Here is a 68,592-nt window from a genome sequence, read left to right as displayed (position 1 = left end):
TGGCTGAAAAGGAAAGAATCAATGTGTGCAATGGCCCAGTCGAAGTCCAGACCTCAACCTGATTAAAACACTGTGGGAAGACTTAAGAGAGCTGTGCACAAACAAATACTCGTAACCTACAATAAACTGAAGCCACACTTTAAAAAAGGGCGGGCCAAAATATCCCCAAAACAACTTGTGAGACTGATAAAGTCATGTAGAAAACCAATACTTCAAGTTATTGCTGCTAAATATGCTTGTACAAGCTACTGAATCATCGAGTGTGCTTCGTTTTTCACACGCTGCTTCTTCATTTTTGCTTAATTTGTTTTAAATAAATAATGACACTGTTTAATACGTCATGTGCTGCTGTTCATCCTGGGTGTATTTACCTAATCTTAGGACTTCTTATGAAGTTGTGTTAGTTTGAGTGTGTAGAGTGACGTATGAGCTGAGTCTCATACTGCGGAGGTGTTTTGCTATAACAGTGAAAGTTTGTCTGTGTCGGAGTTATTTGGGTTTGTTAATAATTTAATTTGTTTTTAATTAATTTGGTTTTTCAGCTCAGTTTAGTTTCAATTAGCGTCTGGACTGGGTTTGTTTGTTTCAATTTAGTTTTTATTGTTTTAGCATCTGTAATGAAGGTGCATCACTTTGTAAACAGCAGATATTTGCACATGATTAACTCTGACACTGAGATGATGAAAGAAGTCGCCCAACAAGCAGGTATATGAGATTTTAGCTGATACTGGTGAATTACTGCCCTTGGAATTAAAATATATCTTATCATGGCGAGTTTGGTTAGGTCAACCGAAAATTATTATTTTAATTTGTACCTGAGGTGATGTGAGGCAAAGCCGTTTAAATTAATGAGTGAAACATTTTAGGTTTAAAAAGTTCCAGGTGGCAATTGAGGAGGGGGTTGTAATGAGTTTATAACCTCTAATTGTAGACCAAGAAAACACATTTATTTATCAATTATTCTTTTTTGTTTGTTTTGTTTTTCCTTTTTTATCATATTCCTGATTTTATGGTAATAGAGTTTATTGAGAAGTTGTGTTTTCAATTTAAGGAGCTTGGAAATACAGTGCCTGGACTTCTTAGGTTTCACCTCTCATCCAGGAGGTTTCTAAACAGACATAGTCTATGAAGGGTTAATGGAGATTAAAGATCAGATGCAGATGCTAAAATCAAATGCCACCTGTGGGCAACATGGTTTTATTCTGTATTCTTACATTTTGGGGAAGCAAAGGGGATGGAGGGCATCAGTTGGTCTCAGGATCTCGCCTTTGCTTTTTGTCTCTGATGTGCTGCATCTGCCTTGATTGAGCCATGACGTCCAGCTCATACTGGGGCGGTTTGCAGCCGAGTGTGAAGCTGTTGGGATGAAAATTAGTACCTCCAAGTCTGAGGGCGGAAAAAGAGTGGAGTACCCACTCTGGGTAAGGAACAAGTGGAGCGGTTTAGTATCATGAGATCTTGTTCATGAGTGAGGGGAGAGCTGCAACGATGTGGATGCTGAACCGGTGAACGTGAAAGTAAAACTGTCAGTTTAGTGGTTGATCTATATTCATACCCTCACTTATGCCCACAAGCTTTTGATAGTGACTGACAGAAGGAGACTGCAGACACAATCAGCAGAAAAAAGCTTCCTTCTGAGGGTGTCTGGACTCTCCCCTAAAGATGGGATGCAGAGCTCAGTCATTCAGCAGAAACAGCCATTAATCCTTCGCATCAAAAGAAGGCAGCTGAGTTGTTTTGGACTGGGATGTCTCCTGGACACCTCTTGGGTGAGGTGTTTCGGGGATGCCCTATTGAGAAGAAACCTTGTTTGCATCTCTCGGCTGCCTTGGTGTCCCCCTGAATGAACTAGAAGGAGGTGGTTGGGGAGAGGGAGGTCTTCTCTGCTTCTCCACAACCCTGATCCAGACTCGGATAGGTGAGAGTGGATGAATAGATTAATGGATGAATGGATGAATGGATGGCCATTCTAACAGTGTTTTTGTTTTATTATGACAATATTGAGGTTTATCTCACAGTCTAAAAAAATCAGAATAGAAAATGGAAGATACGACTTTGATATAATTTTGAGATCAGCGGCTCATCATGCACGTTCTGTTGATCACTTTAACCAAATTGACAAATGCTTACATTTTAAATATTTCTCATGTATTTCTATTTTATTTTAGCTTCTTTTGTAAGTACATTGCCTTCAAAGGTTTGGCATTACGTACACAGATCTGTGTTTTTGAACAAACAACACATTTGCATTTATTTAAAATAACAATAAATTGATCATAAATTATGCAAGTGACTATTAATGATTCACTGAATTATTCATCCTTATTGATTTTTCATCAAGTATCCATTTTCAGGAGCCATCACTCAAGTGTTCCTCAGCCATATTGTGTTCCCTGATGTTAAAAGAATAATAACAACTTTTCCATTTGTGTTAGCACTGTTAAATTTTCCTCTATCCAAGGTCTGTATTTTTAAAAAATTTTAATATTTAGCGTTTATTGGCTTTGCGTCTCTGTCTTGAAGGCCAGCATTATGAGGTCGCCTCTTCACTGCTGATATTGAGTGTGGTGTTTTGTGGGTACCTTTAGTCACGATTTGCGAGGGCAGATTGTGTGGAGAGGAGAGTGGACCAAAAGCAGACAAACAGCGAGATAGGTGGATGTTTAACAGACAGCGAGCCTTTATTCTTGGCTGCAGGAAAATACTACAAAACAACTAGCGAAGGGGAACTGAGAAAAACATAAGCACATGAGATACACAGAAAACACAATATAGAAACCTGGAGAAACCCCGGGACTTGGAAATGCGAGAAGTGAAGCAGTGGATGATGAGCAGACGATCCGACAAGAACAAAGGAAAATACACACAATAAAGACAGAGGGTAACGAAGGAATATGTGACAGAACGGAGACACAGCTGAACCTAATCTGACACATAAGACAAAGAGGAAGCAAAGCGGCACAGGCAGTTGACTGGTTGGCGGTGTGCGCAGCAGCTGCAGCCGGTTGAGCGATTGGTGGCATGGCGTGGCAGCTGCAGTCAGTTGGTGGCGTGATGTGGTGTGGCATCCGCAGGTAGTTGAGTGGTTGGCTTCGCGGGAGCCGCAAGTGGTTAAGCGGTTGGCGGCATGGCGTGGCAGCCACAGTCTGTTGGCAGTGTAGTGTGACGTGGCAGCCGCAGGCGGTTGAGCGGTTGGCAGCGTGGCGTGGCAGCCGCATGCGGTTGAGTGGTTGGCGGTGGCGGCGCAGCGTGGCGTGCAGTCAGTGGGTGGGCGTGATGTGGTGTGGCATCCGCAGGCGGTTGAGGTTGAGTTGGTGGCGTGGCGTGGCGTGGCGTGGCGTGGCGTGCGCCAGCTGCAGGCAGTTGAGTGGGAGCGGTTGAGCGGTTGGTGGCGTGGCGTGGCGTGGCGTCTGTTGGCTGCAGGCAGTTGAGTGGGAGCGCAGCCGCAGTTGGTGGTGTTGTTGCGTGGCGTGGCGTGGCGCGGCGTGGCAGCTGCAGGCAGTTGAGTGGGAGCGGTTGAGCAGTTGGTGGCGTGGCGTGCGTGGCAGCTGCAGGCAGTTGAGTGGGAGCGGTTGAGCAGTTGGTGGTGTTGCGTTGCGTGGCGTGGCGTGGCGTGCGTGGCAGCTGCAGGCAGTTGAGTGGGAGCGGTTGAGCAGTTGGTGGCGTGGCGTGCGTGGCAGCTGCAGGCAGTTGAGTGGGAGCGGTTGAGCAGTTGGTGGCGTTGCGTGGCGTGGCGTGGCAGCTGCAGGCGGTTGAGTGGTGGCTAACCTGATTCTCCTGAATGTACAACAGACAAGGAAGGTGGCTGGACGGGCTCACCTGAGCGAGGAACAAGGGAAACACACACAAAGACAGAGGGTAACAAAGGAATACGAGACAAAAGGGAGACACAGCTGAACTTAATCTGGCACATGAGACAGGGAGGAAGCAAAGCAGAATACTCTAACACAGGTGTGGGGATGTCAAAGTAAAGCAGGAAATACACAAATATAGGAACCAGGATAACTAGACATAATACAGAACACAGGGGAGGCACATTAACAAAACCTAAAGCCTAGGAACTAAGAATATAAAACAAGCAGAAAACAATAAAGAGAACCAAAACCATTAATAACAATAATCAAGGAATATAAATTAAACAAACACAAAACACAGGGTCACAGACCCTGTACTGTGACAACTTTTAATGAAGATGCTAGTTGTGGAAATGCAAGGTGACTCAGAGTCGAGGTTCTGATGTAATCTGATGTTCTGCTGGTTAGCTGAGACACCGGGGTCTCCCACTTCTCTTTTTCTAAGGTTAGACACCCTCCACACATGTAATATAACAAATGCAGTGCTCAAAAACAGCAGGACAATTTTCAGGTATGCTAACATAAATTAGCCCTCAATACATTTTCATTGGGTAACACAGTGTCTAACTGAAACACAGGAATGACTGCTGATAATGGAGACTTTTATGCCTATGTATAGATAATCCATTAAAATCATGAATGATTTACTATGAATGACTCCATTAATTTTCATTTACACCATTTCTTGTCAATGCAATGTAATTTCTATAGAAAATAAATGTATTTTTTATATAAAACAAGAACATTATAGAACCTCAGGTGGGTTTTTTGTTTTGTTTAAAAACACCTTTAGATTTTTTAATTTTGGAAATGTATTTATTATTAAAGGCAGATTATTTTTGTATACAGTGATGAGAAAAAGTCCATGTGCCACTTCTCATTTCTTTATATTTTGCTTGAAAAACAGGAAATTGGCAGAGCGATTTATTGAAGATTGAGTTTGTGCTCCATTTTCAATCCATTTTTTCTATCCAGGTATGCTTTTACTGAAATGACAGTGTGTTTGGTTTCATTGTCATGCTGAAAAATGAAGATGTTGCCAATTGGACAATTTCTAGATGGTGTTGCATGGTGGATCTGTATCTGATGCCACTGAGGTCACAATTCATCACTTTTGACAAGATCTCCAAGACCACTGGATGAAATGCAGCGCCAAACCATGACGGAGCCTCCACTGCGTTTTACAAATAACTGTAGACACTCACTGTCCTGCCTGCATATTGATGACAATCTGAACCAAAAATGTCATATTTGAATTCATCACTCCATCAGATCTGTTGCCACTGATTTTCAGTCTAGTTCTTGTGTAATTTGGCATACTTCAGCCTTTTCTCCCCGCTTCCCTTCCTTAAGAACAGCTTCTTGACAGCCACCCTCCCACTGAGACCATTTCTGGTGATGCTTCAGTGAACACTAAATGGATCACCTGAAGGGCCAGATCCATCTCTCGGGTCCAGTATCAGGTCTTTGTGGATTTTTCTTCCTGTCTCTTGAGGACATGACTTTCAGATACAGTCGCTGTTACGCAAAGAAATGAAACGACAGCGCACTCCTGTGGTCACGTGTCAAACTGCAGCTCGACGACTTTGACCCGGAAGCAGCTTCGTGTGTTTTTCCTGCCTCACACGTGGGGTTTTCAGGCAGCACTGAGCAACATGGCAGCGTGCAGTGTAGAGGAGTTGTTGGCTAAAGCTGAGGCGCAAGAGGCGGAAACGCTGAAAAGCATATCAGTCCAGAAAGAGCTGGACCTGGAGTTTGACATCGGGAACCTGCTGGCGTGTGACAAAAACCGCATCGAGCCTCGCGACCTCCGGGAGAAGAGCAAAGAGGACTTTCTGCGTGCTCTCGCTCGCGACAACACGCAGCTTCTCATCAACGAAATATGGAAACAGCCCACGGAGAGGGTCGAGGAGGCGATAGTGGCCAAACTGCCGGAGCCGACGACCCGGCTGCCCAGAGAGAAGCTACCACCGAAACCCAGACCTCCAACAAAATGGGAGCAGTTCGCCAAGCTGAAGGGCATAAAGAAGAAGAAGAAGACCAACCTGGTGTGGGATGAAACCGCAAAGGAGTGGAAGAGGCGCTGGGGCTACAAGAGGGCCGGCGATGACACCAAAGAGTGGCTGATCGAGGTCCCCGAGAGCGCAGACCCGAATGAGGACCAGTTCGCCAAACGCGTCAAAGCCAAGAAGGAGAGGGTGGCCAAAAACGAGTTCAACAGGCTGAAAAACATCGCCAGATCGCAGAAAGTCAAGATCCCTGCTGTAACCCTGACCCCCAAAGCCAGCCAGTCCAAAGATGAGCTGGCCAGAGCCGAAAGTGTGGCCAAAACCTCCACAGCATCCTTGGGGAGGTTTCAGGACCGCCTGCCCAAGGAGAACCCAGCAAAGAAGGGCAAGAAGAGGAAATTCGAGCCCCTCATTGGCAACTTTTCTAATGAAAAGCAGAAGCAGCTGGAGCTCCTGAAAGTCATGGACACTAAGAAGCCCAAGTTGGACATCACCAAAGCTGTGAATAAACAGATGAGGGAGGAGGACAGAGAGGAGGCTGCTGCCAAACACAAGAAGGCAGCAGGGAAGAAGGGACGTAAAGGCAGCAGCATGGGTGGAAAGGCCAGAGGAAAAGGTGGGAAAGGAAAAGCAGCAGGAGGGGGAGGAGGGAAGAGAAGAGGCAAACCTGGGAAGCGCTGAGGACTCTTGTGTCTTCCTGTGTGTGGGTGTGTGTGTGCCTGCCTTGGCATCAAAGTGTTGGACATTCATGATGCAATATGAACTGATCACCTGGTTTACCTGTGGCCCACGGGTGGGATGCTCCCTCCATCTATGTAAACTATGTTTACTGTAAATTTTGACCCCAGCAACCATGATGATTCTTTTCGATATATGTGTAATATTCATGAAAAAAATTCACAAATATACTTTAATATTACAGCCAAGTAGAACACGAGTGACTTGTTTTTCTGTCTTTAATTATTGCAGAAGTTATTTTTTAGTTCTGTGTGATTAAGGCTACTTTTGTTACCCTTTACATATTACTTTTTAAACTCTATATATACATTCAAAAATATTTGACTTCTAATTTTTAATTTCATTAAGTTTATATGAGTTACATAGTTTTAACGACAAAGTTTAATGTAATTTATGTAACTTTGGGGAAAGACTTTAATAGTACTAATAAACCCAGAGTGTTTGTGCAAAACAAATTGGGATTATAAGCACTATTTGATATTTTAAATTAACTTACAAATTTAAAAAAAACATTCTTTAAATTGGGCTCAGGGACCCACATTTATCTGTAGTCAGGAGGTCAAGAAATAATTTCCTATAAATCATAAAGGTTTGCTGCTGAATGATTAAAAAGTGTTACTCAAATGAAGATTTTCAGGTGATTGTGGCTAATCATGTCAAACTAATGAGCTCACTCTTTTCTGTCAGGGTGCATCAACGTTCCTTTGGAAGCTTCTTTCTCCGATTGAAAGAAGGAAAAAAAATGTGCCATCCATAGGTCAAAAATTCAGGTTATCAACTTGGTAACTTAAAATAACTTGAAGTTATTAACTTTAAATTTTGAGATATGGATGACAGAAAAAGTTGTTTTGTCATTGTTAGAAACAAGCTTCCATATGTTCCCACTGCTGCTTATAGCTTTGTTTATTAGCCAATTAGACTGTATGGACAAAAGTCTATCTGGCATCTGTCTTTACAAACATTTTTGAAAGAGTCGGTCGTTCCCTGAATTAAACCGTGGTTCTGTAGTAGGAATGCAATGAGTTCATTTAAAGTGGAAGTGTTTAGGAACCACAGGAACTCTATGTTAAGGTGGCTGAGGTGCTCTGCTGACTCAATAACAGCCTCCAACCTTCCTCTGGCATTAACATCCGCAGAAAAACTGCAGTGGCAGCTGCTGCAGCTTTGCGCTTGTAGTGTAAGTATTACAAGGGTGTTAAAATCTACACCATACTTTTATACACTTATCCACAAATTAGTTCTGATTTATTAGAATTAGTTTGTGGACCATTTCACCAACACAGCAGCAAAGTAGTACAACAATATGCATGTTCATCATTATTTCAATTTATTGTAAAAATAATGGAGTTAATAGGTGAATTTTCTGCTCCTGGATATGACGATATATGCATGTCAGAATATGAGACTGCATAAAAAGCCATGCAGTAGCTAAGAAAAACTCAGCCAAGGTTGGTGATGTGCAACAATACCTCTTATGGTATATTTAATAATGTGTTTGTGTGTATTTAGTAATATAAGGTGTATTTTCTGAGAGAATATGGGGGAAAAAACTGGTGCCGTACATTTTGGCTAGTTAAAAATGTAGCCTACAATGCCCAATGCTCCCAGGGATATTTAATGGAAACATGCAAACAGATTTTTTATACATACTTGTTAACTAATTTACATGATGGTCTCAGGGAATAGCTTCGAAGCTTCCCATTCATATTAAATGAGGCTGGTTAACTGCAGCAACAAGCTCCAGCCAGTAAATGCATGTCGGCATCAGATCAGATGTATTATTCATGTCACAGCAGAGAAGTTTTTATGCTCAGAATATTTTTTTAAGCTGTCGCAGATTGTCTTTACAGACTCTGAGCTGTTCAGTGTTCATCAGTTTTCTTCTTCCGAGAACTAAGCATCAGATCGGATTTCTTAGAAGCTTAGCTGTGGTTTTTTTGGTTATGTAAGGGCTTCGCTTTGGCCTTGATGTCTAGACTGGAGCCATCGCTCTGAATTAGGAGCAGTGTATAGTGTAACAGATATCTCACAAAGCCAGAATTTGCAACTTAAGTACATTTAAACACAACACAAAGCAAACTGTGAGTGGGATTTTTCTCACATCCAGTTGAGCACGTCTTTCTTTTGTGGCGGTATTGAGGTGTGTATTTCCACGGTCTTTACCCTTTTGAAAGAGATTGGTCTTGGAGCCAGAGCGGTTGCAGTCTAGTCAGACATTTTCCTGGACTGCTAAGGTCTCAGATAATGAGATTTATTAGTCTCCTGCATTTAGAGGTGTTTCCACTTTCAGACGGCACACAAACGCACCTCTTGCTCTGTTCACCTAGATAATCCTTGATCCCCTGACAACCTTATTTCCTGTTGACACTGATTGTAATTATTTGTGAAAATTGACTGCGCATAATTTCTGTTTGGATTGTCTAGAAGAACAAAAAGTCAAATCCTTCTGCGTGTACTGTATCCTCACTTTGTCGCCAAGGCTGCGGGGTGCTCTGTCCAGCTCCAGCCGAGTCATCTCTCATGTTAATGATGGATGCCTTTTTATCGCTAATGCAAGCTCGCAGCCAAGCGCCTTCGCACCAGAGATGGAGAGGGGAGGTGTTGGTGGGGTTTCAATCACCATCTGTTGAGCGGTCGGGCACTCTGTCCCCAGCCCTATCATCTTTGTCCCTGCTCACCCAGGCCACAGGAAAGTGGGGCACAGCCAATAATCAATCAAGCACTCCTGATGAGGTGAAATTATGAATTCTCATTCACATCTGAGCAAGCAGTGGCAGTGGCCTCTAAACTTCTTTTGCATGTGGCCAGATGGTCAAAGAACAATAGACACTGGCAGCAAGATGGAGTGGTCAAGCATGATGTATGAGAAAGACGCTGCCTCTTATTCCAAAATAAAGAGCATTGGTGTCAGGTGATAAGAAAATTCTAACAATCATACATTTTCTGACATAAACTAAGATTTTACTTGTCCCTGGTCACGTGTGTGTGTGTCTCTGTGTATGTGTGTGTGTCCAGCTCCAGTCTGCTGCAGTGGATTAGTCAGCTGCATTTATTTAAGGTATTGCAGAGAGAGCTGAGGAGTCCCGGACAGTGTGAGAGTGTCCGATCTTCAAGATGCAGCGCATCTACATGCACAGCAATGAACACTTTGAGGTTTTCACCACTGTCCTTGCTCCACAAGGTGAGTGGAATCATATCTGCAGGGAAGTGTGGCTTAGCAGGACATTATTTATGTGGTTAGCAAGAGCAAGCCCAGTGCCAGCTGACCGATAGATGCCTTGTTTTCCCTCCTTCTGGACTGTTTACATAAAGATTTAACTGCACAGATGTTTATGTGCGCGCATTGACGTCGAGGTCTTCTTATGCACGTTTGCATATTAATGAAAAATGTTAAAAATAACCCTTTTTTGCTGATTCATTTCTGCTCTCGATGATAAACAGGGAGGTATCGATACAGAGCAGAAGCTGAAAAGGCAAGTTCGTTTTTTTCTTAATTTCCATCAACAGAAATTTGCATATTTAACTGTAGCACTGATATGAAAATGAGAACACAATTCACAGTTTTATGTATGCTTATATATGTCCAAGACTAATGTATATGAATGTGACATTGCATCAAGTTAATCAATTTCCTGGAAAATTATGCATTTAGTTTTCTAATTTCTCTCACATAATATTCAGGTGTAACATAATGAAGGGTAAACCCTGATTAAGAGTTACTATTACACTATATAACAACTAATCCAAGTCTTCACATGTAATCTTTTCCATTCACCTAATCTGACCTGCAGGTTGTAAAAAAAAAGGAGCTGATCATAAACAAGTTCTGCCCTAACATAAATTTAGCATTGAATTTTAATCTTGCAATATTGAATATTCAAATTAGAGCTAAAAACTATTGTAATTCTCCTTTTGTCCATTAGATGGTAGTGGTGCACAGGTACAGGCCCCACTGGCCTGACGAGCTGGAGCTGTCTCCAGGTGACGTCACCCTGGTGCTCTCCAAACATGAGGAAGGGAGGTGGTTTGGGCAGCTGCAGAATGGGCAGCGAGGTTATTTCCCCGCCTCATGTGTGATGGAGCTGGGCCAGGTTGGTTGGCTGCTTGAATGTGCTCGGTAATGCAGAGAGATTGGACAGAGCAGTTGCTGCTGCAGCTTACAGAGGACAGATTATATTTTCCTCTCTGCTCTGCTTGTCACATGTATGTTTTAAATAAGCCAGAACCAAACGTGTGCCTACATAAGCATATTACATTCATGACAGAATTTAGATACGCCCATGTGAGCTGTTTCCTTAAGTCAGTCTCGAATTGTTTCACATTTACTAAGGGATATTTATAAAGGGTAATTCATAAATTTCAGACTTAAATGCATAATGTTTGCACTGGTTTTGGTGGGAGCTTTTGTAATGATTGAAAAATAACCCAGATTATGTCACTTGTTATGTGTGATTAGGGCTATCTCAGTTTGAGCTTAAGACAAGTTGCATTATATAATAGAACCTGGTGAAATTGAGGAAGCAGAGAGAGTCTACTTAAATATCTACTGAAAGGGTCAAAGTGTATATTTACAGTCATGTGAAAAATAAAGCACACCCTTACTACTTCTATAAGATTTAAGAGGGCAAGTAGCATTCAGGTGCTGCTAATAAAATTGTCTGGCCATAATGCACAGCACCACATTTGGTCCAAACCAAATGCAGCATATCAGGACTAATACCTCATATCAACTGTCAAGCACGCTGGTGGAGGGGTGATCCTACAAATACAGGATCCTAAGCACAGCAGCAAATCTCAAAGAATCAATGTGTTGCAGTGGTCCAGTCAAAATCCAGACCTTAACCTGTTTGAAATCTTGTGGCAGGACCTTAAGAATCCCCAATTTTCAATAATCTAAAGCAATTTTGCAAAGAAGAGGGGGACAAAATTCCTCCCCTTTTGCAGAGCTCAAAACTAGTTTTTTGTAGTTCATCCACAGTTCATATTGTGCAGTGATTGACCAGAAGCAAAGAGATTTCTCACAGTTTTACCTTCTCTAATTTAGCAATTAAACACTGACAAACACAGCAGGTGTTAAGAAGAATAACATGCATCTTACTAACAGTTAATAACTATAAACTACTATTCTTTCACCATTCTCTGAAAAAAAAAGTTTAAAAATATTTTCCTGTATTATCAAAACTTTGATAATGTTAGTTTATTTTGATTTATGTTATTTGCTATAACAAAAAGACATGATCTAAGAATTCTTTGTGTTTGAACAACACAAATTGAAAAAAATCAAAAACAAGACGAGGAATTTTTTTTAAATAACTCTATTTTATAATTACTATCTATTTACTATTAAATAATTAATAAAAGGTCGTATTAAAAATATCATGTTTCCACTCTCAGGCAAATCTGCCTCCCAAAGGCATTCGGAGGAGTTTATCTGTGAGGACTACACCCGGTGACAGTGAGCGTGGCAGATATGGGAAGTAGGTGTAAACACACACATCAATAATTTCATGCTTCCCTCTTATCAGGCATATGCACACACACACACACACAATCATGCACATACACCCAGCATTCGGCAGATGTTCCCCACATCCCCCATCTCCAAATCCCACCCCACTGCTCTCCGCCCAGCACCCCTGAACAGGTGGCCCCTCTCTTCCCTCATTAGTTGACAAAGCACACTGATTACTGAGCCTGCTAAGCACACACACGCACACACACACGCACACAAGCTAGTCAATCCCCTTCTCACAGTCCTGCATCTCATTAGGGCCAAAGAAGAGCAAGAGGGAAAGAAAAGACTTTGTAGTTGTTGTTTTTTTTATCTAAAAGAAAGAAACAGTCAAATACGCCCCTGCAAGAACTATTTGATATACAGCATATTTGGTTTATTATAAAAAAAATATATTACATTTCATAGCACATGCTCACACACACACACACACACACACACACACACACACACACACACACACACACACACATACTGTACATAAGCCCACAGGCCTCTTCACTTGTCTTGTTCTTGTCTGCTCACAGTGGAATTTGGGTCATAAGGAATAAACAGGGTCTTTGTGTTTGTTATTTCCTCTTTGTCCCCCAGTGGACACATTCTGCAGGCATTCAAGAGGGGGAGCAGAGGAGGTGGAGGAGGAGGAGGAGTGGGGCTGGAGAAGGGCCAGGGTGAGCGTGAAGGCCCTTTCCTGGTGCGGAGCTCCCAGATCCCTTTGCCTCAGCCCGTGGCCTCTCAGCCCCAGGCACAAAGATCTCCAAACTTGCTCCACAGGATCTTGTCCAAGTGCCGGAAAAAGATTGAATGCCAGGGAGCCACCAATGGGGCCTTCGAGGGCGACTAAGAAACCCTTTTCTTTGTCCTGGGTGGCTGAGCTGAGATCACTTTGGTGAGGTTGCACTCGGGGTGGAGGATGAGGGGAGCAGAGGAGCTTCTGAAATGTGCAGACGAGTCTTGAATTTCCTGATGTGGGCTTGTACTTGTGCTTTATCAGGAATTTCTAGATGCAAGCAGGAGGTTGAAGGCTGAATGTAAACACCCTAATTAGTGATGTCACAGTAGTGTATGTGTGTTACCCACTTTATCTGATGGGCAAAGCATGCCGTGACATCACTGATGGGGGCGTTGTCTGAAGTGCAACATGCTGGAAAGTTTGAATGTGTTGCTCTTTTCTGCCCAGTGCTTCAGCTAATCTAAAGTCAGGCTTATATTCTGAAAACTGTGCAACATTAGTCGCTGCAATCAAAGCTCAAACAACGTAGCAGTTAGATGCAGTCAGTGGAGCAGGAAGTAATGCTTCATGATTATTAAATTTAGCCTTTTCTATAACGCTGCCTTTATTGAATGTTATTTCTGCTGTTGGTTTTGTTATGTTCCTTACTTTTTTTCCTGTGAGTTGTTAATGTGTGTCTATGTCTAATTAACATGCAATATCTGTAATATGTTACTGTGATAATGATAAAACCAGCAAACCCTCCGTGACTGTATGATGATTTCATTTCAGTCCAAACATGCCTCAGTGTACGACTCAATGCTTAAGCTCCTGTTCATTTTCCTTTGAACACACTGGGCCTCCCTCCTTTCTAATAGGAAGTGTGATTGAGGCCTGCTGAAAGCTTTGCCAAAAGACCAGGGATTGTGCCAGTTGCCCCAGCAACTCCAAGGCAGCTCTCTGAAGTTGCATGTAGTCTTCTTTTTTCAGTGGTGCCTCCCAGCCTTGTCCTTGTGGTGGGATCTCTATAGGGTGGGCTGTAGATTACCTTCTGCAGAGGACATAAAATCCTAACTTTGGCCTTGACCTCCACAGGGAAATACACCCCTCCTCCACTCGCTGTTTGATATTCACTGTTGTATAATCCTTTGTTATAAAGGCTGCAGGAGGCAGTCACTCTGGGGCCAGTGTTTGGAAGACATGTCCTGCACAGTGAAGAGTGTAAATGTTACAAAGACAGACAGCTCCACTCGTCCTGTAGCAAACTCTCATTCACAAGGAGAATATTTTAGCCTTTACTGTTAGTTTACCTCGAGCCTGTGAATCAGTTTTATATAGGGTCAAGGAATTATTGTGAATAACTTTGTGATTACTTCTGTAGTTTGACAAAAGAACTGAGTGTATGCACATATATACACAGTTATTGTAAGTGTAGTTGAATATAGGGTATAAAGTATGGAGGATCAAAACTGTCAAAATCCCAAATAAACAATAAAAACCTTTAATATTTTTTAAATGAAATCAATCAATAAATAAATATGTCAACAAATGCACCAAAAAGAATTAAAAACATTTTTGTAATTTTTAATTTTTACATTAATTATAAAATATGGCAAAATTAATTTTTTTTACCATTAATTCATATAATTGAGCTTAAGTGTCTTATTGCATGCATGGTTCAATATATGAGCGGGGCGCCAAAAAGAATAGGCAGGAATGCCAGAGGGGCAAAACACCAAATAGTGGTAGACAGAACAGTCGCCTGAACCTGCAAGACCAGGCTCACCAACCTGTGCACTGCCTGGACTGACTATAAGAAACTCTATGCCCCACACATGGATCCTGGATGCCTAGAACTGTACGAGATCAACAGGATCCTGAGAGCCATCCTCAGGAAATCAATGGGGATGTAGCGACCAACACTAGAGGCCAACTTCAAGCCAATAGCATAAGTCACCATCAAGTGTGGGATCTGCCAAGGAGATGGTCTGTCCCCACTGCTGTTCTGCATAGGCCTGAACCCCCTCAGTGAGATTACTGAAAACAGAATGGAGCAATCATCAGCCACCTCCTCTACATGTGTGATATCAAGCTGTAGGCCAAGAATGAATGAGATATTGATGCACTGATCCATACCACCTGGATATACAGCAACAACATTGGACTGTTGTTCAGACTGGAGAAGTGTAGCAGGATGATAACAAAGAGAGGGACGCTAGTCAGAGCTGAGGGGACTGTAATACCAGAGGACAGCTACAGCTACAAGCTACAAGTATGGCCTGGAAGTCCCATGGTTAAAATGGCACACACCCCCTAGGGTGGTTGAGAATGAACGAGCTAAGGTCCTGTGCGACCTCCATATCAAGACAGACAAACTGGTGATGGATAACCAACTGGACATAGTGGTGGTAGAAAAGCAGAGGAAGATGGCTGTAGTGATAGATGTAGCTATATACTAAGTGATAGCAACATCAGGAAGAAGGAACATGAGAAGCTCGAGAAAAGGGATGAGAGAAGAGCTTGCAAAGTTGTGGAGGATGAAAGCAAAGGTGGTCCCCATGGTAATCAGAGCACTCGGTGCAGTGACCCCTAATCTGGGCGAGTGGTTCCAGCAGATCCCAGGAACAACATCTGAGATCTCTGTCCAGAGGAGTCCAGAACAGTCCAAGGAACAGCAAAGCTACTGCACAGGATCCTCAAGCTCCCAGGCCTCTGGTAGAGGACCCGAGCTTGAAGAATAAAGACCACCCGCAGGGGCGAGTGGGGAATTTACAGAACACAGAAAGAATTTTGTGGATATATCCACAAAATCCTTTCTGTGTTCTGTATTACTGACTGTCACTAAAAGTGTCAGAAGGTGAAAGATGGAAAGATGAAAAATTAAAAATAAAGGAAATAAAGCTGTGTAAGTAAATAAATTGAGATAATACTACAAAGGTAAATTAATAAAGAAGCCAAATGAAACATTATTATCAGTTTTTTATTCTTTACATAATTAATACATACATGTATTTTTCCATTGAATTTTTTATTTAGCAGCATCAGTCCTCCATACTGTAGAGATAAACTTTCCATTCAAAGTAAGTCATAGCCTGGCAAATCCCCAGTCAAATGTGAGCCTGACTTACCTCACATGGCACTGACACACACAACAGTGGAAACAGTGACCTATATAGAGCGGAAAGGCCAGTGTCCAATTTTAATACACACACAAACACACAGATACAGTCTCCCGCCTAAAAGGCTCCTATCCCTGTTGTGTTGTGCTGGGTGTCTTTTGGGTGGTGGGGGAGGAGAGGTGGAAGGAGGGGGTAACCGGGGTGCCTGCCAGATGACTGCTCTGTCAGCCCCATAATGGGCTGCCATCTGCTGTCTAGCATACACAAAGGCAAACAGTGTGTGTGAGAGAGTTTGTGCGCTCGCTTATGGGTGTGTGCTTACAGAAAGAAGGCCGAGGAGATTTGGTCAGATGCCTGTAGGCTCTGTTTCATGTCTTTGGTGCACAGGGTAGACCCAAAAATGGACACACACATACCTTACCTAGTCAAACTGACTGAATGATAAGAGATACAGAAGGGGGGGCAAACGTGCACTGGACATTATAATTAAATCAGTGGAAACTACAGCATGTGAAGAGTATCTGTATATCTAAGTTAAATGTAATTCATCTGAAAACAGCAATTATATGTTTATTTTAGGTCTATATATTGTTTTTCAGTAAGTCATTGTTTCAACTAAATACATGCAGGAGGTACAAAGTGGAAGGGCTGCTGCCAATAACCAATTAAGAAGCAAAGGGTCCCCGACATCTTTCGGCTCATAGTGCAGGTCACGCAAGAACAAAAGGCCCTCTTGTACCAGAATGAAAGCAAAGGAGGACAGATTGATTAAGTGGACATGGCGTGCATGTGGCGCCCGTGTGTTTATGTGTATATTGTTTGCATGCATGCGCACTGCCGCTCCTTCAGCATAAGGCAAGTCGTCACATTCTCTGCCTCCCTCCATTTGGGGGGCAATTGAGTGAATGGGCCTGTAAAACCAACAGCCCAAAGGACAAAGGAGCTCAGGGGCATTAAGTCATGGGTGAGTGGGCCCCTTTAGGGCCAGCAGCTGACCCTGTGGAGAGGCCTCTTGTTCTGGTGGAGGGGGCTCGTGTCCCTGGACCCCAGGCCAAGTTGACAGCATCCCAACGTATACATACACACATGACAGAGAGGTCATCTTCAAACCACTCCATGAGTCGTCACACCCAGCCTTCACCTGCTTAGATCTCCACGCTGCATGTGAGGAAAAATTAGAGTGCATGATTAAAGGTGGAATATTTCAATTTCCACTTTCACCATTTAAAAAGAAAAAGAAAAAGCTTTCAGTGGCGTTAGGTTTTGGCAAGACGTCAGAGTGTCGCCATGCCCGCTGTGAGCGTGTCAGAAAAGCTAAGCGATCATCAGAAATCTTTATTATGCAGAAAACAGCATGTAACGTATACTAATTTGCACAAAGGCATTTTGGCAGTTGAAGGCAAGTGAAAATGCAAACACAAGAAAGTCAGAATACCTTTAAAATTATCCAACAAATGCATTTATTTAGCCAAATTAAGTACATGGTTACAAAGACAGCTGGCAGGATTTCTATGGTACCTCGGTTATGGTTTCAACTGAAAATGCTATATAGTATAACTCAGGTGTTACATGTGTGATTCTCCTGTAAATGAAAGCAAAGTCCAGCATCTTGTGTACTGCTCATGCATAACTACAATAGTATATGACAGCTGCTACTATCCTGTACTTATATGTACTTAATTCCCTTGCAACCTATGATGTTACCATGTGTCGTTAACACACAAACAGATTATCTTGGTTTTAACAAATGGAATGTACAAACCAACACACAGAAAATACGACACAAATATATACAGATTAGACAGATCTCAGCCACCAGATCCAAATATACAGTAAACATCTTACAAAGTTGTTTAGTCTGTTTTTTAGCGTTGTGTACCATATTCTTCTGATCTTTCCACCTGATTTCCCTGACAAGATTCCCTTCTTATTCTCACTCAAATACTTAATGCAGGATAATCCAGATTATAGCCATTACTGGATCCACTAAAGTAGATGATAGAAGAAAAAAAATACATGTAGCTATAGTGTTACTTCACCAGATTATAGAGAGTTTGTTGAAGGATGGTTCGAGAGTGCATTTGTTCTTGTCTAGAAGGTGAAATGAGTGAGCAGAGAAACATGTGACATCTCGCTCAAGGGTAGTTCAGCAGGATACAAGGAGACAATGGCTGCAGCAGAGATCACATCTGGATCTTGTACAGATTTTAATAAAAACAGAATGCAATGATTTGCAAACATTTTAGGCCCTATATTTAGTTTAAAATGTCACAAAGATGACATGACAAAAAAATTAAAATAGAAAGATTTGCGCTTATTTTGAACTTGATGTCAACAAGGCGTTTCAAACCAGTTTAAATACTAATACTACATTAGAAATAACCCAATTAGGCTCATTGTAGTGACTATAGTGACCAAGGCAAATTAGGGAAGTATCCATCATTTAGTGAGACTGTGTGGGCTAATAGTTCAGTAATACATGTGATGTCTCCAGAAGACATCAGTGAAGCTGACACTCAAACTAAAATGAAACATCTGACAACCATTTTCAGTGAACGGCTTGTTGCAGTTGCTCAGTGTATGTAATAAAAAATGCCATTCAAAGTAAGAATAGAAAAAAAATTAATCTAACAATATCCAGAAATACAGCTGCCAGGGCCAAGCTCATTTAAAACGGACTGAGGTGGAGGGAAAAACTGTCCTGTGGTCAGACCAATCAAAATCTGTAATTCATCTCTGACATCGTGGACAATGTGTTGTCTGGGCTAAAAAAGGGAGACGGATCAATCAACTTGTTATGAGTGTCCAGCTCAAAAAGCCAGATGATATGAGGTTGCATTAGTGCACACTGCACGGCTAATTTGGGCTTTAATGCTCGGTGATATTGCTCAAAAGAAAGAGGTGAAGAAAGCAGGTGCTAAACTGTCCTGCCCAGCGTTCGGACATGTCATAAAGAAATTAAAAATTTGACAAAGAAGACTAGGAGCTGGTGACCACTGAAATCTAAAAATGGGAAAACATTTTGCTTTCAGACTAGTGCAACTGCCTTCCTCATAGTGTTAAAAAAAGCAGTAATCAGTGGTAAACAAGCGCTTGTTTTCACCTTATTTGAAACATATTACTGGCATCAGTATCAAAACATAACATCCAATGACATCTTTGCACTATTTTCAATTAAATATAGGGTTTTAGCAACATATCGCATTCTGCACAGCAGCCCAGCATTTTAGGAGTTGTAATAACACATGTATTGACCAATATGTATTTTGTGTTTTAGCTCAAAGCCATCTGTCTAAAAATACAAGGTTTTTACGTAGTGCATTTTAAATACACCTTTTGCAGCAAAACAGGAGAAAAGAACATGTGTAAATAAAGCAGCATGATCTTAACATCAGCAATCACTTCAAACATGAGGAAACACCCATCTAACACATACACACACGAAAAAAGGTAAGAACAGGAGCTACATTATGAGAATGAACATTTACATTTAAACAAAGAGGAAAAAAAGTGCAATTAGTCTATGATTAGAGGTCAGAAATGGAGTCCCGCTACCTACATACATCCTATCTATATTTTACAAAATCACACATACAACTATGCAAAGGTTATTTGCTAGCTCTCGCCTAATCAGGAGAAGAAATTAACATTAAACTTTGAGAAATGAAAACTGAATGGTTGCCCAATCCTAATTTTGAAAGAAAAAAAAAGACAATATAATTTCTCAATAATTTCTCTTAAATGTTTTCTTTTAGAAATAAATAAATTAGTAGACATTAAATAAATATAACCTACAGCCCTCACATAAAACCTAAATCCTTCTCCAACAAAATGCTTGTTGCTGAGCACTAATGATACGAACGTCTGACCAAAACAATGGCGGCCATTCATTCCCTAAAAGAGAACTGCTTTAGAGCAAGTGAGAGTTTTTAGGCTGTTTTGGCAGCAAAGTTAAACATCTTCGAAACTCATGGTGTCCGATTTATATTAATATCTAAGCCTTAGAGCTGTCAGATAATAAATAAAACAAACAAAAATAAACATTAAGGTACCCTTCCATTTTTGAGGTTCTTTCACATGTACATTGCAATGAAATACATTCAACCGATGTCTCCACCGACTCTATGGCCTTGGAAAGGAAACGCTGTGTTATAAAAGGAATAAAATAATAATAAAAAAATACCATCACAAGTGCTATCCAGTTTGCCCTCGAAAATACTGCTCCTTTCTCAGCAGCAATGTCAACTCAATAGTGCAATACTGACAGCTTCCTATTTCCATCCTAAAAACTTCACATGGAGTCGGACTGGCATTCCTCCTTAACATAACACTGCTGTCACAAAAAACATGTAGGTGCATTTTTTTCTCATTTAAAAATCAATAGTAACATTACACACTCACCAGCCACTTTGTTAGGTACACCTTCCTAATATGGGATTAGACCCTCTTTTGGCTTCACAACTGTCTTAATTCTTCATGGCGCAGATTCAGTGAGGTGCTGGAAACTTTCCTGAGAGATTTTGATCCTTGATGGCATCACACAGTTGCTGCAGATTTTCCACTACATCCCAAAGGTGACTGGATCTGATGGGGTCTGTTGTCTGTGGATCCCATTTGAGTACAGGAAGGCAGGATGGATGCATGATTTTATGTTGTTTACTCCAAATTCTGACCCTACCATCTGAATTTTAAGACTCGTCAGACCAGGCAAGATTTTTCCAATCTGTTTTTGTACAGTTCGGGGGAGCCCGTGTGAATTAAAGCCTCAGTTTCCTGTTATTAGCTGACAGAAGGGGTATCTGGTATGGTCTTCTGCTGCTGTAGCCCCTCAGCTACATCAGAGGTGCTCTTCTGCATACCTTGGTTATTTGAGTTACTTTTGCCTTCAGTCTGGCATTTTTACCCATTTTGAACATTATCTGTAAAACCTAGAGATGGTAGTGATGGAAAATCCCAGCAGATCAGCAATTTCTGAAACACTCAGGCCAGCCCATCTGGCACCAACAACCATGCCGTGTTCAGTCACTTAAATCATCTTTCTTCCTCACTCTGATGCTCGGTCTAAACTTCATATCATATGACCATCTTGACCATGTGATATGCCATTGCATTAATGAGTGGTCGAGAAGGTGTACCCAATAAAGTGGCCAGGGAATGAAGCCTGTACTGCGTCAGTTTACAACCCATGGTGTGATTTCATTGTTCACGGGTGTCAGTAAAAAGCTACAAATGCTGCACATACGTGTTTTTTTTTATCTGCTAACAGCAGTGGGGCAGTTTAGTAAAAACAGGCAGGAGGAGATAAACAATGAGTAGCGCTACATCTTATAATGTCTTTAAACAATATATTAATAATATACAACTCAGAAGCAGCCGCTGCTGGTGATACACACTATTTCTGCAGCCTACTCTATGTGCAGGTTGATTAAAAGAAAAAGCCTTTTTGTATGTGTACAAAACTGCTCATGACTGTGTTTAAAATCAAATGCAGGCCAAACAGAGAACACTTTGGGCAGTTACCTCAAAATGTGTTGAGAACAAAACCTCTGTATGGACGTCACTGGCAGTGCATTTCTGCTTCAGAAGAAAAATAAAACAATTTGTCTTCACTGGATTGTCTCTTACAAGATTCAGTGGAGGTTTTAGTTGTCGGACAGATGTAGTGCTGCCTGCGTAGTCAGGGGGACGGCTTTAAAGCACAAGCGCCCTTGAGACAGAGGTGGACGGTGGGTAGGGATTCAGGTACTGACGAGCCTGTTCTGTCATGATCAGTTGGTCCTGCGTCTTTCCATAAACCACTGCTTCCCACTCACTCACCTGCAGAGAAGGTGATCAGTGGTTACTGTGATTGTCTTTTTCTACCCTTTTCACAGCATTAACTACACATTGACATTAATGACAGTTGTTTTGTTTCGTCATACCTGTGCAGTGTTGAGTTTCGTTGCTTTGTTAGAAGTCGGAAGCTTCTTCATCCGAGGGCTAGTAAAGTGTTGAGTATGAACGGTGACTCCTAATGAGGGCTCTTCTTTCCCTGAAGTCACAGAATGGCCACACTCGTCTCTCTCGGAGATCGGAGAAACCAATGAAGAGCTTGTCAGTAGACCTTCATCTGACACCTGCAATATGGCATTCGGTGAATAGTGTGGGTAATAGTAATTACATGGTATTTGTAAAAATATTTCTGCTTGGAAAGGGCTCCAGGACCTGAACCTGATTTGAAGTGTGGTCAGAGAGGCTTACCTGTGCATCGCCGAGCTGGTCTTGGAAAAGTTGAGTATTAATGCTTTCTTTGCCCCAAGGGTCCAGGACAAGAGACTTGCGCACTTTTCTAGCTGGGCCATCCATCTAATTTTGAAGCATCAAAATGAAATAAAATTATTTCTTAGTTTTTTGATGAGGTGTTGAGGTCATAAAGGTTGTATTTCGTGACCTACATTATATTTCCACACTCTGTAATCTGGCGGTAAGTCTGCTCTGTTGAAGATGTCTGTTCCGGTCTCTTGCTTTAGAACTTCTCGAATGTCTTCTTCGAGAAAGGCCAAAGGCTGTGGCTGCAAAACAAAAATGGATGAGTATAACCACAAAAAAGGCAGCAATATGTTCACCTGCTTGCACCAGAATTTGGCTAATTTACCTCTCTCTTTAGGGGCCCGTGCATTTTCTCCTGGGCAGCCAAAGCATTTTTGAAAGGAGTGGGTGTCCTCGGAGTTGGAGTCATGACTGTTTTGCAGAATTTAGGAGTCCTGGAACTACAGATTTGTAATTGTGATTACACTAGTTTTCTGCAAGCAAAAAGATCTTCTGATATACTGTTTACAGCCGATTCATTTACCCATCATTCTCTTTCTGGTGCTTAGGTGTGGTATCTTTTTGAAGGGGTGTGTTGAGCAGACACCTCTGACCGCACACAGGAGTTGAGGTGAGGGCGGGGTTTTCCAGATTGAGATGCTCTGGCACTGATATGTTGCAGAACTGAGGAGAATGAAGACATGGCATATTAGTCAAATCACTGCATCAGCTGTAATGGGCAGATGTTCTATGAAGTAAATGATTAAGACAATTACTCGTGACGGGGTAAATGGCAGTGTCTTTATAGGTGTTTTCTTGGGAGAATTTGAAATATTTTCCAAGAAGGAAGAGCAAGTCTTGTCACACAAAGGAGATGGTTCCCCACTCTCTCTTCTCCTCTTCCTCCCAGTGGAAGCCTGGGTGGGTTTGGATGAGTTAATGGGAGTCAGGGTTGTAAGACCTCCCACACCAAATGGAGCACAGTTCCTGTCTTGGCCTAAGTCGGTAGTGGCAGCGTTGACCGGGTAATTCACTGAATTGTAAATGGTGCTCTCTTGCAAGATAGTGCTAAAGCCTGCCTGGTTGTGCCTGGACGGCGTCGCCGTGTCTGACAAATCAAAACTGGCCACTTCGTTCCATGCGACAGGATCCTGCAGAGCAAAACACATCTACAGTAGATCTTTAATACATTCACAATATTTGGCCAACAAATTTACACAGAGTTATGTTTGTTCTCTGCTTATCTCCATCTGTTACTCACTGAATCAATGAGCTCCATGGTCTCTGCAAACTCTGGTATGGTCTGCAGGGTGGACAGCACAGTGCTGGCCTCTACAGCCAGGAACTTGCTGGGCGAGACAGGAACTGGTGCTGGAGCTCCCTGCGGGATCTCAGGGCCCTTCCAGGGTCTTCTCTCTGCTTGTTCTTCCAGGCTACTGCTACTTGTGGTTAGCGTGTCATCTGACACACTGTCTGGCCATGCTGGGTACTGCTCCAAACTCTGAGATAGAGGGCGGGGGGGACGGGGGGGGTTAAAGACACTGCTGTTAGATCTTTGGCTCGTGCAGCAGGATGGTGTCTGATTTGATGGGTTTGGCAGATGTGGTGTAAAATTATTGCTAATTTGCATGAGTTTGGAAATTATGTGTAGGAAATGGTGGGAAAAAATTGTACAGTATAAAGTCGCTCACTGGAAAGAATGAATGTGAATGAAATATGAAAACAATGTCAGTGCAGACGGAATAGAGACTGAGAATGCTTTAGTCAGAACCAAACTGCGGGGTAAGTGTGGGTATGGTAGGATGGCAGGGAGTGAGGGTTGCAGGGGATGAGGGGGCGGGATCAAGTTTAAAACTAAAATAATGGGCGAGGTGAGGGGTGGGAGCTAGGGGGACTACCAAGCACAGCTTCAGGCCAGTCTGAGTAAGTGGCGAGAAGGGGAAAGTAGTTACTATTGCAACACTACAGCAAACAGGCTACAGGCACGCATACATGCCCCCCATTCTTATTTTAGCATATATACACTGCAAAAAGTTCATGACTGAAGGCCAGTTAGAATCAAATGCCAGGATGTTGGACTTAAATAAACTTTTTGATATCAATATATTGTTTTTTCAGATTATGTAACTTGCTGTTTATTTCACTTTGACATGAAGACATATTTAATATAACTATGAGCCTTTTTACAGTGTATGTACTGTAAGCTATTAACACACGCAGGCTATGCTGACTAAGAATGCTAACACACATTCAGAGTGTGTTCTTACACATGAACCTCTGCACTGCACTTGTTGGTGGACTTCACTCTCTGCTGACATAAGCAGCAGTTCAAGCTCCTTAATTCTTTGCTCTCTGTCAGGATCATCCAGGCAGGATGGCTGGAATAAACAAACATCACGGAGGAAGAGGAGGCGAAAGGAAAAGAGGAAAGAGTTACGAGAGTTAAGAAAATCAGGAAAACAAGACATAAACATAAAAACACTCCAACAACAACACTGACATCGCACACCCTTTCAGCTGTATTTTGTGTTAGGAGAAAAAACAGGACATTCAAGTTTTTGATTTGAGCTCCAGAGTTAGCAATCACAAGTACAACTACAGAAAGACCAGAAAATAAAGAATGTCAGACGTTTTCCCCACTAGCATGCAAAAAAACACTCATACAAGACTCACTGATATGAAGCTTGAATTTTCAGGAAGACTGTCCATCATGTGTCCACCATGAGGCTCAAATGGAAAACCACCCATCTGCAAACAGAGCATTACACTTAGCTCAATTCAATTTTATCTATATAGCGCTAAATCACAACAGCAGTCACCTCATTGTGCTTTATATTGTAAGGTAAGGATCATAATAATACAGAGAAAACACAAACAATCACACATCTCTTTATGAGCAAGCACTTGGCGACAGTGGGAAGGAAAAACTTTTTAACAGGAAGAAACATCTGGCAGATCCAGGCTCAGGGAGGGGCGGCCATCTGCCGTGACAGGTTGAGGGTGAGGGGAGGAAAACAGGACAAAAGACACACTGTTGAAGTGCAGTGGTGAATAAACACATAGAGGGGGAAAAAGGTGAGTAAAGAAGAAACAGTCCATCATGGGAAGCCTGAAGCAGCCTAAGTCTTTTTCAGCATAACTAAGGGAGGATTCAGGGTCACCTGATCCAGACCTAATGATATGCTTTATCAAAAAGGAAAGTTTTAAGCCTGATTTTAAAGGAAAGAGGATATCTGTCTGCCGAATCCAAACTGGGAGCTGGTTCCACAAGAAAGGGGCCTGAAAGCTGAAGGCTCTGCCTCTCATTCTACTTTTAAATATCACAGGAACCACAAGCCCACAGTCTGAGAATGAAGAGATCGATTAGGGTGATACGGTACTATGAGTTTTTTACAATTAAACGGGCCCTGATTATAGATCTTGTATTTGAGGAGAAGGATGTTTTAAGTAAGAGGACAAATGAAACAAAGACAGAGGATGGACCTGGTTTGATGCTGTCATAGCCACAGGGCTTCGGTCACAGTGCTGGGCCTCTGTTGGAGTTGCAGGACACTGCCTGTTGTGGCGTCTCTTCCCATTAGCAGAGGAAGTCTTGCAGCCATCTTGCAGGTACCCCTCATGCTCCACTTTTCTCTTCATGGTGGAATTCCAGTGGTTCTTGATGGAGTTGTCCGTTCTGTTAGGGGATAGCACTGCTAGTTTGACTCACTTACATTAGTTAGACAGGAAGCAGAAACAGACAGTCTGTGATGCACTACATTACCGTCCAGGAAGAAGCTTAGAGATCTCAGCCCAGCGGTTGCCAAGGCGTTTGTGGGCTTCATAGATGATTCGATCCTCTTCCTGAGTCCATGAAGACTTCTTAACTTCTGGGTTGAGGTGGTTGTGCCAGCGTTCACGGCACTGCTTTCCGATTCTTCCCTGGAGGTGCTTTGCAATCACTGACCAGCGCTTGGGACCATATTTATGTACGAGGTCAATAACCTGCATAAACACCACCACATGGAGGATATTCAGTAGAAGCACAAGTAAATAAATTCATGAATTTATGAATGGATGGGGTAGGGCCCTAATTAATTCTGCCAGACTATAAACTTGTTCAAATAGTTCAGATTTCTAAGAGAAGCAGTGCTGTTTAGAAACCTTCACTATAGCAACAGCAGAGCTTGTTTGGCTCTTTCCATGGAGGCTGAGAAATGTTGTGATGTCACTTTTGGCAGGCTAAGCTATAATTGTAAGATCTGTGTTTTTGTTATGATTCCAACATTTCAGAGGAATGAGACACCATTCATGACATTCTTGAACAACAGTGATCCATTTAAGGAATGCATCGCTGGTCTAACAGCAGGAAAAGGTCTTCAAGCTTTGCTTTGTAGGAAAAAAAAACTAATAAAAAAAGCGGCTGGCTGCTAAACCTCTTACTTGGAGAGACTGTTTTATTACGAATGACGTAGTGGAGCAATTACTTTAGAAAAAAGAGAAGAAAAAAAACTTCTTGGCGGGAAGTAAGCATGCACATGTGCACAGCCTTGTTATTCTGAAGCTAAAGGGTACATTACATATTGTGGCACTTGTCTTTGTATTGTGTGTTTTCAACTTGTCTAAACTGGTCTCTCCCCTCTCTGCCATATCATTTACCCATTTTGTCACCAATGTTTCTGCACAAAATAGGAACTCAGAGCTCGTCTTACCTTTTGATCCTCCTCCTTTGTCCATGGTCCTTTCACTAGCTCTGGGTTGAGCACCTTCTGCCAGCGGTGCTGACACTGGCCATCTGTCCTCCCCTGTGATAGAGATACACAAAGAACAACACCTCATTACAGTAGTAACTGAAAAAGATAAACCAATATGGTGTAAAGTAGTAACATTTTTGTTCAATGAAATTACACAATCCAAATGCGCTTACTGGAAAAAGGGTAGCTATTAATTTCCAGGAGTCTGTTCCGTGCTGCTCAACAAGCTTTTTCAGCTTTTCATCCTGAAGAAAAAGAGAGATGGAAAAGAAACAAATGATACAGAGCCCATGTAAGGCATCTGTACAGCATTTTCACATAAACACTGTTATACAGTTACCCTTAAAGACGTTTGCAAGGAGATAAAAGCAGAACATAACATGCATTGCCTCAAGTTAAATCTTTCCAACAAATTCCCAGCTCAGATGTCAGATCTCTGATAAACTTACCTCATCTCGTGACCACTTTACTTTGCACAGTGTCTTTTTATCTTTGCTCTTCTCTTTACTCTCTGGATCTGTGGACTGCAGCTCTTCATCCTCATCATTGCTAAAATATACAAGGCAGTAAAAGAAGAGCACATTTAGACCACAAATGGAGCCCAAGACTGAGGTATGAGGTCAGTGCCTGTAAGCTAATATATTAGACATCAATTACCTGGGAATGGTGTAAGAAGCTTAACTATTACTACAGGATGAAACACAGGCTCAGTGTAATTAAACGGTCTTGTGACCAAGTAGATTTGCCTACTCTTAGCTGAAAGAAATATAATCCCTGTTAAAAGAATTAGACTTTAGCAGTTAGCAAGCTTTTTAGGGGCAGGATTGAGGAAAAACAGCAGCATGTACCAAAAGCTGACCACAACTCTTTTGATGTCACAGCAAAATAAATAAACTAATAAATTAATAAAAGACAAATAAAAGCAAAACTAAAAGCATCAGTGGCAAATAAACAAGCCTTTGACACATCATATCAAAACTGAAAGCAACCTGTTCTTCACCAAACGATATCAGATTGGAAATGTATTGCACAGCACTGACTCTGGACATTTTAGCTAACCAAACAAATGAATCAATGAGTTAGCTGATGCGGGGATCTCAGTGTGAGTGTATGTTAGCATTAGGGCACAGGTCTTGAAGATGTAAAGACAGAAAGAACATGTCAATTATAATCATGCATAATAAAGAACACAAAATAGAACTACTGATAACACAAAATGTCAGCACACTGCATTTCAACTTTTTTGCCTGCAAAAACCTGCTGCTGAGCACTAAAGTCTTTGCTGTACTGGAGCAGACTTTAATAAATGGAGGAGAAATTAAATTCCTGAACAGCCAGGGTTGTTGCCCTGTAGGAGACCTCTACAACCACACATGCACAAACAAGGGGGTGGGGAGTGCTCTCTTGAGGTCTTGTATGAAAATGTGGATGAAAGGTCTTCCTTAGAGTGGAAACTTTAGTATACCAATTGAATTTTGGTGTGGCCTGATTCCCTCACAAGAGGCAAGAGAGGTTTGCTGAAAAGGAAGGAGGGGCCTAAGGTGACTGGAGGAAAGGAGGGGTCTGCATCAACAGGCTCTTTCACTACCAGAGCTGTATAAGTGTGTGTGTGTGTGTGTGTGTTGATGAGGTGGAAGAGGTGTACTGGGGTGTGGTTAGGGGACTGGCGAAGCCCTAACGGTCCAGTTCAAAAAAGTTTTAAAAAAGGGGGTATACTGGCATTTACTCATTTATTCACTTTGAAAATGAAGAATATAAAACTATAATGTCTAGGTGGCAAGTAAAAGAAGTACCATATTTATATTCAGTGTTTAATCCATTAGGAATACATCACCAGTCATAAGCAGTGAATATGGAATAAGAACTCTGAGTTGTTCTAATTGGATAGAGGACTTTCCCTGAAATAAAATGTAATAAACGTCACCAAATAGTATATTGATCTACATCCAGTGTTCAAACAATCATGCTGCTGTTGAAGTTTATCCATATCTTAGAACATAATGAAAAATCCCCTTTACAGAGGCTAACAGACCAAGGTTATATTTTCCAAAGTCTAAAGGGACCAGTCCAAATGATGCACGGTGCTGTACTATACTGTCCAAATATTCATACTTATTGGGATGGACTGAGAAAATGTGTAGTACTTTTAGCTTAAGCGATGACTAAAATGTCTGATTAACAAAACTGATTGACATGAATAATTTTTAAACTAATTAACCCACATTTTTCACATGTTATACTTATACAGTCTAGAAGCTTTTTCTTCCATTGCCAGAAACCCAAGAGACTTAATGCAAGAATCTGTATTGTATAATTACAGGACACATGCTATCTGATGTTGAGTTTTTAGTCTGTGGTTGTTTTTATTTTTAATATTCAGAGCGGAAAAGGGAATCTGAGCAGTAAAGATGCCTTAATCTGGCTGATTTGTCATTGTCTAGTTATGGGTTTCAAGGATGATGCTGTTACATAACAGCTGTGTGAAACTGGCAGCCCGCCTCACATTCATAGAACATTATTTTGAATGCGAAACTTTCAGAAGCATTGCCACCCATTCAAATTAATGCACGTTGCAGGTTGTTTAAGCTATATCTGAAACGTGGATTTTACACTGTCTATACTTTTCATCGGGGTATGTTATTAATTATAGGTGCTATTCATTAACTACTTATTCATAAATCCCATAGGCAGACCTTATTACAGTGCAAGTGTGCAGGTGCGCTTGCAGTATAAGCTGTTTATATCAGGCACGTCGTATTAACTGTACACAGGTGCATTGTGTCACAGGAACTGGATAATGAAACACTGCTGGCACCCACCTGCGTGATTTCACGTTGTCCATGACAGCTGGTAGGAGGACTGAAACTCTTCGTAGATGAACCTGTGCTTGGCAGCTCCCTAAAATCCCTCATTAATAGATGTGTATCCATAGAAAGCGTTGACAGTCATTGCTGGTTTCTTCGGGATCTGGATAGCAGCGAGCTAACTAAACGCACAGTTTATAACATATACTTTCTCCGTACAAGTCATATTCACTTCTTCCCAGAGAAAGGCGTTGCTATGTTCTCTTCAGATAAAGGATGTCTTCAAATGCGGACTCGTAACATAAAAACTCGCTATGAAACTGAAGGTGGGCTACTTTCATTACTCGCCGTCCGGGCTGTTTCTATCATAATCTTTCTCTTCTGTACTTCTGTTTGGCGTTATGATTTTTGTCCATCCCGCCGATTCTCGCGCCCAGCCCTCTGCACAGGCGGCCTCGCCCCCGATTGGTCAGAAACAGGGCCGTGACGAGAGGAGTCGGTTCTCGAAACTGATAGGTCAAAAACAACGACACACTCGCAAGTGATTGGTTAAAGCATTTGCAAGCGGTTCTTTCATTGGTTGAGAATCTCAGGAGGCGGGTGTTATAGCAGACAACAGTATTGTCACCTCTTTCAGCAGAATGGATCTTTTCATTATGACTGTGGTGGCTCAAAGTGGGTTTCGGGACTTTCTGGGGGCCCTTTGAGGACTTTTAGAGGGTTCTGCGGCACACAGCGCGCAAAATCGCACAATGAAAGAGCAAAAGGCTGCATCATCTGCGCCTTTGTGCCATCGTATATCTTCAGGTGAATGCATTTGCACTGATGTGATGCATTACTATGGTATTTTTATTATTATAATTTGCATCTTATATAAGGAGAGCAGCAAAGCAGTACCATAAAAAAAATTGCTTTCCACGAGCAGCTCTAAAAACTGTGTTTTGCTGGCATCTTGTGGACAAAACTTAGGATATCGACATACTGCTTGCAGATTTCACTCATATAAAATATAATTAACCTCTCCATATGGGGTTTATTTCAGTGATATGACAACATTGACATTTCTATGTTTGTGCAATATGAAAATATTACAACATTTACTGTCACTACCCGTCCGCAGTCCCATACATACTGTTTTTTTTTTATTCATTAAGTATGAAATTTTTATGTAATGTTTTTTTACATAAGTACAGTGTAAAATATTTTTTTAGAAAAAAATTAAGTGAAATTTGCTTGGTACCAGGCACATTTTCCTTAAATATGAATTATTTGAATAAATAACACTTTGATTTTAAATATTTTAGCTGCATTTTATTCAGAATTATTGCTTCGTATTTACTGAGGGTGAAGAATCATTATTTGGCTGTACCAATCTGTCATATCAGCGCTGAAAATATGGTGTTCTCGCTGTAATGTTGTTCTTCACTAGGCTTATTCTGATTTTTACTGTTGCAGTACAAAAAATATTCTGCCTTGGTTTTCAACTACAAAAAAAGAGAAGAGTTTAAAACATACTTTTTAAATATATTTATCAATTAGTTATATTTAGCAACACAGAGATGCTGCCTCGGGAGATTTTCAGTCAAAACGTCACTGTCCAAAGTGTTCCTTTGTCTCCACCTAGTGGCTAGTAATATTTACTGCAAACCAGATTACCCATGAATGCTGTTATTACCGACTTTCGTCGCAAACATGCACTTGCTTTATAATCAGCATTTGTTTTATTTTCCCATTTCCCATCTTCTCTGGCCTGGAAGCTTCATATTCAACACCCCTTGTCCATTATCCCGTTTAAAGAGACATAACTTACATACTTGTCCATTTTTTTCTCTCAGCAGTCTGATTTTCCTCTATTCTCTTAATGATCATCACTATACCCCAGCATGCCTTTTTTATAGACCTTCTATTTATCATCTACTTTTCTGACCCTCTCTCTGATCTAAATACTGCTTCGATCTGTATTACATGTATAGTTGTTGTACTGTTCTTGTTACAGTATCTGGATTTTCTGAAGATTTCAATTACAAAACTGGGCTTCCAATGATAAGCATGATGAATAAGCATGTGAGACGCAAAGGACATACTTATTTGAAACGTAATATAATACAAGACCTAAAAACATATTGCTTCACCTCCAATGCAACAGCGCAAGTCCTTAAGGTATATTTATGTCAAAAAAAATCATCAAGATGACGCAAAAAAAAGTGAAATCAGTAAAATTAGGTAGCAGATTTAAGTGTAACCATGAATATATATATATATGTGTGTATATATATATATATATATATATATATATTCATGGTACGGATGCTACGGATACCGACTACGGAACGGAGCGCTTGTCAGCCACCTCCTGTACATGGATGACATCAAGCTGTATGCCAAGAGTGAACGAGACATCGATTCACTGATACACACTACCAGGATATACAGCAATGACATTGGAATGTTGTTCGGACTGGAGAAGTGTAGTCGGATGGTAACAAAGAGAGGAAAGGTAGTCAGAACTGAGGGGATTGAACTACCAGAAGGCAACATTGCAGACATAGAGGACAGTTACAAGTACCTGGGGATCCCGCAAGCGAATGGGAACCATGAAGAGGCCGCTAGGAAAGCTGCAACCACCAAGTACCTGCAGAGGGTCAGGCAAGTCCTGAGGAGTCAGCTGAACGGTAAGAACAAGATCCGGGCCATCAACACCTACGCCCTGCCCATGATCAGGTACCCAGCTGGTATAATAAGTTGGCCAAAGGAGGAGATAGAAGCCACTGACATAAAGACAAGAAAGCTCCTTACCATGCATGGAGGGTTTCACCCCAAGTCCAGCACCCTGAGGCTGTACGCTAAGCGGAAGGAAGGGGCCGGGGACTGGTGAGTGTCAGCACCACAGTCCAGGATGAGACAAGAAACATCCACGAATACATCACGAAGATGGCCCCAACTGACAGCGTGCTCAGTGAATACCTCAGGCAGCAGAAACCCAAGAAAGAGGAGGAAGGCGAGGAACCATCATGGAAGGACAGGCCCCTGCACGGTATGTACCACCGGCAGATAGAGGAGGTGGCTGATATCCAGAAATCCTACCAGTGGCTGGACAAAGCTGGACTGAAAGACAGCACAGAGGCACTAATCATGGCAGCACAAGAACAAGCTCTGAGTACAAGATCCATAGAGGCTGGGGTCTATCACACCAGGCAAGACCCCAGGTGCAGGCTGTGTAAAGATGCCCCAGAGACAATCCAGCACATAACAGCAGGGTGCAAGATGCTAGCAGGCAAGGCATGCATGGAACGCCATAACCAAGTGGCCGGCATAGTGTACAGGAACATCTGTGCCGAGTATAACCTGGAAGTCCCAAGGTCAAAATGGGAGATGCCCCAAGGGTGATGGAGAATGACCGAGCTAAGATCCTGTGGGACTTCCAGATGCAGACGGACAAAATGGTGGTGGCTAAACAACCGGACATAGTGGTGGTAGACAAACAGAAGAAGACGGCTGTAGTGATCGATGTAGCGGTTCCGAATGACAGCAATATCAGGAAGAAGGAACACGAGAAGCTGGAGAAATACCAAGGGCTCAGAGAAGAGCTCGAGAGGATGTGGAGGGTGAAGGTAACGGTGGTCCCCGAGGTAATTGGAGCACTAGGTGCGGTGACTCCCAAGCTAGGCGAGTGGCTCCAGCAGATCCCGGGAACAACATCGGAGATCTCTGTCCAGAAGAGCGCAGTCCTGGGAACAGCTAAGATACCCTCAAGCTCAAGCAGGACCCTCAAGCTCCCAGGCCTCTGGTAGAGGACCCGAGCTTGAAGGATAAACCGCCCGCAGGGGCGTGCTGGGTGTTTTTTTTTTTTAATATATATATGTACATATAGTAAGTACTAATTAGTCGGTACACAATGATTTAATAATTTTAAGATTGAGAACTCTGGTTGGAACGCTGTGTTTTTTCGTGTAGTGTGTGCAGCAAGGCTGTAGTATACTTCTTGGCCCTGACCTCAGAAAACCACAGAGAGGAGTGGACCAACCAGCTGCTGCTGTTTCTCACCAAGGTGCTAAAGATCAGTGATGAAATGGTAGGAAGTCAAAACACCCACTGATGCTTTGTGAGTGACCTTTGTGCACACAGACAAGTCAGTCTGAGGCAGTTACGTGTTACATGAACTTTTAGTATTTAAGAAACAAAATTAACCAGCTGAAATAATTTTGTACTATTTTAGATATATAGATGTTAGGTTTTCTAAACTTATGTTGCAAACGATTCTGTGCAACTTTCTGTACAACACATCATCTGGCTTTCTAATCAGGATCAGTTAAGTTTTTGAACTTAATCTGAAATGCTGAATCGCTGAATTAGAGTTGCAGCTGCTAGCTGTTTAATGTTTATTAATCATCATCCAGGACAACATCATAGGAACATTTTTATCATTTAATAACGAATGATATAAGATGTGTTTGTTCATCCACAAAATTCACCGTTACATTATAGACAGAAACAGTTGCTGTACATCTTCTTGCATCCATCCTCCTGTCACAGCCTGTGCTTTACAGAGTCTGGCGTCTCTGTAGCAACCGTGTCGACAGTGACATACTTATACCAGAGCAGAGCCCGACAAACTTTACTCCACTTCACTACCAGGCATTCTGAAGATCCATCACACATTTGTTTAGGCAAATGGAACATTGGGAACATTTCTCCAAGTGGTGAAGACGGCTGCATTAAGGGCATCTACTCTCGGGAACTGTTGTCCATTTTTGTGAACTTCCCTTGCCATCCATCCCCAATGGTTCTCAGTTGGATTTAGATCAGGGGAAGATGCAGAATGGTCCAAAAGAGTGATGTTATTCTCCTAGAAGAAGTCCGTTGTCCTGCAGTCATTGTGTACTGTTGCGTTGTCCTGTTTAAAAACCCAGACGAGGGCCCTCAGTCATGAGGGATGCTTTCAGCAACATCTGGACATAGCCAGCGGCCGTTTGACGCCCCTGCAACTCTTGAAGCTCCGTTGTTCCACTGAAGGAAAAAGTACGCCAAACCATTATGGCGCCCCCTCCAATGTGGCGCATAGAAAAACTCTCAGGTGGCATCTGTGTGTCATGCCAGTAACGTTGGAAACCATAGGGACCATCAAGGTTACATTTTTTCTCATCAGAGAATAAAACTTTCCTCCACCTTTCAGTGTCCCATGTTTGGTGCTCTCTTGCAAAGTCCAAACGGTCAGTTCTGTGGTGTTCAAGGCGACGAGGCCTTTGAAGACTTTTTTAGTTTTTGAAGCCCTTCAGTCTCAGATGCTGTCTGATGGTTATGGGGCTGCAGTCAGCACCAGTAACGGCCTTAATTTGGGTCGAGGATCATCCAGTGTCTTGACGGATAACCATTTGGATCCTCCGGCTCAGTGCTGGTGAAATTTTTTGGGGTCTTCCACTTGACTTTTTTTGTTCCGTAATCCTCAGCAGTGATGGCGCGCTGCAAGAGACCCTGCTTATGCAGTTCAACAACCTGACCATGTTCAAAAAGGGAACGTTTTCTTGCCTTTACCATCAGAACGCCACGACAGTGTGACTACCTGACAGAAAATGACAGTGAATCCACATTTGTGCCCAGATTTGGCCTTTTAAAAGCATGTGGTCTTAAACTTTTGATCAGCTGTAAAATAGCCTGTTTCAGTTTAAGTGTTGTTCTCAATAAATTGCATGCTCAAAAAATTGTTTTGTCTCACCCCCATTTCTTCTTGTGGCATGTTGAAGCTCTACTTGGAGCTTGTTACGATCCGACCATGCAAAATATGATTTTTTGTTGTTGCCATTTTTCATGTCGAAATGTACAAATATATGATTGTGGGATTTGTATAGAGTATTTGTGTACATCATATAAATGTTGTCAAGCACATACACATACACACTACAATCATTGAAGTATGATAATATTATTGATTTTATTTCTTTTTATTTTGCGTTACTTTTGTCAATTTGTGGCATAGGCCCACAAACTGAAAACTATTCACACTCATACAGATACAGTTTTAGTTACTATCAAGATGACTTAAAGGACAGCCTATTTCAGCAACAACAACAAAACTTTTTTTTAAAAAGTAAAAACTATTTACTTCTCACTTTAACTATTAAATACATGTAAATATTCAGTCAAAATGTAGATGTCAAACTTTTCTTTTTAAAATATTTACATTTAATGTTGGCTTAGCTCTTCAAATTTGTTGTGGAGAGCACTGCTGGGTCCTTTTTCTTGTATCAGCTCTGTCAGGTCTGACCTGGACTACAGTGTGTTTAGGTGTTGACCACAAAAGGTCAGACACAAAAGCACTGAAAGTTTAAATCACACTTTTTTGTTAAAAAGGCCATTACCACATTTATGAAGCACTATTTTTAATAATATCAACTAACAAAATATTAATAATTACATGATCACTATTATTAGATCATTCATAATGGAAATAATTAATCGTGGATAGTTCGTAGTTGCTGGCCTTCAACTGTCTGAGTAGAGATCGCTGTAGCATGAATACTGTTATGATTATTGGGCTTCTGTTGCCTGCTTTCCTGTAGGTGGCGCTGTTGGACTGTTGGCTTTCTCAATGCTGCGGTTCGTCAGAATAAGAGTAAATTCAGCTGTGCCAAGCAAACATGACCGGAAGTTTTTGTTATCCCAGGAAAATAAGAGCCCAAAAAGGTTTATTGCGTAATCAAAACGTCATCATTTTATTAAAACAGACGTTTTGAAATTTTAACAAAGGACATTTGTGTAATTAAATGTATACAGAGTTATAGGATAGCTGGCCAAAATTATTTTTAAATGCCTTTTTAATCGCCAGAGTAGACAAACTCACAAAACTAAAGAAATGTTGGCAATTTTGGTAATTTACTTAAAGGTGACTATGTCTGTGAAGGCCAGTGTAAATTGTTGTGTAAATTGTGTAAACCACTGTTCAGGGACAAACTATAGGGGTTCCGTATGTAAAAGGGGTTCCAAAACATTTGAAATACAAAATATCTCTCAAGAACCCAAACATGGCATTTTTCTCTTGTCACAGCTTCATTATAACCAAATTGCATGTCAAATGTCAAACAGTTAAAATGAGTTCCAAATGCATATTTATTGTTCTAATTTTGTAGACTCATGCCTTTATTTAGACTGGAAAGGGAATCGACAAAACAATGACATGACAAAGACGAATAACTCAACATTTCAGCTCCCAGAAGTCAGTCCTCCTTGTCATGTTTTGTATTTTTTCCAATCTTTTCTGGCTAGACTGAGTTGCACTCTCACCAGTGCAACCCTGTTACGCATATTTCCAAAGGAAGGCAAATTAATTTAAAAGATTCCTTCCTTTATTTATATGACTGCATGTATCATTGACTTTCCATCATCACATGTATCATGTTCTACAGCTTGCACCTTTTACAAACACATGCTAAAAACATATACGTAAACATAAAGAACATAAACAACATTTCTGTTGTCTGAAATATATATTTGTCATAGCTATGTACAAGCACAAGTTCTATATGTAATAAGTCATTATGTCTTGTGTAAATGGTTACTCAAATTGTAACCCTGTTACCATGTCATGTTAATAATATAACCATAAATGTTTTTCTTAGCTTTGAATCTATTATCTTTGCACTGGTTTAAATTATAAGATGAGTTTATTTGAGCAAAGGTTTGAAAATAAACCAAAAAAGTGGGACTATTGTTCTAAAGTTAGATATGGTAAGGTTCAAAAGTTGCTAAGATTAAGTCTAAGTCTAAATAGTAATTAGTTAACTAACTGAAATATCTCATAAAAAGTGAACATTTGATGCCTGAGCTGAACAAATTTAAGGGGTTCCTTTTTGGTTTGTCTTTTATGGTTTATTATTTGTTTTTCTTAAATACATAGATTATAAAATAAATGCATTATTATTTATTTACCACTTTTGAAACCTAAACTGCCCAATTATAGAATGACTCAAAAGTATTATATGGGTTGGGCTCTAGCAGAAAGCACAGCTTTTTATCTAAGAGGGTACAATAAGATGTGTTTAATATATTTAATTAGAATTATGATTGACTTAAGGATACGGTGGACGGAAACATTAAAGTAAAATAAAGTGCTTAAAATTTGTTTGTTTTTTAGCACAGCGCCTAAGCAAAAGACACCAATTCAGCAAGTTTATTTTTTTCCCCTTTATTTTGAAAAGCAGCACCGGAAGTAAAGTGGTGTCTAGTGTGTGCTTCACGGCGATCGTGTCTGTCCGTGTGAGGTCCCGTGACAAATTTCATTGGAACTTTGTGCGGCCAGGAAACACTCATGTTTCCTGCTGAGCTCAGTTGTCGGACGGCTGTGAGTAGAGAGAGAAAGCACACTTTCATTTAGAGGGTTTAGGGACTTTCGTCCCTACCCGACCGGGACAAATGTTTGCTACCTTAGCAGCTTAACTGCCGTAGAGCGAAAAATCCCCGCTGGAACTGCGAAATTAAAGGAACACCGCATCAAAATCCTGAAAGGTACGTGATGTTCACGTAACTCCTAACGACGTGTTGGCTAGCTGTAGCTGTAATATATACTTCAAATGGGAGAACTGGTGCCAGTGTAATGTTAAGTAACATATACCTAGCTATAACATTAACCGTTTGTTGCTCAAATATGTCACTGAAGAAAAGTTTAGCCGAGAGACACTTAAAGTTACTAACTTGTGTTTGCTCATCTACCGTTTAGTACTCATCATGTCCTTATAGCTTAATACTGTATTGTTTATAGTTTGTGTTACATTTGCAGGCTTGTTAGAGTGTATGAAGCTTATCATTTCGTGTCTGCCGGGGGTTTATTTGTGTGTGTGTGTGTGTGTGTGTGTGTGTCTGTGTGTGTGTCTGTGTGTTGAGCTCCTCCCTCCCCTGTGTCTTTTTTCTTTTCTCTCACGTCCTCGGCTCGAAAAGGTATTATTTAAGGGATTATTTCCCCCTTAATACACGTAATATGTGCACAGATTTAAAAGTAGTACCGGTGTAAGTACACCTATACTCTTTGTAAGCTTTGCAGATACTTTTGGCAGAATGAAACAGAAACAGAGGCCTTTTTCAATGCTGTCTTCAAGGGAACTGTCATCCACATAGCTGTTCCTAGCTGTCAGACTTCAGAAGCTGTCACAATGAATGTTCACCTTGAATGTTTATCCAAGCTTGTGTGATATTAACACACACCAAAAAAGTCAAATTTACACTGACAGGAAGGTTGCTTCCCTTGGTGATCCTTCTCTTCATCATTCCGTTTCCTCTTGTTATCCAAAGAGTATATTTAAACTCACATGTGGACTCTCATCTCATCTGTCCATTTGCTTTGACTGGAGGAAGTTCACATTTCCTTCCCTGATGTTAATGTGTGGTTTTATGGGACAAATACTCACATTAGAAAAGAGCCAGCTCAACATCTGTCATAACAGAGCAAGCTCCTTAAGGCTGCTGAGCGTGCTCTCTTTGAGTTCTTATTTTCTGCAGCTGATGAACCGGTCATTTCTTGTCAGTGCACACACTGATTCAGGTTTGTTTCGAAAAGGAAGTCAGTAGACACCGCGGCTGTCTCTAAGCTGTCTGGACTGTCAGGTTAGGGTAAGAATTTGGTCATGTGCTGATGCACTATGTTTATGCTCCCCGCACTACTCAAGCTGCACTTCCTCTATCACAGATTTGCCACTCTTGTGGCAACGAGGACTGGTCTGAGTAAAGGTTAGAAATCATCTTCCGTCCCCTCAAAACTTTGCCACAGTTTTTCTGTTGATCAGCAGCTGCTTGCCTGACTGAGCTTTCGTGGTCTTCTAGTGTTGCTTCTGCTTTACTGTACATAACCACAGAGATCCCTATGTTTGAACTGATTATTAAAAATTGTTTTGTTGTTGTTTTTTTTATCCCATGTAGTAGGCTGTAATATTTTGGGTCTGTCATCACAAGTTAATTCATGATGTGATGTGGGCATAAACTGTGGCGAGGACAGATGTTTAACTATAATCTAATTCCTTCTTATTCACATTGTGCTTCCCACTCTTTGTTTTCACTTCTTATTATTTAACTTAACAGTGCGTGCTGGTGGGTGTGGTGAGCTGCAGCATTCCATACTTAGGAGTAGCAGCGTGTGTCGGGCTCCAAATGTAGGTTTCACTGCACGGTTATATGTTATTTCCCCCATCAACAAAAAAATTTCTGGAATGTTAAAAAGCGGGTCCTACCCTGTGAGCTTCACAAGCCATTTAAGCATGAAAAACACGCACAGATGTGAGGCAGCTCGGCGATGTGCACAGCCATTTTAGCGTGTACCAGCCACGATGACGCAACCTTTTTGTTTTCCATTACAGAATTGGTGATCTTCTACACCAATTCTATAATAAGATTCAATTAGATCAATACATATCCTAATTTATCGCCAGCAAATATGTTTTCCTGCTTTTACCTGTTTTTATTTTTTAAAATCTTAGGTGGCGGGTGTCACGAGAATTACACATTAAAAGGTCACCTTGGGCTGAGGCTGATGGGCTTTGATAGACTGAACAGTCTCAGCAAAATGAAAATATTTCCTAGTTACAGCCCTATTTTTAAGCAAATGCTTTGCATATGTGGACAAGCAGTTGTGTTAGAGGGAAAAGTTAATACTGTTAATACTGGCTCTTTGTGTTCTCATAAATGTGAGTAAAAGTGAAACTAAAAAGAAAGTTTTACAGTGTTGTGGTAGAACAGAAAGAAGGCCTAGTGATGAAGAGGGCATGAAGGTCCCTCTGACTGCACTCATGCATTTTAAAGAGGGCCGCTCTTTTACCGTTTCCTCACCCCAACGTGAGCAGAATGAGATGCCCACTCAGGATACACTCAGGATCCGTACGCGGCAGGAGAAAGCTGTCACAGTGCAGGTTTTCCCTGTGTTTTGAGCAAGCAGCACGGCTTGAAAAGATAAAAACTACCAAACAAAACTAGGCTGACCTCACGAACCTCAGACAATGGTCAAGTCAGAGCAGCAGACAAAGAGCTTTGTTGTAAAACAACAGACGTTACATAACTGACGGAGAAGGATATGCCGCTCTCTGTGTGTTCAGTTAGATCACACAGTGTTGAGTATTTACAGTACACGTGATCATTTCAGGTCCTAGTTAAGCTGGAGACAGAAGACACTCCTGTTACAGTTTATTAGAATTTACTCATTAAGACTTATCAGTATGAATGAACTTTGTCCCTCTTCACCTTAAATCAACTGATATCCTGACCTTTTGTTAATTCAACAGTCAGGGGAAGGAATTTATTGGATCTTAGCAATTTGCTTTATTTATTTCCTTCTAATGTTTGGTTTGCTGTGTAACTCTGGCTTCAAAAACTACTGAGCCAAACAAGGGAGAATGTCACAGACTCAGCATGTTTGAGAGCTAGTGTGTGAATCACTGTGGGCTTGTATGTGCTCACTTGTTAGGGGAGATGTGTGTGACATGTATAGATATGGAAGAGACTGCATGGATAGAGACATCTGGAAGAAGATGGCACGATTAACAGCAAAATAATAGCTAGTATGTGCTGTAATGATATGTTTAAGTGTTATGTTATTAAGACTTATGCTCACAGTAAGGAGTGAGTTAACTGGTTGCCCAGGAGGAGGGAGCCCACCTGCTGCCATGTTGCAGCTCACTGACCCATCTGTTGTCCCTGTACTCTCACCACAATCTTCCCTTTTTAACTCTTTACCCCTCAAAAGCCTAGCAGCAGTAACCCTTGAAGCTCTTTTATGAAACTAATGGTTTCTGTCATATTTTAAGCCTGCTTATAGAACAAAATGGCTGGGTGTGCATCAGTGGCGAGTGAATTTGGTCTCTGCCTATGCAGTTACCCTCGGAAAAATCCAGAAACTTTGTTTCTTTATAGTCAAGTGTCATCTTTATGGGTGAAAGAGTTAAAAAAGCCAAAGGACTTCTAGACAGAGTTTCAGCCAAGACTACATTTGATAACTTCTTTTTAAAAATTATTACCTGTAAGATAGTGACAAAAAGTACAATAACACACAAAAGAAGAAAAATACTTTTGTGCACTCTTCAACGTTTCAACATACTGTGTATATAACCTAGTTTTAAAATAACCGGACCAGTGTTACGTATTTTGTTCTGTTGTGTATTTATCATATCTTAATGATATGAATGTTTGATTCTTGGCAAAATAAAACTGAGCATTTCTAACACATGGGATGATACCATTTTGAGAACTGAGTGCTTATAAAATGCAAAGCAGTTACAACAAATACTGTGCCGATATAATTTGATTAATGAGCAAAGACTGCCACCTCTGAAGTGTGCAGTGATGTAAGCCCTGCAAGCTGATATGTGTAGTGAGCAGAGCAAGACCAGTTTCACTTCCTGTATAACAGAGTAAGCTCTTCTCTTTCCTCTTTTGCAGTAGAGACCCAGAATGGGGATTGGCCAGTTTTATACTTGAAGCCTTTTCCTAGGAGACACACTACTGCACCTTTGAATGCTGACCGGCCCTAAGATGGAGGACCAACCCAGTTTTCCCAGTGTCAGCATCCCTTGCCACAATGAGCAGAGGGACAAGAAAAAGCGCTACACGGTGCGTGCATCGGTTCATTCATATTTTTTCTGCAGGAAATGTAATCCCAGAAATGGTCATTTAAATTAGGACTTGCTACTTTTCTTTATGTTTACATGAATTACGGTTGCCTTTTTTCAGGTTTACAAAGTGATTGTCAATGTTGGACAACAGGAATGGTTTGTCTTCAGGCGATATGCAGAGTTTGATAAACTCTTTAACACAGTAAGCAGTGGAACATCTTGATCTTCCATCAAATCTGATATGGGGGGGGGCGGATTTTGTGTTTCATGATGTTAAGAATCATTCAGAATAATTACAAACTTGTCACAATAATCTTTTCCCTTCTTCTAACATAATTTTCTCTGTTGCGCTTTTAACACAGTTGAGGAAACAGTTTCCATCTATGAACTTGAAAATTCCAGCTAAAAGGATATTTGGGGACAACTTTGACCCGGGTAGGTGTTTGCATTAAACTAAATAGGCCCTGCTTGATCTCTGTTGTGTGCAAGTGATTGATTGTAGGTTTGTTTTAAATAGAGTTCATCAAGCAAAGAAGAGCCGGGTTACATGAGTTCATCAAAAAAATCGTCTCACATCCTCAGCTTTCCAACCAGTAAGTGTAGCAGTTCCTACTGTTATTATACAACACTATATTATTATATATTGATGTCTGATGCTAACGTTATTAGGATGAGTTGTTCAGATTTGTTTAGCCGTGCTTTGTGCTTATTTAAATTAAAAGTTGTACTATGTTGGCTGTCACCTGCTGCTGTTAGAATGTTTTTTATTTATCTGCTTGCCCTGTGTTAAACTTCACAGTCCAGATGTGAGGGCATTTTTACTAATGGAAAAAATGGAACAAATATCAGATGCCTCTGAAGATGAAGATGAAAAGGTATGTAGTAGTTTTCAACAGTTTTGGATAATGGTTTGCCTGTCCTGATGACAGCATCTTGTCTGATAACCCTTTATATGCATGCATAAATACATCTATATAAATATTTCAGACAGTTAATTTAGGCTGTTTTGTTAATATGGCAGCCGTGGGTCTCTCTGGCTTATCTAGATTATGTTTTTTCTGCTTTACAACAGAACAACTCTACCTCCAGAAACATCAACCTGGGACCCTCTGCAAATCCACAGTATGTTTACTTAAACAAAGCTGACAAGGCCTTGATGTTTTTATCAGTGATTTCTATCTGTACATTTTCTGTTATCATGAATGCCTGTAAATTTAAAAATATTTTATCTTTCAGAGCCAAGCCCACAGACTTTGACTTTTTAAAAGTCATAGGAAAAGGGAGTTTTGGGAAGGTATGTAATTGGTGCAATACTGGAAAATATGTTCACTTTATCTTCATCCAAGATGTTAGACAGTGACAAGTTTTACTGTCTTTACTGTTGGGGAAGCAACAAGTTTTAGTTCTGCATGTGTTGCCCTTTCCATTAGGAAGTGAGAATCGGAGAAGGAATTATTTTAATTTTCAGTGTTGATGAACTTCTCAATGTGCGCTGTTTCTCTCCTGATGCAGGTTTTCCTCGCTAAACGAAAACACGATGGAAAGTTTTATGCTGTCAAGATCTTACAAAAAAAGATCATTCTCAACAGGAAAGAGGTAAAACTTTGATCTTATCATGACTGAGTTTATCCGTATTTTGGCTTGGATATGTGTATGATAATGCATCACGTATATTGTTGTGCCAATCAGCAAAAACACATCATGGCAGAACGCAACGTTTTGCTGAAGAACGTGAAACATCCCTTCCTAGTCGGGCTTCATTATTCCTTCCAGACTAAAGACAAGTTGTACTTCGTGTTGGATTTCATCAATGGAGGAGAAGTGAGTTGTTTCAGTTTTATTAGCAATAAAATCCCACAGAAATGAGTCACACTGTCATGAACAGCTGAGAAATGAAGCAATAAAGAAGCTTAAAAAAATCCCCCTTTACTGTTAACACACCTCCATGTGTGATATTTTTATTAGCGATTATAACATTACTTAAAGTAAGGGTGGCTTTTGCATGTTACTCCTTCAAGTGTGATCAGCTTTTTTAGCTGCGCTACGTGACAATCAGCATGCCATTAAAACCGAATCTTACTCAGAACCAGATAGGCACAACATGCCAAAAGTGAAATATCAGTATTTATAAGTTCTCCATTAAACGTTCACTCTGACCTTTTTCTTTTCAGCTTTTCTTTCATCTTCAAAGAGAAAGGACCTTTCCAGAGCCCAGAGCAAAGTTCTACATCGCTGAAATGGCAAGTGCGCTGGGATACCTGCATTCTCTCACGATTGTTTACAGGTATGCTGCTATTCAAGTGTCAGTTATGCCAAATAAGTAAAGCCAAGATAGTCGTGTGAAAAAGAAAGTTCAAGTGATTCTGTGAAGTCATGTGAAAAACTAATACTACTACTAGCAAATAGACTGTGCAGAGAAACTATGAGGAAAAAAACCCCCAAAGAGCTACATCTCAGACATCTCATGATTGAAATGCTGTGGGATCATAAAAAAGCTGTGCATAAATGAATTCCTGCAAAGCTCAATGAACTGAAGCAATGTGGTAAAGATGTGATGTGGGAGGCTGATTACTTCAAGCTAATGAAGCTAAATGTGTTTCTTTAAGCTGTTATAGGATGGGATATACTTAGTTTTTTTTTTTGTAGAGCTTATGAAATTAAATTGAAATTACATTTACTAAAAACATATGGGCATTTAAATACACTGTGTTTGAAATTACTTTTTTCAGAGACTTAAAGCCAGAAAATATCCTTCTTGACCACGAGGTGAGTGTTCAACGAATCCCAAAATATATCTCAATGCCACTTTTGGATATCATGTTAGGCTTATAACTGGTGGAGGAGTTATTACATAAAACATTTACAGGACACATTTCATTCTCCTGCTGTCATTTCCAGTTCCAGCTGGACAGAAAGCGTGTGATTGGATTAGGTCTTATTAATGATTTTCCTGCCTAGCCTCATTGAGAAAGTTAGGGAACGGTGAATGGGACTGACTGCTGCAGCCAACATTCCTAGTAAACAATAGTATCCTCAGTCCAGGGGGATAATGAGCTGCTTGTGTGGCACATGTTATCTAAAAACATCCCTATGTCCTCCCTTTTCCAGGGGCATATCGTACTCACAGACTTTGGATTGTGCAAGGAAGGCATTTCCCAGAAGGATACTACCACTACATTTTGTGGAACACCTGAGGTTTGTGTTCCAAGAAAGCCCTTTGTTTAACACGATAATCATTGAAAACCTTGTTACAAAAGTGAAGTTAATAATTTTCAGCTATGTGTGTTTGTGTGTGTGTGTGTTGTAATTTGTTAAACTACTGGAGAATAAAATACACTTTCATATGCAAAAGAACTGTAGCATTGATAACTGTTCTGTGTTTTAAGCTAGAAAGAAATTGTGAGAGTTAATGTCATATTATCATGTGTGGGGTTTTTTTTTTTCTTCTTCTTCTTTTTAAATGACCAGTACTTAGCTCCAGAGGTCTTGAAGAAGCTGCCGTATGATCGCACAGTAGACTGGTGGTGTCTGGGCTCAGTGCTGTATGAAATGCTCTTTGGTCTAGTGAGTTTTTACTTTGACATTTCCAAAAATAACTCCGATTTGTAAATCTGCTTTAGTGTTAAATGTTGAATCATTTCAATGAGTTGCCACATTTTCCTACTCGCTTACAAACCTCTACTTCCCTTTTTTTGTTTTTTGTATTTTTTTTTTCCCTATATCCTAGCCACCTTTCTACAGCAGGGACACACACGAGATGTATGACAACATCCTCCACAAGCCGCTAACCAGGCGTCCCGGTGCCTCCAACACAGCCTGGTCTCTCCTCGACGGGCTGCTGGAGAAAGATGGCAAGCGCAGACTGGGATACAGGGAAGACTTTGTATGTGTCATTTATTAAATCGATTTTCACTACAGAATTTGTAACTTTTGAGCTCCCTCTAGTGGCCCATACCTTTAATGTATATGCGTGTCACTGTCTCTAATACTAATTAAAAATGAGTGTCATTCTTCTGTTCACGCTCTGTTAGCTGAAAAATCATGTTGAAGTTTATTTACTCTTGACTTTCAGATTGAGATCAGAAGACACAGCTTCTTCTCTTCCATCAACTGGGATGACCTTGAGCAGAAGAAGATCCCTCCCCCTTTTACACCACTTGTGGTAAATATTTTTTCCTGTAATCAAAACCGCCTGGGTATTTTACACTTATTTTGACTCTTCACAAGACATAATTCTCTTTGCTTTGCAGAAGTATAGATTTACAGGACGTTCTGTACAGTATATTGTTTGTATACTATTCTAATCACACTGAATGACTAAAAACATCTTTGTGGAAATGGAGTAGCTTTAATATTTGAGTTATCATGTTTATAGTATGAGTAGATCTAGTTCATAGTAATTCTTAAAGAACAAACAAGAATAAACTTGTAACAACCGTGCACATACATGCAGTCCAACAAAATTAGATATGCAATCTAACAGAGTATTGACACAATGAAAGGCTCACTTAGGTAAGCTTTGTTGCAGGGGTATCGTGTTGGTTGTATAACTGCAAGTCTTGATTTTTTTTTAAACTGGCAACTCCATTTATACTTTTTATGATTGCCGTGTCTTTTTAGAGCACAGTGTGAAATTGAAACAATGCTTTTCTGTCACGGGAGTAAGTCACCCTTAGGTGACCTACTCCGTGATGATGTTTTGTATTTTTTTACATGAATGATAATGTGACCTCTGCAGTCTGCACTTTTTTTTTTGTTTTTAAACAGAGCTCTGTCAGTGATATCTCAAACTTCGATCCTGAGTTCACAGAGGAGATGGTCCCCAACTCAGTCTGCTGGTCTCAAGAGCAGTCGATTGTCAACGCTAGTGTCATGGAAGCCGATGACGCTTTTGTGGGCTTCTCTTATGCACCACCTTCTGATGATTCTTTCCTATGAAACATTCCCATAGAAGGATTCAGTTGCCTTAACCATTGTAACTTTTTTTTTTTTTTGTTACTAAAGGGAAGCAGTATAAATGGATTAACTTGTTATGTGAAGCCAAAGCAAGCAGCTGAGAAGGAACTGCACTCAAAATAGATTTTGGTTGAAACAAGATATTATTTTACCTGTATTTATAAAAACAAAAAATGTACATCCATAACAGATTCTATTTTTTAGATTTAGGGACCACTGTTCTTTATTAAAGTGATTTCTGTCAGTTTACAAAATAAGCCTTTATATTGCCTTAAAATTATCCCTTAAATAAAGTCAGTAAGCAGTTTTCTGACAAACTTGAACAGTTCACTGGATTTTAAGTGACTCAATTTGACTCTCAGACACAATTGTGTTTGTTTATGTAATTACTGTAAAAAAAATCTATTGTTTATATTGACATTCACATTAAGCTGGAAGTAGGGATTACTTGAGAAACCAGTGAATGCAGCATTTTGGTTTGTAGGTCACATTTGCAAAAAGGAAAAGAGACTGTCTTCTGCTTCATAAGTTAACTTTCTATATGATTTTTTTTATCGAACTGTATGTGTTTATTTTTTTTTTGTTATTTGCATTAACAGTTTTTTTTTTAATTCAGAAATTAAAAATCCACAATGCTTTTCTTTGTCTGGCAATTAAGTAGTCCTGTATTCCTGCACAACAATAAAAGAAAATTTTAAAAAAAATCGGTTTGAAATGTTTGTGGATAAATTTAAGCCCAGCTCCCTTGTTTTAATAACATCTTCATTGAAGTATGCATAAAAGTGTGTATTTTAAATTTGCTATAAATTAATAATAAACAATAATGTCGATTGGAAACCACTGAACTGACAATTTTTCACGTTATGGAAACAAATTTATTAAATTTTCTTAACAAAACAAGACGTTCCATAATTTTCCTTAAAATATTTTCTTTATAGCCGGAAACTGAAACTATATATATTTTTTAGTTTTTCTGTATGTACAGTTATAAATTTTAAAAAAAAATGATTTTTTAATTAAATTATTACGTCATATTGTTGAAGTTAGCATCCCCGCTGAACCCGGGCTAACCTCAGCTAAACATTCAACGTCTTCATGATATAATTTGTTTTTTAAAATGGCTGACATTTTATCGCTGAAAGAATCGGTTTTGGTGTATTTAGACAGAAGCGGTGGTCTTAAAAAACTTTGCGAAGACTGCGAATATTTTAACGGTATGAGGTTCCGCTCTAAAGCAGCCATGACACCTAAAATCCCCGACTTTTTAACTTTGCTAACGGTCATTTTCAGGCTCCCAGCAGACCGAGGCGGTGTACAGGTTTTGTATCGGCGTTAATCCCGCCGATGTGCTGGAGCTGGATCCTGTACTGGGGGAGTGTGTTCTCCATGACCCCCTGAAAGCCACGGCTTTGTTTCAGTCTGTAAGTGAAAACTGTGGGCAAAAACGAAACGTAGCTACATTTTTGCTGTCAGCTTAACTATATTTAACCAATTCCTCATTTAGGTTTGTTTCCTGGCTATAAAGACCCTTTCACTTATTGAAAAAATACACATGGAGAGTCAGGTATGAATAAACAACCGCTTCCCCTTTCACCGAAACAATACTGTGTTTTGTATAAATCCACAAGTGAAGGGCTCGTTTCCGTTTACTGTCCCAGTAAACAATGACTCCTAAACGGAATGCAGCCCTCATTAATACACCTGGGCTTTTCCTAGTGTAATAAATCAGATGATGCGTCTGTCCTCTAACAATGTGTGTGTGTTTCTTTTGAGGTGAATGTTATTTTGAAGTTCACGCACCTGCCTCCATTCCCCGAGTACACACTGGACCTTTCCAGTTTTCCTCGTTTATGTCGCCCTTTGAGGCCTGTCTCCATGGAGGGCCTGGTCATTGCCATGACAAGGGTCACAAAGTACACCCAGGGGGCGAGGTTCCTCTGCACTGATGATGACTGCCCCTGCTCTACAGGTACTGCAGTACATATACATACTCTGTGGTTTTTAAGTCAGACTTAGACAAATACAGTATATCAATTCTCATTTCTGTGATGCTGCTTGTAGGTTTTCACCACATTCGAGTGCATGCACCCGGAGCAACAGAGTCAGCCACAGTGAGAAACGACTTCAGCTGCATGATCTGCAGCTCCCAATTGAAAGAGGATGTGAAGTTTAGAGTTTTAGGAGGTACTATTGATTCAGAATGCTGCAGTGCATTGTAAGGTTTTATTTTAACATATTAGTACTGCAAAAATATCCGGTCAGCCCCTCATTTCTCTATGTTTTGCTTCCAGTGAGTCAGACATTCTTGTGATTTTTTTTTTTTTTTTTGCTTGTGCTCTCTGAAGGTCTTTCAAAGTTTTTCTTTGGACACTGGCTGCTTTTTCACTCAGTTTTAGGTCCATACTTAAATCTGGCCATTTTCATAGGAATGTTTTTTTGTTTGTTTTCTGTTTGTTAAATCACCTAACACTGAACTATAAATCATTCAAGCATATTGGGTCACGTCCTGTATACACATACAACAAAACTTGGTAATAAACCAATTTTAAATTTAATCTTTAGACACTATGTTACTGGCAGCCTTTTACAAAAACACAATTTTTACTCATTTTTTTTGTTGAATCTATGAAAAATGCCAACAATAACACAGTTTAAAAGACATAAAATAGTATTTTTTCATCAACAAAATCAGCTGAAAACAGCCATGGTAACACGGTGGAGGCTATGTCATGGTTCGGGCCTACATTTCAGCCAGTAGTGTTGGGGATCTTATCAAATTTAAGCAATTATAAATGCTGAAAAGTTACATCAGACTTTATTCCACCATGCAGTGGCATCTGGAACCCATCTCACTGGCAGCTGTTTCATTTTTTAACATGGCATTGATCCCAAACAAACTGCCAGTCATGGATTGGCCTCCCCAGAACCCGGTCCTCAAAATGATTGAAGCAGTGTGGCATCATCTTGAGAGAAAATGGAACAAAAATGCAGCCAACATCCAAAGAAGCGCTTTGAATGTCCATCGGGAAGCCTGGAGAACTAATTGCAAAGACTACTTAAAGAAATGACGAGAAAGCTGCCTAAGAGATTCCAGGCTGTGATCTGTCTGGAATTATAAAAAAAAATTGTTGCTGCATAATATGCTGTATTTCTAATCCCATGTTTCAGTAAATCATTGTGCCTATTTCCCATTACTTTTGCACAGTAATGTATGTTGTGTCTTTTTTTGGATATAGACAAACAGCTGGTGGAGCTGATCCATGTCAAAGCACTGGATGTTCTAAGAGGCTATGAGCAAAGCTCAATGAGATACCAGTCTGTTACCCTGTTTCTCAGAGGTATGTCTACAGTCTGCAGTGTGCAACTGTTTTTAGCAGCGTGAATAATGGAGAAGAAAACTCATAGCTTTTTTGGGGAGTGGTGAAGGCAGTGGCAGAAGATGAAAAATATGCACTAGCATGCATTACAATACATCATGATCACACTTAATAATACCCAAGAGCAGAAACACATTGCATTACCGAACGTTTACATCAGAGTAGCCCAATCCTAAAACAGACGATACAAATCATAACACGAACAGTACTGAGTGTGACGGCTCCTTCGTGAAGGTCAGCACTGATCTGCTGGTTCAAACAGGACTTTGTGCACCTTGGCTTTTTGATTCAGAGAACAGCTCCATAACAAAAACAAATCTTCGCTATAAAACATCTGAACCACGCAGCAGAAAATCAAATAGCTTGTTATTTGAAAAGACTCTGCCCCCACCCTGTAAGGCGATTAATCCCTTTTCCTTGGTTAAAAGGCTTGGTTTTCATTTGTAAGCTGAAGCATTTAAAATCAAACTACACTGCAGATTAATATCCTCAAAATGCAAGTTTATTTTTTTGTTTGGAAAATAAGATTTTAATCCATTACTCTTGAGAAATGTGGTTATAATGGCTTATATTTACAGTCAAATGTATTGAGGTTTGCCATTAATTTTCTCTGGCTTGTTAAACGAGGTTCGCTTTGAAACACAAACTTGGTGGGGGAGAGTTCAAATAAATAGATTTTAGTGCAGCCAGCTGAGCACGGTGCCTCATGGTAGGATATTAAGTGTTTCTGTCCCCTCAAATAACATTGTCCCGCCAGCACCCCTGAGAGCTTAGCAAATCTCTGCAGCAGGATTAACATATTCTGTTGACCCAGTCCTGTGGAGGAATTCAATACAGCGAGCTCCCGTTACTAAACATATATGTTAATAAGTGCAAAGAACACTCATTAGCTGGCTGTGCAGTTCGCACACAGTGAAATCTTTGTTCTGAAGGCCTCACTCTGTTTCTCTTGGCAGTGGCTTGTAGGTGGCATGCATGTTTCTTTAGTAATCACTGGGCAGCCGAGAACAACTCCTTTGAGTGTTAATGCTTTGTTTCCCCTACTCATGTAGACGAGCTGTGTAACTCCATGAGAATCGGGCGATATTACCGGGTGTTGGGCATTCCTGCACATGTGCACCAGTGGCCCAACATTACCTGGAGTGTGGAGGCAAATAGTGTCCAACCGTGGGAACCACTGTGTAAGCCTGTGAATTATCTCCCATTAAAATTACAGAATGAAATGTGTCTTCATACAGTGAAGTCTCAGGTTTTACATTTTTTAATTGTAATAAAAGACTTACCACCTTTTACCACTCAACTTACAGGTGACTGTAAAGTCAGCGCCCGCTTCCAGGAGCTGTGGAAGGGAACGGCCTCGTCTCTGTGGAGGTTCTCCGCAATTGTAGCTCACTGCTTTGGGTTAGACGTGGCTCCTCAAGGCTTGTACGACACTCTGAAGCTGAGCTTGCTGCTTAGCTTGGTGCAGACCAGAATAGATGAAAAAGACACGTTTCACAACTTGGATCTCCTTGTTGTCACCACCGACACGCTTATACTCGACAGGTAAACAAATTTAAATGATCTGAATCCTGAAACCTACTGCATCCTAAACAGGGATGTATACTTAGAACAAAAAGTAAGGAAATTTGTGTTTGATCAATTATGTCTGTGTTGTAACAATGCTTCTTGGCAATAAATCTTACACTGTTGGAAAGCCTGTTTATTTCCCCTTAAATCGTGCCATGTTTGTAAGGAAATGCATTTGTGGTTTGCACCCATGAAAAACTTGCCAAATCCTGTCTGCCGATGCCAAACAGCTTTTTCTGCTATGTACTCTTGTTTGGTCTCGTTTACTGGACTGGATGATTGAAGTCTTAGGAAAGAAGAAATAATGGCAATTTAACAATTTGTTAATTTAATAAACAAGGACTTCAGTAACATGTGGAAGGACCATGAACAGCCACAACAGCCCTGGCACCTCCTGATGCTGGGCACTAGCTTAGTCACACAGCAGTGTGTAACCACATGCTTGCGTTTTGAGTGCTCAAGTAGAATAGAAAGGTGCTATTTAAGAACCAGTCCATTTACCTAAATGGACCCACTAGGTACCACACTCATGATCAAATCCTCCTCCATATCCATCCATTATCTTATCCTTTTGTGCTAGATTGATGACATACAGCTTGAGTTTGGCCTATCGTGGGATCAGGCATCAGGCCTCGGGGGAGATGTTCGCATGCCTGTCCCGGGATGAACATGGGGCAGGTACTGCTAACATCCATGCTGGTTCTGCCCTGCTAGCTACTGGGGGTATTTGCATGTTGGGAGATCTGAGCTATTACAAAAAGGACAAGTTGGATTCCATTCAGTCAGGTAATGAATGTAAGTGCTACAATAACCTGAAAAGGATAGATTTATGTCAGCTATAAAAATCATTGATCTTTTTTAAACAAAATTTTTTCCAGTTATGGAGACCCGCACACTATCAGTGTTCATCCCTGGAAAGAAATATGGCGAGGATGCAGACCAGCAGCTTTCCTTTCCAGTCCAGTGTAGCTTCTGGGCCGTCACAGACTCCTCCCGTCGATCTGGGAGGGCAGACTGTGGCGCACTGGGAACAGCAGTGAGTTCAGTTACATCAAGTTATTGTTGTATGAATGTGCTTTACCGGGTCTAAGTTTAGATTTATGTTTGTAACTTTTTTTGCGTATTAAACAGTTTTTAAAAAAAGGCCCCTTTCCTTCAGCTTAGATGCTGTTTGTTGGTGCTACAGGCAAAACAGGAAATTGAGACAATTTAGTGCTCTTGAAGGAAGTGCCCTGCCCAGGCAATATTACTTCACAGCAGAACCCTTGAGAATAATCAGTTCTTTGTGTTGCTTTTTGTAGGCAAGGGGTAAATAATGAAATGTAACCATTCTAATAAAGGTTTATTGACAGCTTTCTCTACTGTGAGCAGGAGATGGGTGCTGTACCAGCTCAGTTGGCAGATGCTTTTGGCCTTGTCATTGAGTGTAGAGACAGGGTTGGAGAGCAGGCCCTGCTTGCCCAGACTGTCCACACCCTCCAGCATGCAGTACAGTCTGGAAAACCCCATGACCCATCCTGCTGGGAGTTTTCCACTCAAGACTATCAGGAGGTTAACAAACATGTTCTATTACTGTTATATTATAAATTATGTTATATTGCTAATATACTATTATATTCTTCAGCTGGTGGCCCATGCACAAGGTTTGCGAGTGGAGCTCAGCCCTGCAGCAGAAAAAATAATCCATGGTTACTACATGGCGAGCCGCAGAGTGCGATCACAGGGTCAGGGTGTCAACATGTCTGTGGCCTCTATCAAACTGCTGTAAGTGCTTTACTGGGTTTTTACATTCAATCTCCACTTTCTACATATTAAACTGCAGAGGTCAAAGTCTGCTGTAATGTCAATTTCATCCACCAGGTGGTGCAAGCCCACTCTACTGCTGCTCGTAGATAACCATTTTTCATGCAATTTTGACAAATGTTTACAAATCTTTCCCACTGTGGTGACACGTTTTATGTTCAGCTAAAACTATGAAAATAAATGTTCTCAGTGAGAAGGCCAAACAGGGCAGGCCACATTATACTGTACATACACAGCCAGTCTTGATTTATCCATTTAGATTTTAAATGTAACATTTTTGATTACTTGTCCTACAGCGTATTAGAAAGGTCTTACTGAATACAGAGGCAGAGATTCAGATTGTATATTCGTTTTGTCACAGGATCTCTTTGGCTGAGGCCCATTGCAAGTTATGTCTCAGAACTCAAGTACTAGAGCAGGACGCTGTGATCGCTGTACTCCTTTGTGAAAGCTCAGTCTCACTCAAGCATGGTATTTATTTCATTTTTAAATTCTCACACCTCATGACACTAAAAAGTAAATATTTAGCAATTTAATGACATTACTCTATGGTTTTATTATTATGGTTAATATTATCATTTTATTGATCATTATATAACACTCAAGATAGTAAAGCATCAAACAACATAAGGCAACATATTCAGGATTTTCTCTTTTTCATACAGGCGCCTCTGCTCTCATTATTCCACCCGATCCAGTGTTTCCTTGTGACCTCGGAGATGTGGATGGTTTGTGCAAGAGAGACGCTGCTCTGGATGAGCTCCATCAGCTTATCTTACGGTTCATCTACACCAATGCACCTGGAGCAGACACATACATTACAGAAGAGTGAAGCCTCTCTAGGTTGTTTAAGTGCAGGTAGGCAACACAAGATTAAACTCCTTTATTTTGAAATTTCAAATCTGTACACTGATCAAATACAACCAAACAAATAAATACATGCTGAATGCAGATAAAAGATGGAGGTCCTGTAAGCATTACCCAAAATCTGAATACAGTACATGTTTGAAAATATTGCATCCAAGATTAAATATCCAAAATACACTTAAGTCAAGATATTTTTCTTGCAGACAAATCCCCCCACCAATTGTGCATATCACAAGTAACTGTCCATTTTTAAATTGTAAGCAAAAAGGGAAAAACCAAAACAAAATCAATGTGGCGTGTGCAGGTCTGAAAAACCAAAGTGACAGGGGTAGAATCTGTTACTTACCTTTCAATTGTGGCCACTCTGTGTACTCCCAGGTCATTCAAGTGGTTCCAAAACTTTGCACATCTAACAAATATACAGTATATAGTCAGTCAAATGAGAATAAATGATTTATGTGGGTTTAAAAGTAATTTTAAGTTCAGTTAGTCACATTCTCAGCAGCCCATTTTGGTCTGATGGGTAAACGGCGAAAAAGTGAACTCATCATTACAAGTTACATCAGCAGACATACCAGTGAAGTAAGCTGGCCATTTATGCCTCTTTTACACTAGTAACTACTCGGCTCAACTCAACTCCGTTTCAGACGTTTTCCATTACAACTGAGTCCTACCAAATGTGCTTGCAGTCGTTTTAGCAACGCATCTGAAAGTCCAGTGATACAAATACCACGGTGTTGGTTTCTATGAAGCCATTTCCCTCATTGCCGGGTTTCAAAAATTAAAGAAGTCACTTTCATGACTCACCGAGTGACACTACTGACTGGCCAATTAGTGGTATTCAGTCTGCTGACGTCACATTTTCGGACTGGAAACCCGACTGGGTAGGTACTAAAAACATACCTGATCCCAGGTACTACCACATAATGGAAACCCCTAAAATCCCAGTCAAGCCCAGGCGTGCCAAGTAGGTACTAGTGGAAAAGGGACATTAGAATACCAGCTCCTGAATACACCAGTCTACTACTGGCTTTACTTACCAGGAAAGGCATGAAATCACTGCCGGTCACTGTGTAGCTCCATTACTGGTGCTGCTGTTTATCTGCAGAATTAACAATACACAATTTTAGATCAAGTCAACTGAAATCAGATTAACAAAAAAACAAAATTGCTAAATGGAAAGTAAATGCCAAGTTGGCAAGATGAAATTTTCTGGCTATGTGTGAAACCATTTCTGTATTAAATAAAAACTGGGGTAATTTAGGTGACACAAAGGCTGCAGCTGGTAATTCAGTAGTCACAAATCTCACCACTTTATTGTCTGATGGGTAAACGGCGAAAGAAGTGAACTCATCACTATTCCAGCTGCCGCAAAGCAAATTAATATAACTTGTTGTTTGGGAATCATTTTAACCACTGACTCAGTATGAGCAGACAAAATTTGCAACAATTATTGCAGTTACTCATTTTTCCATTTTACTGTTGTGAAACCACCAACCTGTTTTCAGGGAAAGGAGACAAAGGATTAGGCATCTCGTGCCTCTCCTCCAACCACAGCATGAGACCTGAAGCAAAATAAACCACTGACATTAACTTCCTGAAAATCTCTTCATACAAATCAAATATGAGGCTGTCTGATGTTATGCTGGCTATTCAGCTAGTCACAGTTTCACCATGTTATTGTCTGACGGGTAAACGGCAAAAATGTGAACTCATCACTATTCCAGCAGCCGGACTGCGCTACAGTTAAACCAAAACTTAAATATTGTCAAATATTTCAGCGCTCACCTTAAAGGGTCAACACAGTGAAGACATCAGGTTATTTGCAGCAGCATGGCATCTGAAATAAAAAGATAAATATGAGTTAGTTTAGTGTGATCTTTTGGTTTTATTAAGGACCAGCCTAATAGTTCGCTCTAACCTTAAGTTTTTAAATCAACTAGTTACTCCCTTTCAACAGAAATACACCCCAAACACCTCTCAAGATCAGTGAAAGTCTGTCACTGCAACTTTTCCAAACTATGCAACTAATTGCTCTCAGGAGTGATGGGATATTGATTTTCAGCTTGAATAAATAAAACGTACTGAAAGAAAAGCCAATACGGCGAGAACAGATGACTGATCACCCGAAGGTCAAAGGTTGCAAAATAACACAGCCGAGGAGCATGGCTAACACCGCATGTCTGAGAACGGGTTCAACAGCAGGTCACGACCTCTGCCATGACCTTATGTCTTCATTGGGGCCTTGATGACTTTCCCCAGTGAACTAATGAGAGGTGGTAATTCCCTGACCAGCAGCTCTTCTGCTGACCCCTTGACAAAACTAGACGTAGTGTTCAGTAAGATGCTGAATGACAGTGAGTCCAGAAAAATGATTTATTACTTCAGGGATGAGACCTGTCTATTATAACGAGACATGCACACCAATGAACAATGGTGGCGAAGGAAGACAAATCCCCAATATTACATTTGAGGTGCAAATGCAAACTTTTTAAATATGCTATCACTTGCTTTTAGGCAACCAAGAAACCAGAAGTAACCAGAAGTTTGCCTTTAAGCTCTTATACGACTCTTTTTAAACTTATGAAATTCCCCATCTCAACATCTAATACAAGTTCACCATCATTTCAGCTTCGTTTTTAGTTTACGCAGGCATAGATCTATAGATCTGCAAATCAATACTTCAAGCCACGTGTTTCTTGTGAGCCTAACGTGTTCACATTTGTAAACTGGAACCAATGAGATCGTGGCACCGGGAGACGAGAAATAAAAATGTCTGCCACGTGATATGATTCAGGGTATTTTATTACCAACACACTAACGTGTTTTTGTAAGGACAGAGTTGGTGCAATGCTCAAAATCAGGAGCCAGATTAGCTTTACTATACAAATGGAATGAAACACCTTTTAGTGTTTTAACTATGATGAGAAACAGTAAAGCGAGAGCAGGAAAGCTACGCTGTACTCCTTTCACCCACGTGGCTGAGTAGCTAACTAGCTTCATGCTACCGACTAATGGCCTGTTTCAAGAGCAAATTCATATTCAGCTTGAAAACACGATGACTGATGGTCCATTTTTAAGCTATGCAAACGTACACAACCGTGTCTCTATTGCTTACCTACGCGTTGAATCGCGAAGAAGTTAAATGTTGAGGAGAGCTGAAACGCCGCACTGCCTTCGGCAGCCATCTCCAGGAGAAGAGGAAGAGTTTCCGGTCTGACCTCCTGTTTCTGCGCACCACAGCTGCGCAGTGCAGCACGCGAAGCGCACAGCGAAGCATTTTTTAAGCTTCTTTTTAAAATCTAAAGTGCTCTTGTTTATGCACTCTATTACATAAAGTTTTAATAATAATGAGGGCCTGTAAAGACATATACATATGTGGTGATTTTTTTGAGTTATCGTCATTCTATATTCTGACCAATGGTCATTCTGGGCATGCGCTCAGGGGCCCGTGTAAAGTGTGTGTGAGTGTGTGTGTGTGTGTGTGTGTGTGTGTGTGTGTGGGGGGGGGCATCCAAGAGGCAAATGGAATAATTAATAAATAAATAAATAAATAAATAAACATACTAATACCAGCGCTGTATTCAGTTAAAAAATAGATCCGAGAGAGAGAGAAAAGAGACAAAGCAAGTGTGTGTGTGTGTGTGTGTGTGTGTGTGTGTGTGTGCATCAAAACTTTCATTAAATCTATTCTTATTGTTCATTTTCCATTTAATATAAGGTACTTTAGAGCTTTTAGTGAAGCTGTATAATCATGGCCACTTTTCGTGTTTTTTCAGGAAGGTACAATTTGGAACTACTTCTAAGTACTTGTATTTGCACGTTTCTGTGTAATATGTCTGATTACTGAAGAAGAAACAGAAGCCCGAGCATAAAACAAATGAATAAAACAAATAATAATAATAATAATAATAATAATAATAATAATAATAATAATAATAATAATAATAATAATAATAAAAATAAAAAAATAAAAAAATAAACACAAAAAAAACAAACAAAGAGGGGTATGTAACTTGATGATCCGGACATGTGACAGCAAAAAAAAAAATCAAAAAAAAAAAAATCATAATTTCTGTTTCGATGCTCTTCCTTTATTTAATCCGCACTGGCTAAATTTGGGAAATATCGTCATTTGTTCCATTGAAGCCTAAAGGGATTTACACATACCTTTATCGATATTTAAAAAATTACATAATGAAATCCGATTAATTAGTCTAACAGAGTCACCAATAGAGATATTTTGAGTGACGAAATTGGTATTATGACACTTATCATAACACTTTAATTCATAGTGAAGTATTAATATTTTAAATGTTAGTGATAAAAAAAATAATCAGAAATAAGAAAGCAGTCATTCCTTTTAAACTGTATGGATTGTAATTGTTTTTTCTAACAATATAAATTATGCATTCATATATCGTATTTTTTTATATTTTATGATAAAATAATACTAATTATTATTGTTTACATAGACCTTTTAGCCAGTCGGATTTCTAAAATCAGCTGCAAAACAAGTTAAAAAGTTTCTGTATATTCATCAGTGATCTCCAAATTCTTAATCGAGCACCACAGATGGATTTGATTAAAACCTACAGTCACACAATTACAGTGACTGTTCAGAGACAACAAAAACCACAATCACTGTCCAGCAAATACCATCAGTAATAATAATAATAATAATAATAATAATAATTGGAACACCTTTAAAATGCTTTCTATCGTTCAAACCTTGGAGACATGTCTTCTTTCATTGTCAAGTAATTTATTCACAAACACATTTACACCCATGCATGTAAAAAATAAGGAGGAACATGAGACGTGGAGCCTGCATTGTGGGCTCCCTGACAGACCACTTCACATGACAGATGTTAAGTTATTCACACATGCATTTAGTGCAAATGTCTCAGCTGAAAGTGCACACTCAAGCATGACGGGCTCGTTGCCCCGAGGAGTCTCTGTAAATATACCTGGGACGTGTGTGGAGCTGCACAATGCAGGCAGGATTAGTCGAAATAACACACAGAAATATAATGTATGCTTTCTCAAAATTTATACAATAAAATTCACGTAATATATTAATTTACAAGGTCTTCCTAATTTGCGGTGCTTTAGTGGGAGCTGTTCTACAATCATGTGCTGCTTCCGAAGTAAAGCATGAACTCATGCACAAAACGAAGCTGTTCGGTACAAATGAATTAAGCCTATTTTACTGGGAGGTGGACGACGATGGGCCTTGATCCTCTGACTCTGAAGGACTTGAAGTGTTTAGGAATTGCCCGGTTGCTCCAACGTACAGCCTGGATCGCATTGGCCATTTCTGTAGGGGAAAAAACAGAAATTAATAAATCAAAAAATTTAAATTGGTAAAATAATTTCTAAAAACAGAGCTCGGTGGTGTGACAGGATTTTCTGCATCTATAGGATAAAGGCTGTGTTAACTTCTTAAATTTTAAAAAGTGGGAAATTTCTAACAGAACATGATCACCAAAATAATTTTAGAATAAAACAATTAATGCAGAATTGAAAACAAAACTAGATCTCTAGTGATTAATGCTTATTAACACTGACCTTCACCGGGTGCAGGTAGCCTTCGCCTTTCAGTGAGTGTAACGCCTCTGTTCGTTTCGTGCCCTCTCCTTCCTCTGTGCCTTCTTCCTGCAGAGTTCGAGTCAGATGGGCAATATAGGTGGTGGCCAGTATCAGCACGTCGAGTTTGGACAGCTTGGTGTCCGGCGGCACTGAGGGCAAAGTCCTTTGAAGTTCCAGGAAGGCGTTCCTCAGCGTTTGTACCCGGCTCCTCTCCCTCGCCGCATTCGCTGCTGCCGGGCGTCCTCTGCCGCCGATCCCGCCGCTCTGGAGCACTCTGGCCCGGTGGAGCTCCCGCCGACGACCGTCTGGACTCGGGCTGGAGCTCGGGCTGGATCCTGGACTGTCATCCACCACTGCTCCGGAGCAATTACCGCTGTCCATTCGGAGCGCCTGTCTTCCAACCATGGGGGTGCACTTACTGACCTGGATGAAGAGGTTTTAGGTTAGCCTATACCTGCCCACTATAGTTGCACATTTTATTTGAACTCTAGCTGTAACTTTCAGCCATTTTACAGACAAATTTGAATATTTATTGGAGTCCGCTGTTCTGTAGCAAATCTTCTAATTTGAACTTAAACATTCATTCTTATCTACACTATTCAAGTTGCTGCCTTTTGCATTTATATATATCCATAAGTTAAGTTCTGTGATTAAAAGTCAAACTGTATGATGCTGCAAATAAAACAGGAAACACAGTTTAAGTCTAAAAATCTTTCAGCATCAAAGAAAAACAAAACAACAAAAACAAACCTAATCCAAATAACTGACAGCTGTCTAGTTGCACTGACATAAATTTATGCTCGGAAGATTTCCAAACCAAGTCTTTCCCGGCATGAGAGCCTTATCTGTTCGGTAGTCTGATATGGAGTTTACCTCTGGTACTTCTCAAAGGCTCTGCCTCAAAAAACGACATGAAGGCAACCCAAAGAAGACGTCGTTAGGTCGGAGAATTTGCTCGCCAATGTAGAAGAGGTCCCTTTCAAAGTCCAGTTTATCCTTATAAAGTATGCAGAAACGCTGCGCCGCAGTCCCCGTGTACGCACATCCAACACTTCACCTGTGTGCGTAAGTCTCGGGAGCCCTTAATTTATTGGATACACAAAGCGGCGGACAAGTATTTCACTCCGACGTAATTAATCTTTCGACCCATAACACCCGCTCGCAGCGGAGAAAAGGCTGCTCTTTCCCCCTTCCCAACTTATTTCTGTCTGGGGGCAGCAGAGGCTCGTTTTCAAATCCAGAGGCAGGGCTCTCTTTTGCTTCAACTCCGATATGTGCAGGCCGTATCCCACTCTAATTGGCTGCGAACCTGACACTGTATTTTCTTCATAAGCCTATCACCAAAAAAAGAAAAAAAAGAAAGTGGCATTGGAGAGAAGTTTGGTCACAATTACCTCAAATATGCTCCTTAAGGTCAGGAACAAAAGGCTGGTCTACCAAAACGCTATTTGCAATAGACCATGAAGCCAAACTGACAAGGGTAAGGTGATATGCAAAACATGTGACGAATTGCCAGAGTGTCTTGAATTGCAAGCTCATTGGAACAGCTAATAAATAAACTCCAGCACTGCAATCAACAGGCAGGCGTTGAGGAAATTCTTGTGAGACTCATAAATTAATCACTCTGATTTTCAGGGCTCCAAACAGAGATGTCGGCAAATTAATGAAAGGAATTATTCATAATATGTGTATCCTCGGAGTGTTCTTAATAAACATTGTTTTTGTAAGGATGGGGTAACAGTATTGCTTCGGGCCACTAATTATAAGGAGAAGTAAGGGAAGGTTAAGTAAGCTTGTTTCCCTAATTATCCCGCATCTTTCAGGGTTACGCACCCACGTGGCTCCCCAAAAACTCAAAGTAACGACGATGAGACCAAATACGTCCGCGTCGCGGCTTTATATGTTATAAAAGAGGACTGAATCATTTATCACGGCTGTTTAAATAGAAGCACAAGCTGTTAGTTTTGGATAATGTAAAGACTTGTAATAATAAAGCAAAGCGATCATTTAGATTGTGCCACTCTGCATCTCCAGGTTCACTTATTTGCTGACATGCATTTAGAAGAAAAATGACATCACAGGAAATGTATAGCAACTAGCAGTTTGGGTTTGGACAAATTATTTAAATCATCAGACCCCCCCCCCCCAAAAAAAAGCCATTATCAATGAAACAGCTGTAAAAAACATTAAATACATGTCTTTATTTTTTCCCACAACGGTTATTAATTTTAGTTACTTATTATTTCAATATAATGAAATCACTTTAGAATATGCTGTAAAAACATGCCATAGGTGAAGGAAACTGCAGTGACTCTGAGTTGCCTGCAGTTTTGCAGCTATAACAATCAAGATGGATAAACAAGGCACAAGCACGGTTAGTCGTGGGTGAAGATTTTGGTGCACTTTTGTCTTAAAGCAACCACATGACTGCAGACGGCTGATGAGAGAGCCAAAAGATCAAGTCCATTTAAAGAAACTGGAATTTTTCTGTCCTGGAAGATAAGAGAGAGAGAGAAAAAATCAGAGGCTGACAAATAAATCTTAGCTCTATAATCATTTTATGGCTAAACTGAAATGTCTTTGATCTTATGTAACATCAGTAAAACTGATGGTTTCTTTCAGGTTTTCAAGAAAAAAAGATAGGAAGGAGAATGAAGCAAAACTGACTCTTACAATAAAACATGAATTTATCTAGCGATTTTCACTTTTGGTGGGGGGCTTTAATAATTGGGGTCAGCCTACCATCAGCAGTTATTACTGATAACTTGAATTCAGTCTGCAGTTAAATAATTTAGTAAGTCATAACATAGATGTGCCAAATGTAGGCTTTTTTAAACTGTGATACTGGACCTGAGAGACTGCTGTGGCTTCCACCTCTGCATGATCGCGTGGCTGTGACCAGGCTGCAGATCCTGACCCATGTTAAATTCATCTGAAATATAAACAAAGCCAAGTACTGCTACGACTACTGAAATTCGCATGGGTGTGAACTCACCCAGCGGCCTTAAGAACGTGTAAAATTCAATTCAGACTTTTTTTGTGATTTTTACATTAATCTAAAATCTGATAGTACAGTTTTCCAGTATTGTTATACGTATTAGCAGATCCACAATACCCTTACTAAAGCAAAGAAGTGACTTAATGGACCATGCAAAGACAAAAGGGAGAATTAAATAGCAAAAACAGGAGGGAAAAAATTACTGTAAACAAGGTTGGTGGATTTAAAAAAATGTACAAATATAGTAACTTACTTGTTAGAGAATAAGGGATGAGTGCTCCAGACATCATGCTTATTATTTTTTTCTTCTTGGCCTCCCTGGATGCTTTCCAGTTAATAAGAAACTCTCTGGTTAAGTCATTAATCTCCCTTCCATCAAGAGCCTCTATAAGAAATGTTTTAACCAAACAAACATTAAAAATAAAAACATAAAATGAACTATTGTGAATGTTTTGATTTTATCCTTAAGAGTGTTTCCTAAATTTAAGTCACAGCAAAATAATAAAAGAGTATTTTCAAATTAGAAGTGAACTGAGCAAACAAATGATTATTATTTTACCGAGGCTTGTGCACACAGTTATCAGGCGGTCTCTGTACTTTGGGTTTTTACACACAGGATTTCCACTCAAATCCATTAGAAACAGCTGAGGCCAGTGGCTGAACACATCTTCTAGCTCCTGAAAATAAACACAGAGCAGGAAATCTGCTATAATCTGTTGTGTCTGAACCCCTAATTATTCTACTGGAAACACTGTGTCTCTAAGGTTATTGTCTACACAGGAAACAATAGCCCAGTTTGTTTAAAACAAATATAATGCAGTCTTATCATTGCTATTCAGATGATCATTGGAAAAAAAGAAAGGTGTGAGTGAATGGTAATATGAAGTATAAGGGCCAATAGAAAGTGCATAAACAACACATCAGTCTGTTTTAATAAACAGTGTCGCCGGTGTCATGTAACTACAAGTTTTCTCCTGGGGCAGTGTGAGGCTGGCTCCTCCAGCGAGTAGCCTGCAGTTGTATGTTTATCTAAAGGCACATTAATCCAAGCCTGGAAATATGAATACTCTCTGGACACGCTCTGATTGTTCATTGCCTTCCTGTCTTGGCCAAAGCGCTTCCACTTTTCCAGCTTGAGCCGCAATCAGTTCAGAGGGGGACCCCTGAGCACCACGCGCTCCCAGGCTTTGATAAATGATCGTGTCAGGGCCGTCACTCAGAAGGCCCTCACTGAAGAGGAGCCCAGCGCCAAATTGCCCCCCACGCGGGGGCGTGGAGAACAGCAGAGGCTGAATGCTCTCTGAGCTTGGCCGGCTCTCTCACTTCCACTAATGATGGGCCAGTTATGAACCTGTATTTGACCAGAGCTTCGATTCCCCCCGTCCTCTCTGCCCCGTGCACAGCTAACTGCCTCAGAAGATGCTCCCCATTTGTCACCCGGGCTGACTGCCTGTCATAATCTATTTTAAAAATCCATAACGTTTCCTCTGGACTCTGACCAAATGGTGCAGAAGAAAAAATTGATCCTTTGGAGGGCTGTCTTTGCACAATCGATAGTGGCAGACGGGTTGTATAAATTATAGGAGACATCTGCTAAAAAAATGACACGTGTACAACAATTACCTGCATCAACGATCTCCAAAGAAAGTCCCCTGTTTTAAGAAGGTAGTAAAGTCAACTACAAAGTGCTTTCATTGCGTCATCCTGCTATTAAATGCCAATAAGAAGCAAGAATTACACCCTTTCAAATAAAGCCATCAACTTTTTCAGTTAACAGATAAGTTTAAACAGAGATATCATTGCCATCACAGCGTCAGGGAGTCTAATAAATCTCATAAAGTGATACAGCGGGGGTTTGGGACATCAAATAGACGATTCCAAGGCAGAGAGGAAAAATCAACCTTCCAAGGAACGGGAGAAACTTGTGCTTGTTTGAAGCTGTCAGCGAGAAAATTCTCAGGGGAATGGTTCGCTGATTTGTTGAATAATTCTGACCCTGTGCGAGTCGTGGAGACTGGGAAGCTCTGGCGGGATTTGCAGGATTTAGTTCCTTACAACCTCGCTATCCATATCATTTCACACATCAGTGCAGAAAGCCATGGAACAATGTTAATGCTGACCTGATCAGGCATGCATAGTTGCTGTGAAGGGGTAGTATTTACTTTGACTTCACGTGCACTCACTTTCTAATTGAGTCACACTGCAGCAGGAGCCTTGAATGACAAGCAAGTAAGTCCTGAAAACGTATATTTACCTCAATACTGCACAGCTTATTGTCTGCAGCAGAAAAATGCTGGAGCTCCTTCAGCACCGCCAGGTCTCTGATATCATCGATGTTGTTGTTATTAATATTCAGGACACACAGAGATTCCTGAACAAAGAATTTACAGAATTCATATTAATGTAAAGAAAAGAGTTCATGGTACAGTCAGTACAATGACAGACTACTACAAACAGATCCTGGACTATAACGTATATATGAAACATATTTTTTATGGTCAAATCAACTTGATATTAAACTACAGGTATTCAAATATGCAACGCCACTTCCAAAGGAAAGGCAAAAATAATTTGCACCCACCCAAAGAAAATATCTGCAATACCATATGTCAGAGCTTAAAGGAAGCAATACTAGTGGGTCCAAACTACATTTACTTTTATCTCTTTATTTGCTTGTAAGCACTCTTAAGCATGTGGATATGTTCTCTTTACATATATATATGTGTGTGGTGCAGTTGCAAAATGTTCACCCTGGTTAGAAGTTTCACAATGGCTCATTTATAAAACGCTGGAACTCTTTAAATTTGCACAGCAATTTCTTTAATTTATCTAAACAAACAAGAAGCTGAGACTTCTGGTGTGTTTATCCATAGCATGGGCAGTAAACGAAGCAAACAGACTCAACTGATTTGTCAGACCAGAGGGAGCAACAGAGATCTCTTTGACATCATCAAACCCCGCACAATATTGCTCTTACACGGATCACTCGTGTCGGGGAAATCTCAGATCTCTCTTTCACTGGATGTGATAACCTACACATGGGTTGACAGCCCACACACATCTTTGTGCATGAAAAGTGAATGTCAGACCTTCGTCTGGTCTTTCGATAACTTAAAAACGTATAATGAATCAACCAAGGAGAACTTAAGTTATTTGGAAGTGTGGGGGATGTTTTTTTCTGATATTATTAGTGAGCCGAACACAGTAAAAATAGGTCATACAGCGAGGGAGTCGAGAGTCCTGGGGTCAAAGAGCAACTTTTCCCCCGGTGTCAGTCTTTGATTCTCCACATGAAGCTCTTTGAGCTGATGGAGCTGCTCTAAGCCCTCCACCACAGCAATTCTGTTTCCCCCGAGATACCTGCAGAGCAGCGAAAATCACATACATGTTCAAACACACACCTCCCACTTCATATATTTATCACCAATCAGTTGAACTTTACTCACAGTTTAGAGAGGTTCTGCAGATTGTGCAGATTATCTACATGGGTTATGCTGTTGTTCTGCATATAGAGATGCGTGAGGTTGGAGGCAAAGCTGAGGTTGCCAATGTAAGTGATGTTATTATCATACAGGTAAAGAACGGTGAGGTTTGTACACATTGAGAGATCTCCCTTGAAAATCAAGAAAATTAGGCATTAAAATTAGTAAATTGAAAAACCAGAATTAAAGAAGTGTTAAAGGTGCTGGTTACTTACAATATGTTCAATATTCTTGTTAGAAAAGTGGAGGTGGGTGAGTGTCTTGAGGTACTCTGGGAAGGAGAGGCCCCTTTTCTTTTTGAAGTGCTTTCTAGACTTAGCAATCAGATCTACGGTCAGATGTACCATGTTGGCTTGTCACAATCTCGGCTTCAGAGAGGATCCCTTTCAGCTTCAGCCAAGCATTCAGCCCACAGCAGTGACTATGGGCTGGCTGTGTGTAAAACATACAAATATTTCCTCTGAATATTTGCTGACAGAAAAGTATTCTTTTTACATTTGTAATGACCTTGTACAGAAATTTCAATGGTCTAAAACCTAATCATGTCATGGTTTGAAATAACTAATGGAAAATTATATGATTTTGGGTGACCACTGTGTTTTTATATAAGGCTTGTGTACTAAAATGACCTGACACTGAGGTATACAATGATACTTTCTGAGTTTACTTTCCTTAGGTATTAGGCTTAGGTTGCATTAAGTATACAACTGTGTACGCGTGTTAAAAGACAGTGCTGGGGAGAGGAGAGCAGAGTGATGTGACAGCAGGTCTCATCCACGCTTGATCTCAAGGCTTCAGGTCGGTGTTGTAGGAAAACTAGACACTGATCGATAAGCTATAGACTAACTGAACTCAAACACTCCTGGGACTGGGGTTTCCAGGGACTTGGGGACAGCGGTTTGTCACTGTCAAAGAAAATCCACACTTATAGCAGTGCATACGGGCAGGGAGTAACATACTGAAGTGGATGAACCGCAAAGCAATAGTAAAAGGAAGGAATCAGGTCCTATTTATGTTCATCACTAGCTTCGCTTTAAAACTAGCACAACAAATATAGCCCCAATATTAGCCTCTTAACTGCATCTAACACGAAGTTCTACGTTTCAGCTAAATATTCTTCAGGTGTAAAAATCAAATATATAAATAATTAACTGCATTCTCCTACCTTTCTACGCCGGCAACGGGTTTTAAAACGTATGCTATAGCTACACAGTTTTCCAGCGTGTTGGGCTTTTTTGTTTGAGATCGTGAACATGGTTTCTATGGAAACAACGGAAGCAGCGTACGCGAGACACAACAGAATTCCACGGGTCACTGAAATTGGCGCAACACCAGCGAAGCGGAAGTAGACGATTAAGTAGCTAACTGGCGGACAGAGTGTACTGGAAAGTCCTGAACAGCTAACATGATGGTAAAACTTCCAGATTCAAAGAAGCTTTTTATGTTTTCATTTTAGGGGAAAGTCGGTAAACTTTAAATTTTGTTGTTGCTGTTTTAATTGTGCCTGGAATACGGAAGATGGTTTATGTTACTGGAGAACAACAACGAAACAAACAAACAAACACACACACACAGAAAAAACAAACAAAGATCCCATA

The 68,592-nt window shown here is 40.5% G+C and overlaps 7 protein-coding genes and 1 long non-coding RNA gene across 13 annotated transcripts; 4 read left to right on the top strand and 4 right to left on the bottom strand.

The window, feature by feature from the left end:
* The first annotated feature begins 5,460 nt into the window (after nt 1–5,460).
* On the top strand, nt 5,461–6,800 carry rrs1 (ribosome biogenesis regulator 1 homolog). The gene has a single exon (XM_031739175.2). The coding sequence runs from the start codon at nt 5,510–5,512 to the stop codon at nt 6,542–6,544; it is 1,035 nt and encodes a 344-aa protein (XP_031595035.1). The 5' UTR covers nt 5,461–5,509; the 3' UTR covers nt 6,545–6,800.
* A 2,875-nt stretch (nt 6,801–9,675) lies between these two features.
* Nucleotides 9,676–13,575, top strand: si:dkey-97a13.12 (myosin IC heavy chain). Its single transcript, XM_031739167.2, has 5 exons — nt 9,676–9,782; nt 10,043–10,074; nt 10,525–10,692; nt 11,996–12,078; nt 12,705–13,575. Exons 1-5 carry the CDS (start codon nt 9,716–9,718, stop codon nt 12,955–12,957), a joined length of 603 nt encoding a protein of 200 aa, XP_031595027.1. The 5' UTR covers nt 9,676–9,715; the 3' UTR covers nt 12,958–13,575.
* A 3,826-nt stretch (nt 13,576–17,401) lies between these two features.
* mybl1 (v-myb avian myeloblastosis viral oncogene homolog-like 1) lies at nt 17,402–30,174 on the bottom strand. Of its 3 annotated transcripts, none has more exons than XM_039616881.1 (16): nt 29,785–30,174; nt 27,415–27,514; nt 27,139–27,210; nt 26,924–27,016; nt 25,996–26,216; nt 25,716–25,908; nt 24,906–24,980; nt 24,500–24,610; nt 23,494–23,733; nt 23,009–23,401; nt 22,777–22,916; nt 22,579–22,693; nt 22,379–22,495; nt 22,185–22,289; nt 21,866–22,060; nt 17,402–21,761 (listed from the first exon to the last, which is right to left on the bottom strand). In XM_039616881.1, the coding sequence occupies exons 1-16, from the start codon at nt 29,805–29,807 to the stop codon at nt 21,636–21,638; spliced, it is 2,319 nt and encodes a 772-aa protein (XP_039472815.1). In that variant the 5' UTR covers nt 29,808–30,174; the 3' UTR covers nt 17,402–21,635. The 3 variants fall into 3 exon arrangements, with proteins under 3 accessions (XP_039472815.1, XP_039472816.1, XP_039472817.1); XM_039616882.1 differs by having other exon boundaries at nt 23,009–23,383; XM_039616883.1 differs by lacking the exon at nt 24,500–24,610.
* Nucleotides 30,175–37,972: 7,798 nt separating this feature from the next.
* On the top strand, nt 37,973–48,010 carry sgk3 (serum/glucocorticoid regulated kinase family member 3). Its single transcript, XM_031739179.2, has 17 exons — nt 37,973–38,268; nt 42,178–42,348; nt 42,469–42,552; nt 42,713–42,785; nt 42,868–42,943; nt 43,150–43,225; nt 43,423–43,472; nt 43,587–43,644; nt 43,863–43,946; nt 44,040–44,171; nt 44,522–44,634; nt 45,080–45,116; nt 45,459–45,545; nt 45,819–45,914; nt 46,078–46,233; nt 46,423–46,512; nt 47,118–48,010. Exons 2-17 carry the CDS (start codon nt 42,253–42,255, stop codon nt 47,286–47,288), a joined length of 1,479 nt encoding a protein of 492 aa, XP_031595039.1. The 5' UTR covers nt 37,973–38,268; nt 42,178–42,252; the 3' UTR covers nt 47,289–48,010.
* A 319-nt stretch (nt 48,011–48,329) lies between these two features.
* mcmdc2 (minichromosome maintenance domain containing 2) lies at nt 48,330–60,720 on the top strand. Of its 3 annotated transcripts, XM_031739198.2 has the most exons (15): nt 48,332–48,520; nt 48,597–48,727; nt 48,811–48,870; nt 49,080–49,275; nt 49,368–49,490; nt 50,543–50,644; nt 51,736–51,864; nt 51,991–52,228; nt 52,833–53,038; nt 53,131–53,288; nt 53,624–53,803; nt 53,877–54,016; nt 54,417–54,526; nt 54,721–54,913; nt 60,587–60,720. In XM_031739198.2, the coding sequence occupies exons 1-14, from the start codon at nt 48,424–48,426 to the stop codon at nt 54,885–54,887; spliced, it is 2,037 nt and encodes a 678-aa protein (XP_031595058.1). In that variant the 5' UTR covers nt 48,332–48,423; the 3' UTR covers nt 54,888–54,913; nt 60,587–60,720. The 3 variants fall into 3 exon arrangements, with proteins under 3 accessions (XP_031595055.1, XP_031595057.1, XP_031595058.1); XM_031739195.2 differs by lacking the exons at nt 54,721–54,913; nt 60,587–60,720 and having other exon boundaries at nt 48,330–48,520; nt 52,833–53,047; nt 54,417–54,612; XM_031739197.2 differs by lacking the exons at nt 54,417–54,526; nt 54,721–54,913; nt 60,587–60,720 and having other exon boundaries at nt 48,330–48,520; nt 52,833–53,047; nt 53,877–54,403.
* Nucleotides 54,608–58,165, bottom strand: LOC116319772. The gene is made up of 6 exons (XR_004199403.2): nt 58,041–58,165; nt 56,711–56,762; nt 56,421–56,487; nt 55,963–56,024; nt 55,269–55,331; nt 54,608–54,855 (listed from the first exon to the last, which is right to left on the bottom strand). It is a non-coding gene; the product is annotated as an uncharacterized LOC116319772 (long non-coding RNA).
* Nucleotides 59,693–61,796, bottom strand: LOC116319771 (transcription factor 24). Of its 2 annotated transcripts, XM_039617855.1 has the most exons (3): nt 61,388–61,796; nt 60,494–60,937; nt 59,693–60,242 (listed from the first exon to the last, which is right to left on the bottom strand). In XM_039617855.1, the coding sequence occupies exons 2-3, from the start codon at nt 60,917–60,919 to the stop codon at nt 60,132–60,134; spliced, it is 537 nt and encodes a 178-aa protein (XP_039473789.1). In that variant the 5' UTR covers nt 60,920–60,937; nt 61,388–61,796; the 3' UTR covers nt 59,693–60,131. The 2 variants fall into 2 exon arrangements, with proteins under 2 accessions (XP_039473789.1, XP_031595059.2); XM_031739199.2 differs by lacking the exon at nt 61,388–61,796 and having other exon boundaries at nt 60,494–61,349.
* An 899-nt stretch (nt 61,797–62,695) lies between these two features.
* Nucleotides 62,696–68,245, bottom strand: ppp1r42 (protein phosphatase 1, regulatory subunit 42). The gene is made up of 9 exons (XM_031739202.2): nt 68,160–68,245; nt 67,210–67,426; nt 66,959–67,125; nt 66,734–66,872; nt 65,767–65,883; nt 64,072–64,189; nt 63,766–63,897; nt 63,365–63,446; nt 62,696–63,006 (listed from the first exon to the last, which is right to left on the bottom strand). Exons 2-9 carry the CDS (start codon nt 67,339–67,341, stop codon nt 62,982–62,984), a joined length of 912 nt encoding a protein of 303 aa, XP_031595062.2. The 5' UTR covers nt 67,342–67,426; nt 68,160–68,245; the 3' UTR covers nt 62,696–62,981.
* Between the last annotated feature and the right edge of the window lie 347 nt (nt 68,246–68,592).

Source organism: Oreochromis aureus, linkage group 9 (genome assembly GCF_013358895.1).
Source record: "Oreochromis aureus strain Israel breed Guangdong linkage group 9, ZZ_aureus, whole genome shotgun sequence".
In the NCBI taxonomy this organism is placed as follows: domain Eukaryota; kingdom Metazoa; phylum Chordata; class Actinopteri; order Cichliformes; family Cichlidae; genus Oreochromis; species Oreochromis aureus.
The sequence above is the reverse complement of the archived record's forward strand: the minus strand, read 5'-3'. Positions and strand labels throughout refer to the sequence as shown.

Excerpts from the sequence above, each read along its gene's own strand:
- rrs1 (XM_031739175.2), top strand. The coding sequence starts at position 5,510 with ATGGCAGCGTGCAGTGTAGAGGAGTTGTTGGCTAAAGCTGAGGCGCAA.
- si:dkey-97a13.12 (XM_031739167.2), top strand. The coding sequence starts at position 9,716 with ATGCAGCGCATCTACATGCACAGCAATGAACACTTTGAGGTTTTCACC. Across the intron at positions 10,075-10,524 it reads ACAGAGCAGAAGCTGAAAAG|ATGGTAGTGGTGCACAGGTA; the intron begins GCAAGTTCGTTT and ends TTTGTCCATTAG. Across the intron at positions 10,693-11,995 it reads GTGTGATGGAGCTGGGCCAG|GCAAATCTGCCTCCCAAAGG; the intron begins GTTGGTTGGCTG and ends TTCCACTCTCAG.
- mybl1 (XM_039616881.1), bottom strand. The coding sequence starts at position 29,807 with ATGGACAACGTGAAATCACGCAG. Across the intron at positions 24,981-25,715 it reads CTATGACAGCATCAAACCAG|ATGGGTGGTTTTCCATTTGA; the intron begins GTCCATCCTCTG and ends CTCTGTTTGCAG. Across the intron at positions 23,734-24,499 it reads TGCAGTGCAGAGGTTCATGT|AGTTTGGAGCAGTACCCAGC; the intron begins GTAAGAACACAC and ends CCTCTATCTCAG.
- sgk3 (XM_031739179.2), top strand. The coding sequence starts at position 42,253 with ATGCTGACCGGCCCTAAGATGGAGGACCAACCCAGTTTTCCCAGTGTC. Across the intron at positions 42,786-42,867 it reads TGGGGACAACTTTGACCCGG|AGTTCATCAAGCAAAGAAGA; the intron begins GTAGGTGTTTGC and ends TGTTTTAAATAG. Across the intron at positions 44,635-45,079 it reads TCTCTCACGATTGTTTACAG|AGACTTAAAGCCAGAAAATA; the intron begins GTATGCTGCTAT and ends TACTTTTTTCAG.
- mcmdc2 (XM_031739198.2), top strand. The coding sequence starts at position 48,424 with ATGGCTGACATTTTATCGCTGAAAGAATCGGTTTTGGTGTATTTAGAC. Across the intron at positions 49,491-50,542 it reads GAAGTTTAGAGTTTTAGGAG|ACAAACAGCTGGTGGAGCTG; the intron begins GTACTATTGATT and ends TTTTGGATATAG. Across the intron at positions 50,645-51,735 it reads TGTTACCCTGTTTCTCAGAG|ACGAGCTGTGTAACTCCATG; the intron begins GTATGTCTACAG and ends CTACTCATGTAG.
- LOC116319771 (XM_039617855.1), bottom strand. The coding sequence starts at position 60,919 with ATGGTTGGAAGACAGGCGCTCCGAATGGACAGCGGTAATTGCTCCGGA. Across the intron at positions 60,243-60,493 it reads GCTACCTGCACCCGGTGAAG|AAATGGCCAATGCGATCCAG; the intron begins GTCAGTGTTAAT and ends TTTCCCCTACAG.
- ppp1r42 (XM_031739202.2), bottom strand. The coding sequence starts at position 67,341 with ATGGTACATCTGACCGTAGATCTGATTGCTAAGTCTAGAAAGCACTTC. Across the intron at positions 67,126-67,209 it reads ACAAGAATATTGAACATATT|GGAGATCTCTCAATGTGTAC; the intron begins GTAAGTAACCAG and ends TTGATTTTCAAG. Across the intron at positions 63,007-63,364 it reads AAGCCACAGCAGTCTCTCAG|GACAGAAAAATTCCAGTTTC; the intron begins GTCCAGTATCAC and ends CTTATCTTCCAG.